This window comes from Hemiscyllium ocellatum, chromosome 39, assembly GCF_020745735.1.
Source record: "Hemiscyllium ocellatum isolate sHemOce1 chromosome 39, sHemOce1.pat.X.cur, whole genome shotgun sequence".
Lineage (NCBI taxonomy): Eukaryota > Metazoa > Chordata > Chondrichthyes > Orectolobiformes > Hemiscylliidae > Hemiscyllium > Hemiscyllium ocellatum.
In genome coordinates this window covers 15835967-15908055 of record NC_083439.1, presented here as the reverse complement: position 1 = coordinate 15908055, position 72089 = coordinate 15835967, and the positions used below count along the sequence as shown (strand labels likewise).

General features: G+C 39.9%; 1 protein-coding gene across 1 annotated transcript; it reads left to right on the top strand.

Annotated features, from left to right (window-relative positions):
* Window positions 1–17036: 17036 nt before the first annotated feature.
* clpxa (caseinolytic mitochondrial matrix peptidase chaperone subunit Xa) lies at window positions 17037–64216 on the top strand. Its single transcript, XM_060852897.1, has 14 exons — window positions 17037–17425; window positions 20378–20532; window positions 20773–20893; window positions 23880–24034; window positions 28067–28226; window positions 40401–40442; window positions 50018–50194; window positions 50693–50857; window positions 52950–53038; window positions 57797–57961; window positions 58326–58625; window positions 59508–59600; window positions 60237–60343; window positions 63264–64216. Exons 1-14 carry the CDS (start codon window positions 17347–17349, stop codon window positions 63352–63354), a joined length of 1899 nt encoding a protein of 632 aa, XP_060708880.1. The 5' UTR covers window positions 17037–17346; the 3' UTR covers window positions 63355–64216.
* The last annotated feature ends 7873 nt before the right edge of the window (window positions 64217–72089 follow it).

The window sequence follows — 72089 nt, the reverse complement described above, 5'->3', positions numbered from 1 at the left end:
AAGAATAGGGCCCCTCAAAGATCTTAAAGGCGGCCTTTGTGTGGTGCCACAGAAAATGGGGGAGATACTAATTGAGTATTTTGCATCAGTATTTACTGTGGAAAAGGATATGGAAGATATACACTGTAGGGAAATAGATGGTGACATCTGGCAAAATGTCCATATTACAGAGGAGGAAGTGCTGGATGTCTTGAAACGGTTAAAAAGTGGATAAATCCCCAGGACCTGATCAGGTGTACCCGAGAACTCTGTGGGAAGCTAGAGAAGTGATTGCTGGGCCTTCTTGCTGAGATATTTGTGTCATCGATAGTCACAGGTGAGGTGACGGAAGACTGGAGGTTGGCAAACGTGGTGCCACTGTTTAAGAAGGGTGGTAAGGAAAAGCCAGGAAACTATAGACCGGTGAACCTGACCTCGGTGTTGGGCAAGTTGTTGGACGAAATCCTGAGGGACAGGATGTACATGTATTTGGAAAGGCAAGGACTGATTAGGGATAGACAACATGGCTTTGTGCGTGGGAAATCATGACTCACAAACTTGATTTGAGTTTTTTGAAGTAACAAAGAGGATTCATGAGAGCAGAGCGGTAGATATGATCTATATGGACTTCAGCAAGGCGTTCAATAAGGTTCCCCATGGGAGACTGATACAGGGAGAACTCACCATTTGGATACAGAACTAGCTCAAAGGTAGAAGACAGAGGGTGGTGGTGGAGGGTTGTTTTTCAGACTGGACGCCTGTGACCAGTGGAGTGTCACAAGGATTGATGCTGGGCCCTCTACTTTTTGTCATTTACATAAATGATTTGGATGCGAGCATAAGAGGTACAGTTAGTAAGTTTGCAGATGACACCAAAATTGCAGGTGTAGTGGATAGCGAAGAGGGTTTCCTCAGATTACAACAGGATCTGGACCAGATGGGCCAATGGGCTGAGAACTGGCAGATGGAGTTTAATTCAGGTAAATGCGAGATGCTGTATTTTGGGAAAACAAATCTTAGCAGGACTTATAAACTTAATGGTAAGGTCCTAGGGAGTGTTGCTGAACAATGAGACCTTGGACTGCAGGCCCATAGCTCCTTGAAAGTGGAGTCTCAGGTAGATAGGAGAGTGAAGAAGGCGTTTGGTATGCTTTCTTTTATTAGTCAGAGTACTGAGTACAGGAGTTGGGAAGTCATGTTGCAGCTGTACAGGACATTGGTTAGGCCACTGTTGGAATATTGCGTGCAATTCTGGTCTCCTTCCTATTGGAAAGTTGTTGTGAAACTTGAAAGTGTTCAGAAAAGATTCACAAGGATGTTGCCAGGGTTGGAGGATTTGAGCTATGGGGGAGGCTGAACAGGCAGAGGCTGTTTTCCCTGGAGCGTCAGAGGCTGAGGGGTGACCTTATAGAGGTTTACAAAATTATGAGGGGCATGGATAGGGTAAATAGGCAAAGTCTTTTCCCTGGGGTCAGGGAGTCCAGAACTAGAGGATATAGGTTCCGGGTGAGAGGAGAAAGATATAGAAGAGAGCTACAGGGCAACATTTTCACACAGAGGGCCGTATATGTATGGAACGAGCTGCCAGAGGATGTGGTGGAGGCTGGTACAATTGCAATACTTAAGCGGCATTTGGATGGGTATATGAATAGGAAGGGTTTGGAGGGACATGGGCCGGCTGCTGGCAGGTGGGACTAGATTGGGTTGGAATATCTGGTTGGCATGGACAGGTTGGACGGAAGGGTCTGTTTCCATGCTGTACATCTCTATGCCTAACTACAACAATCACCACTAATGCCTCCACTACATCTTCAGCTATGTCCCCTAGAACTCTGGGGTGTAAGTCCATCTGGTCTAGGTGATTTCTCCATCTTCAGACATTCAGTTTTTCGAGCTCTTTCTCCTTGGTGATGGCCACCATACTCAGGTCTACCCCCTCTCTCTTGAATTCTTGGGATAGTACTTGTGTCTTCCACTGTGAAGACTGATGCGAAGTAATCATTCAGTTGTCAGCCATTTCCTTATTCCGCACTGCTAACACTCCAGCGTCATTTTCCAGTGGCCCAATGTCCATTCTTGCCTCTCTTTTGCCCTTTATATATCTAAAGAAACTCTTATAATCTTCCTTTATATTACTGGCTAGCTTAACCTCTTATTTAATCACCTCTCTCCTTGATTCTTTTTTTGTTGCCGTCTGTTGGTCTCTGTAAACTTCCTAATCCTCTAGCTTCCCACTGTCCTTCGAAATGTTAAATGCTTTCTCTTTTGTTTTTATGCTATCCCTGACTTCCCTAGACAGCCACAGTTGCCTCATCCTCCCTGTACCATGCTTCATTTTCCTTGGGATAAATATCTGTTGTGTTTCCTGAATTACTCCCAGAAACCCCTGCCATTGCTGTTCCACTGTCTTTCCTGCTAAGCTCGTCTCCCAGTCAACTCAATCATATTATTGCAAGTCTGATATTATATCAAGGCTGCCTTGTTACACAACATTAAATCCAGTATTGCTTGTTCCCTAGTGGGCTCCACCATTTGCTGCTCCAAAAAGCTGTCTTGGAGACACAAATTCTTCTTCTTGCAATCCACTACCAACCTGATTTTCCCTGTCCCCCTGCATATTGAAATCCCCTATGATCACTGTAACTTTGCTTTTCCATACCTCCTCCTTATTTCCTGGTGTATCTTGCACCCCAGCCCTGACTACTGTTTGGAGACCTATACATAACTCCAGCTATGGGATTTTTTTTACCTTTTGCGGTTCCTCAATTCCACCCATAAAGATTCTACACCATCTGACCCTACTATATTTCTTACTAGTGATTTAATTTCATTTCATTTCTTACTAATAAGGCAACCTCACCCGTTCTGCCCACCTGCCTATCTTTTCAATATGATACATATTGGCCTCACCAGTGTAGAGAAGGCCACAGCATGAGTGGCAAATACAGTTGACTAGATTGCTAGTACTATAAGTAAATCACTCCTTACATGGAAGATCTGTTTGGATCTTTGGAGAGTGGGGAGGGGGAGACTAGAAAGGGAAATGTTCTACATCTGTGATTACATGGAACAGTGCCACGGAGGGGAGTGTTGAAGTGGAATTAGGAGTAACAGTGGAATGGACCAGGGTATCCTGTTAGAATTCTATAGATTTCTGAGTTCCCCTGTCATTCTTTTGAGCTCCAATGAATGTAGTCCTAACTGATCCATGATCCACTTTCTCTCCATATGTAGTCCTGCCACCCCAGGCCTCTGTCTGGTGACCCATCATTGCACTCTCATCATTGCCAGAACATTCTTCCTCAGGTAAGGTGACTAACACTGTACACAATATTTTAGGGAATGGATGATATATTTATCTTCTGAGGGAAGGTTGGACAGGCTAAGCTTGTATCTGCTGGAGTTCAAAGCGAAACAGGCAACTTGATTGAAAAAGGTATAAGATCTTGAGGGGTCTGAACAGGAGAGGATGTTTCCTCTTCAGCAATGATTTGATTAAATAGCAGAACAGGCATAAGGAACCAATTATTACTTAAGGCTGAGATATTTAGATTCTTGATTAGTAGGGGAATCAAGGGTAAGGCAAAAATACAGAAAAGTGAACATGAGGAATGTCAGACCACACATTATCCTATTCAATAATGAAGCAGGCTCAAGGGATCTAACAGCCTACTCCTGTTTCTATTTCTTCTGGTTTTCAATAGCGTAGTCCTGATCCTTGTTCATACTTTTGCATATGATTATAAAATGCTAAATTTCGATATCAGTATCTAGTTGATAAATATAGCAAGTTCACATTTTTTTCAATGATACGTCAGTGAGACATTGCAATAACAAAGCTTTTGGAGAACAGGGAAACTCATGGAGAAACTTACTGATTGCTGCATTTAACTGCACCGACGATTACTGGAAGTTACCTCTAGATTTGACACTGCCTGAAGGCCTCCCATCTTCTACCTTTCATAAACTTGGGGTCATCCAGAACTCTTTTGCCCATATTCTAATGTGTTCACTAATCACCTAGGTACTTAATGATCCACATTAGTTACCTGAAGCTCACAAATTCCTTCCCTCAATCTCTTCTCCCTTCTGCATCTCTTTCTCCTTTAAGATATCCTTATAAACAATCTCTGATTAGCTTTTGTCACCTATCCTAGTATCTCCAGATATGGCTCAGTTTGAATATTGCTGAAAAACAGCATATTGTGTAAAGGTTTTAATTCTCAAGAATCGCATATCAAGGGGAAAACCAGCATTTAAACTGCATGAGAGGAGAGTGCTGATTGGTTGACAGGTGTACTCCGTCAAGAAGTTCTCCACTTCTATTCAGGGCCACAGAGATACATAGCACAGAAACAGTCCCTTTCTTACCTCATCCATGCTGACCAATATTTTTCTGTGTTCTACGAATTTCAGATAATTAATCTCACTAGCCAGAGAGTTGCAAACATAAATGTGTTTCTTTCACTTGTTTTATTACCTATTGGGGAATCCCGTTTCTTTCTTGAAATGAAATAATTTCTCCAAGCACAACTCTATATATTGGGAAAGCAACCAAACTTCTAAAATCGTTGTGGATTCTGTGCACTCTATGGAAAATAGCACGAAGCTGGACAAAAGTAAATCTGGCAGCATCTGTGGAAAGTAAAATGGAGATAATATTTAAGGTCAATGACCTTCATTAGAATCAAAAAAAGTTAGAGGTGTTTCAAACAGTACAGAAATAGGTAAGGTGGGAGAAGAAAAGAACAAATGGTTGACAGTGCCCTCAACTGTTTTAGTTTAATTTCTTGCATTTCTGCTGTCACTTCTTTTCCTCTTTTCAACAACCACGACAAAATCATATTATCTTTACTTTCCATCCCACCAGTCTCCATATCCAATAAATTATCCTGAATCATTTCTGCCATCTCTAGGTGATACCACTTACCCTTCAGAACTGCAAATGGATTATTCCTGAACTACCTGTGCTTGGGTATCATGCCCAATGCACTCTCCCTTACAGCAGTACTCCCTCTACAAGAGCAGAGGTTGAGAAACCTGCCCTTATACCTCCTTTTCCATCGCCCAGGATCCTAAACATTCTTTCTAGGAGAAACAGTTATTTATTTGTCTTCCTTTCAGCTTAGTATCCTTCTTTGCGGCTGATTTAATAAACTTGAGAATACTACCTCATCTATTGATTAAGCAATTTAGAGTCTTCCGTTCTCAGCAGTGAGTCCAACAATTTCAGAGCTTAACTTCTGCCCCCATATCTGGAAGAGCCATTTGATGATTGCCCTATTCCCATCATTAATTTCACACATTACTATCTCATTTAGCTTTGCACTATACTCCGTTTTGTCATTTGAGTTTATCCACATTTCATTTTAACAGCTGTTCCCTTTTCACTCCTTCTTTTCTGCTTCTGTACATGCTTAAAACCTGTTACAGTCCTACCTTTTTCAAGTTCCTGAATCCAATCAAAGTCCAAAAAAAACTTGAACCTGTATAGCACTTTTCAGAATTTCCGGATGTATCAAAAGGCTTCATAGCCAATGAATTACAGAAATCATCACCCTAAACTGTTAATTTCATCTGACCCAACAAATGTTTCAGAGTGCAGGAGCAATCCGATGCCAGAATGGCACCTGGCACATCTAAAAAAAATGTCAACCCAATGACACTATGAACCAGAACTACTGACGTGCCAAACAGTACAAGCAGTAAATGATAGACAAACCCAAAGCAATTTCACAACCAAATCAGACCTAAGATCATCAATCCTACCACATCCAGTTATGAATTATGATGGACAATTAAACAACTCACAGGAAAATAACGCAACCAACCCAGTGAAATTCAGACCTAATACGTATGCTCTCTGTAACAGATTTGCAACAGCACTTTGCAAAATTAAGGATTTTATCCTATCACATGACATTGTAAACAGATCTCAGAAGCAAAGTCAGAATGCTTTCATTTGCTTTACATGATGCTAAAAGTTTGTCCAGGTCTTGAATCCACAATAAAGTAAGAACCCCTGCACGGTGGAATTTGATCTTTGTTCTACTGCAAACTGTAAGTCCATAAGTAAGCCTGCCAAACTCTGAGGTTGCTTTTGCCAGGTAATGGTTGATTTTATCATCCTGTGTGATACCTCTGCAATGAATGGAGGATGTGTAGTGACTGGAGGATGTGGCCAGGGGTGCATTGATACAGGAACTCTGTCTCCTCCAGACTTATTGTCAGAACAAAGCATTATGTGATAAGCAGAAATTATTCTGCGCATACTGTCCTCTGGAGCATGTATTATCACAACACGGTCGACTACAAACAACATTCAATTAGAAGCTGTTTAAGCTTCATGCAAGACTTGAAGCTTTGCAAGTTGAAGTTGCCATTTGCCCTGAATTGAGTGCGTACTGAGGTATGGTAGAGATGCATATGACAAACAGAGTTGGAGCCAATACACTGCTTTGCTTAGTAGTTACTGATAGGATAGGCATCTGATGACATATCATTCTGCACCAACCTGACAACACACTACTCTGAAACAAGTGAATTATACTGATCATCTGTTTGGAGCAGCCCATATTTACACAGAACCTTTCCGGTTTACAGTGTCAAAAGCTTTGACCAGGTCAACAAACGCCATTTACAGATGGTTGTACGCATGTATGGTTGTTAATATAGAGGCCATTAATTTTCTTGAATTTGATGTGCTGAGAGATCATGTCTGGAAGCCACATTGTGATTCTGAATACAAATATTCATCGAGGAAGTCATGATCTGATTAAGAGTTATCCTTACAAGAACAACTGTTAAAAGAAGTGAATCTTTTTGTACTCAGGTGAGATGCCATTAGTTCCTGACAACAAACCCATAAAAAGCAACTTAATGGTCCTCGTGACTTCTGCCTTAGAAGGACTGAATGCAAATTGATCCAAAATGCAGTGATATGCAAGTGACTAATGCCATTACTGCACATAATGGATCAGGGGATTACTGAAGGGAATTGTATACCTGTTAGTTTAGAACTGACTGCCATCTACTCATATAAAATGATCGCAGACCTACAGTACAGCCTTCAAAGCATTTTTATCATTAGTTTCTTGAAGCTCATCAGCCTTGTTTCCCTACCATATGTGCGCTATATCTCTTAATTTGACTTGCAGCATGTGTTTTGCACAATGGCACCTTGCATCCTTGCTGATGACTTCTCGATAGATTCATAAAATCCGTGAGTGTTGTGTACTTCATCCACAAGCTTGCTTATATCATGGCCAACATCGTTGAATGAGTCTTAGTGCTTCCATTTAACTAATCCTTGGATTTCCAATCATAAACTCTAAATAAGATTCTTACCCTTTTTCAGAATCTTCAGTGGCAATATTGTGCTACTGAATATCAACAATTCCTGTGAACAATTTCTGCTCGTTTTCTTGGTTATGCTATTAAGACAGTGACATCAAGCTTTCTTCATGACTTGATCTATGCTGAACTGCCTTAGATATTAACTTCAAGACATAATACATCCGACAAACTGATATACCTCAACAAAGCTGGTTGAATGCACATCCTTCAGATTTCTCATACAATAACATAGTGCTCAGATCTGGGCTACATCTATGCTGCTTTAGTTGGTTTGCTTGCTGGCAGATTGGTTTGTAATAGTTTAGTCAAACTTGCTGCACTCACAGAGAAGAAGCTGGCCATTGGAGGTTGCTTTGCTGATGCTTTGGTGTCCTAGCACATCTACCCATGTAATAACGTCTATGTCCATTTAGCCATAGAAATCACCAACAATATTAATGATGTGGAGGTGTCGTGTTGGACTGATGTGGAAAAAGTTAAAAATCACACAACACCAGATTAGAGTCCAACAGGTTTATTTGGAAGTACTAGTTTCAGAGCACTGTTCCTTCATCAGGTGTGGAGTAGGATCATAAAATATAGAATTCATAGCAAAAGATTAGTGCCATGCATGCAACTGATATGATATGTTGAACAAACCTAGATTACTGTTAAGTCTTTCATCTTTTAGAATGGGTTCCAGGTTTTGGTTCATTAATATGTAAATCCCCAAAATTCTTTCAAATCACATTTTTGAGATAACTTAAGTTTTATATAAAAAAGGTGACACCTCAACTCAGACAATGCGTTAAAGGTGTGTCTGTATCCTAATCTCAAGTGAGACTAATTCTATTTCCATAGAAAATCCATCATGAATTCCTGAAACGCTGATTCTCCTTCTCCTTTGATGCTGCCTGACCCGCTGTGCTTTTCCAGTCTATCACTGCTATTGTAAGATTTTTTTTAACAATACAGTGTATTAAGTAAATAGTGATGAGGTACTCTTATCTTGCTGAGGTCATCACAGAACGCTTCTTTGACACTTCACCTGAATGAGTCATTTTGGAGTATATGTGTTAATGAGCTTTGTATTCCTGTATTGGCAAGACTTAATCAAGGAAACACAAGTAAATTCATAACTGTGATCATCAAGACAGCATTCCATTAAGTGTGATATCAAGAATCCCTTGTAAATTGAGATCAACAGGGATAAATGGCTAAGTTTTCCAGGAGCAAAGTAACATGGTTGTGATTGTTAAAATGAGCTTTTCAGACTAGATATTTTCTAATTAACCTGATCAGGGACGTTATTACATGTTTTTGGAGTAGGTGGGACTTGAACTCAGCCTCTTGGCCCAGGTCTTCAGATATTTTCATGAAATTCAGATTTTACATCTGCCATGGTGGGATTTGAACCCATACCCCAAAGCATTGGGCTAGGGTTTTAGATTGCTACTCTAGTGACATTAACACATCATTAACTACAATCTAGTCAAAGGTGGTGTCTTATGCCCAACTATCTTCAGCTGCTTCATCAATGACCTTCTGTCCATCATAAGGTCATAAGTAGGATTTTCACTGATAATTGCAATTTTTAGTTTTATTCACAACTCCTCAGATAATGAAGTAGTCCATCATTGCATGTAACAAGACCTTGAAAGCACTCAGAGTTGACCTTGTAACTTAATTAATTACACAAGTGCAATGAATGAACAACACATCTTATCTTGACATTCTGCAGCATTACCATATCCCAATCGCTGTCCTTTAACATCCTTGCCATTTTTAACTAAAAACTAAACTGATTAGCCAAGCCTACTGAAAGAAGTAAGGCACTGGATATACTGTGGCAAGAACCTCATTGCCTGATTATCTAAAGCCTTTGCAGCATCTATAAGGCACAAATCAACAATGTGTGGAATGTTCTCCATTTGATTGAATGGGTGGTACTGCTTCAACTTTCAAGAAAACACACATCTCTCTCATGCACAATCTCATGCTTGTTCACACATTCAGACATACTCATCTCAGACACTGTCTTTATCAGACATTCTCTCCCACTCACAACACATACATTGTCTCTTGCGCGCATGCACACAAACACAGTATGTGTGAAAGTGTACAGTCTCCGTCAGCAATCTCGCTCTCGTACATGCAATTGCACTCCCTCACACACAGAGTATGTATGCACAATGAATGACACGTGTTAGTGGGTGTGAGTGCACATCCTGAGTAATGTGTAAGTAAAAACCAAAAGATCTGCAGATGCTGTAAACCAGAAACAAAAATAGAAGTTGCTGGAAAAGTTCAGCAGGTCTGGGAGCACCTATGAAGAGAAATCAAAGTTAACGTTTCAGGTCCAGTGACTCTTTCTCAGAACTGAACTGAAATCAGTTCTGAGGAAGTGGCACCTGATCCGACACGTTACCTTTGATTTCTCTTCACTGATGCTGCCAGTCCTGCTGAGCTTTCCCAGCAACTTCTGTTTGTATTCCTGAGTAATGTGGGTGTGTGTGTGTGTGTGTGTACATCTCTGAGAGAAGAAGGTTATCTAAAATTACAACAGGATCGTGATCAATTAGACCAATGGGCTGAGGAGTGGCAAATGGAGTTTAATTTGGATAAATACAAAGTGTTACCTTATGGTAACATGAAGAAAGGCAAGACTTATACACTTAATGGTAGGACCCTGGGTAGTGTTGTCAAACAGGGAGACCCAGTGATTCATGGACATAGTTCTCTGAAAGTTGCATCACAAGTAGACAGGGTAGTTTTGAAGGCATTTGACACACTTATGTTCACTTCTCAGACGACGGAGTATAGGAATTGGGAACGTTATGATGAGGTTGTACTGGATGTTGATGAGGTCACTTTTAGAGTATTGTGTACAGTTCTGATTGCCCTGCTATAGGAAGGATATTATTAAACTAGAGAGGGTTCAGAAGATATAGATAAGAATGTTGCCAGGACTGGAGAGTTTGAGTTTTGTGGGGAAGGTGGATAGGCTGGGACATTTTTTACTGGAGCCTAGGAGGCTGAGAGGTGACCTTCTTGAAGTTTATAAAAGTATGAGGGGAATAGATCGGTGAATAGCTAGGGTCTTTTCCCTCAGTTAGGGGAGTTCAAAACTAGAGGGCACAATTTTAAGGTGAGAGGGGAAAGATTTAAAAGGGATCTCAAAGGGAAACTTTTTCACACAGAGGGTGACATATGTGGAATGAACAGCCTGAGGAAGTCGTAGATGCAGGTACAGTTACAACATTTGGACAGATAAATGAACAGGAAAGGTTTAGAGGGATATAGGCAAAAGCAGGCAACTGGGACTAATTTAGTTTTGGAAACCTGGTCAGCATGGACAAGTTGGATCAAAGGGTATACTTCCGTGTTGTATGACTCTATGATCAACCAGAAAAGAATATTTGATTTGATCAACAACCCACCTTAAACACATGCTTCATATCCCACCACCACACCATGGTGGTCTGTAACATCCACAGATGAACTGCAGCAACCTATCAATATTTATTCAATAGCACCGCCCAAATCCAATGGCTAGAAGGGCAAGCCTATCTGTCATGCGGGAAACACCATTACCTCCAGTTCCCTTCAAGATGGGCACCAAATGACTTGGAAATGGATTGTCACTGGGTCAAAATTCTGATACTCCGTGGAATTATCACACAGACAACAGTTCACCAATTTTTCTCAAAAACCAACTAAGAATAGGCAATAAATCAATTAGAAAATCAATTTTTAAGTTTACAGAGGCCATAATTTTAACAGAAAAAAAAGTATACTTTTATACTGCACTTTTCATCATCTGAGGACATCTCAATGTATATTAAGTTCAATTAAGTACTTGTTCATGGTCTTGTGTAATGTCAGAAATATGTCAGCTACGGTGTGCACTGCAAGCTCTGACAAAGAACTGCAAAGCTCATGATCAGATAAACATTTATGAACGATGCTTTGAGTGCCCAAGCTCTTGCATCTGTCCCATAAATCTTTCTGGCTCACTCTGTTTGCCAAGACTCCTTTAAACCAATACATTCTGTAGTTTAGTGTCAATTGGCTAAAGCAGCAACTCAGAGTGGGAGTTTTCTGTGAGTGGCTAACTTCATGACTCCCTAAAGCCTGTCCACTATCAACAAGGCACAAGTCAGAAGCATGATGGATTACACCTCACATTCCTCGACTAATGCGACTCCAATAACATGCAAGCATCTCAACACCACCTGGGACAAAGCAGCCTGCTTGATTGATATCACAGCTGTTGCATTAAACACAAACTTCCTTCACCAATGTGCAGTGGCAGAGTCTATATTAGCAATAAGATGTACGCTTGAGGGGCATTTTTTTCATACAGAGAAATATGTCGAATGAACTGCCAGAGTAAGTGGTGAATGCAGGTATAGTTACACATTGAAAAGATATTTCAACACTTGCATGGATAGAAAAGGTTTAAAGGGATGTGGGCCAAATGCAGGCAAGTGGGACTAGTTTTGGGAAACTTGCTGACATGGACAAGTTGAGCAAAGGGTCTGTTTCCATCCTGTATGACTCTATGATTCGATATAGGTTGAGGAATAAATATTGGTCAGGATATCAGGGAGAACATCCCTGCTTTTCTCTGAAATATTGCCATAGGATCTTGTACACTCACCTGAGTGAGCAGGTAGATTTGTAGTTTAATGACTGAAAGAAAATGCTCTCAACAGTGCATCACTCTTTCAGTAATACATTGATATTAACATAGATTTTATGCTTGATAGATACAGATTTAACTTATTAGTAAAATGTATCAACATGAAATCATGGAATGTTTACAGCACAGAAGGAAGCTACTTGGCTCATCAGTCTGTGCGAGTTATCTGGAAGAACAATTCACCATAGTTTTTAATCACTGATTTAGAATTTTAATTATCATAACTTATAATCAGAATCTAAAATAAAATTTCATTTTACAATTACTGTGATACAAACCACTTCAATATTCCTATTATGAAGTTCTCAGTTAGTTTTATGAGTTCACAGATTTGGTGGTTTTCAAAAAAAAAATTAACTCGTTTTCTGCACAGTTTGAAATCTTTCCTACCATCCATTCTTTGTTAATTGTGTCTTCATCCAATCAAAGTGGTCAGAAAGGTTGACAGAACTGTTAAAAAAAGGCACCAATGAAGCAAAATATTCTCTATATTTTGAGGCAAAGTCTCTTCTGTTTAGCAGTCTCCAATCCATTTCTGTATCACCTTGGTTAACCCATTTATGTTCCTCCCTGGTCTCATATCACTTTCCACTACAAAGCTAAAGCACAATTATAAAACCTTACCACTACAGTTGAGATCATCAGCTCAGGAGAGTTAGAATCATGCCAGGGATTGTTCTCAAACCTACCTTGTATGAAATCCCTTCTACCCATTACTTCTGGGAACTCTGATTCATATCGCCTTAGCAACTGTTGATTTTGATGGACACTCACTCACAGGTCTTGATTCCTACAGAATGCTGTGTCTTATCCTTGACATTCGTCATGGACTGGATGCCCCCTTAAGCATTAGGATTGGAAAACTGAGCATATTTACCATATAATAGGCTACACAATTCATCTGCAAACCTGGCTGGAGAACATCAAACATTTATTAGGCTCCACACTGTCCACTAAAACTGACCGTTACTCATCCTATAGTTCCAACATAAACCTATGTAAACATAAACTCATCTTCCTGTAATGAATAATTTTGCTAAAATTGCCTTTACCCAATTCAATTCCAACAAAAAAAATTAAACGTGGATTGTCATCAGAGATAGCTGTTGTTGTGTTCTGTTCGCCGAGCTGGAAGTTTTTGCTGCAAATGTTTCGTTCCCTGGCTAGGGAACATCATCAGTGCTATTGGAGCCTCCTGTGAAGTGCTGCTTTGATGTTTCTTCCGGTATTTATAGTGGTTTGTTCTTGCCGCTTCCGGGTGTCAGTTTCAGCTGTAGTAGTTTGTATGTGGGGTCCAGGTCGACGTGTCTGTTGATGGATGTTCTTGCCATTTCCGGGTGTCAGTTTCAGCTGTAGTGGTTTATATATGGGGTCCAGGTCTATGTGTCTGTTAATGGAGTTTGTGGATGAATGCCATGCCTCTAAGAATTCCCTGGCTGTTCTCTGTCTGGCTTGTCCTATGATGGTAGTGTTTTCCCAGTCAAATTCATGTTCCTGGTTGTCTGAGCATATGGCTACTAGGGATAGCTGGTCGTGTCGTTTTGTGGCTAGCTGATGTTCATGGATGCGGATTGTTAGCTGTCTTCCTGTTTGTCCTATATAGTGTTTTGTGCAGTCCTTGCATGGTATTTTGTAGACTACGTTAGTTTGGCTCGTGCTGGCTATTGGGTCCTTTGTTCTAGTGAGTTGTTGTCTGAGTGTGGAAGTTGGCTTGTGTGCTGTTATGAGTCCTAAGGGTCGCAATAGTCTGGCTGTCAGTTCTGAGACGCTCCTGACGTATGGTAGTGTGGCTAGTCCCAATTTTGATTGTGGCATGTCCTCGTTCCGTAGTCTGTCTCTTAGGCATCTGGTGATAAAGTTGCGTGGGTATCCGTTTTTGGCGAATACCTTGTATAGGTGTTCCTCTTCCTCTTTTCGCAGTTCTGGTGTACTGCAGTGTGTTGTGGCTCTTTTGAATAGTGTCCTGATGCAGCTTCGTTTGTGTGTGTTGGGGTGGTTACTTTCATAGTTTAGGACTTGGTCTGTGTGTGTTGGTTTCCTGTGTACCCTTGTGGTGAATTCTCCGTTGGGTGTTCTCTCTACCAACACGTCTAGGAATGGGAGTTGGCTATCCTTTTCCTCTTCTCTCGTGAATCGTATTCCTGTGATTGTGGCGTTGATGATTCGGTGTATTTTTTTCTATTTCTGTGTTTTTGATGATTACAAAGGTGTCATCGACGTATCTGATCCAGAGTTTGGGTTGGATTTGTGGTAGGGCTGTATGTTCTAACCTTTGCATAAACCTTGCTCTAACATCCGCCAAAAACGGATACCCACGCAACTTTATCACCAGATGCCTAAGAGATAGACCACGGAACGAGGACATGCCACAACCAAAAGGACTAGCCACACTACCATACGTCAGGAGCGTCTCAGAACTGACAGCCAGACTACTGCGACCCTTAGGACTCATAACAGCACACAAGCCAACTTCCACACTCAGACAACAACTCACTAGAACAAAGGACCCAATAGCCAGCACAAGCCAAACTAATGTAGTCTACAAAATACCATGCAAGGACTGCACAAAACACTATATAGGACAAACAGGAAGACAGCTAACAATCCGCATCCATGAACATCAGCTAGCCACAAAACGACACGACCAGCTATCCCTAGTAGCCATACGCTCAGACAACCAGGAACATGAATTTGACTGGGAAAACACTACCATCATAGGACAAGCCAGACAGAGAACAGCCAGGGAATTCTTAGAGGCATGGCATTCATCCACAAACTCCATTCACAGACACATAGACCTGGACCCCATATACAAACCACTACAGCTGAAACTGACACCCGGAAACGGCAAGAACATCCATCAACAGACACATCGACCTGGACCCCACATACAAACTACTACAGCTGAAACTGACACCCGGAAGCGGCAAGAACAAACCACTATAAATACCGGAAGAAACATCAAAGCAGCGCTTCACAGGAGGCTCCAATAGCACTGATGATGTTCCCTAGCCAGGGAACGAAACGTTTGCAGCAAAAACTTCCAGCTCGGCGAACAGAACCACAACAACGGACACCCGAGCTACAAATCTTCAACCAGACTTTAGAGATAGCTGTGATGTGTTCACCTACTTCTACTGCTGTTTCTTCTCCTTGTTCATTTAGTCAAATATTTTCCTGTTCCTTTCACCAAAGCTGTAATCTTTGTGTCTGATCCTGAGTTGAGCTTCCAAACCTTCTCCATCATAAAACATGCATAATTTTATCCTACAATAACAGCTGAATTCCTCTCAAATCTCAGACTTCCAATGCCAATACTGTCTATGGGGTGTTGAAATCCCTCTGTAGCCTTCCCCATCTGATCTTTGCAATCTTTTCCAACCTCATAATTCTCAATAAGATTTCAATTCCAATGCATTACAGGAGGACTGCTTCACAATGCTGCTTTCAAATGAGACACTAAATTGAGGCTGCAACTGCTCTGTTAAACAGATGTAAAATATTGCATGAAACACTTTTGGAGAAGAGCAGGAGAGTACACCTGGTGTCTTAGCTTAAATTTTATCCTTCAATCAAAATCACTACAACAAAATATCCAGTCATTTTCATACTATTGTTAAGGGAACCTTGCGATGGAGTGTTGTCAACATACATGTGGAACCCAAGGCATCATAGAGACAGGAAATAGGAAGGGGCCAGGATCTTTGGGGAACACCAGAGGTAACCCTATAGAAGTGGGAAGCTGACCCTGTATGTCAAAGAAAAACTCTCTATGGGTTCTTGGAATGTTGTTTTGTTCCATTTTGTGAAGTTGACATTGAGCTATAATTGGTGGATTATACCATGCCAACTACAGACAATTCCTGATGATATTGGTATGCAGTACCTAAAAAGGGTGATGGAATCACCTTTAACTATAAATGTTTACAAAGGGTAAATGTACAAATTCTTGAAGGGGAAGAATTTGCACAGCTATGGGAGGCACAAATTGTTTAGCTCTTTCAAACAGTAGACCAAACCAAATGGAAATAATGGCTGCTGTCTGTGCTACGTGATTTTATGACTAGGATGGACTTGAAATGATATGGGTCTGTAACCATGGCAGGAGATGGATTGACTCATGTCAATTGGCATTGGGCTAGGTGGAACAATGCAGGTAGTGAACAGCCTCAAATTAAAGGCATAAAGTGGGTGATAACCAATTCAGAAAAATGTGGCAGCAAAATAAGGATAAGCAGCTTGGCAATTTTAGAATCCACTGAAAGCTTAACAGAGAACTGTATGCAGTTAAACTCTACACAGAGGGAAGAGGGAAAAATAACTTGGTTCTGTTTCAGCATCCTTGTGAAAGTCAAAATCATCTTCCCTCCTGATCCCTTCAACCTTCCTCATCCAGTCTTATGCCTCCCTTTGAGGTTTCTCTTGTTGTGTTGTACTGGAAGAATGCTACATTGTCAGAAGTGCCGAATTTTCGAATAAGGTGGTAGACTATCACAGAAGTGTTATGATGTAGGACTCCATTCTGCCCACCATGTCCTCTTTTTAAATGAGCTTCATTAGCTTTTCCCCATTCCCTTGCACATTATTTCCATCCAAAATATCTTCCAATGCCCTCTCGAGTGCCTCAATTAAACTTGCCTCCACTTCCACACCTTAACTACTCTTTGCGCGAAGCAGTTTATTTCTCCCATCACCAAGACCCTTGACTATACTCTCAGGTGGTCGTCAAAATGATAAATGGCGCATTGTTAAAATACTTTTCTTGTTGGTGTGGGGTTGCAAGTCAAGAATATACCTAATTCGACACATCCCTGCCATGAGGAAGCTCGGCGGTGTATGACCCACCTGGGTTTCCAACGTACCTCTCCACCATCACCATCACTGACTTATCCAACATGGCGCGACTTGTGCCCACGTGACGACCGCGCCCAACGGCCGCCGGGCTCCAACCGGAAGTCTTAGTTTGACCCCCTGGAAAGAATCACTTCCGGGGGTCGTAACTGTGCGTCAGTGACGTTGGACAGGGTCGGATGGTTGATGGCTGCCTAGGAGCGGAATTGTTTATTTATTTGTGGGGTTTTTTTCGGGTGGAACTTTATTAACTTCCCCCCCCCCCCCCCTCCCTTCCGGTGTGTGGGAAAAGACCGTCCTCGATCTTCCAGCCCTGACTCCAGTCCCGTTTCACCGGCTGAGTTCGAGGTTTTCAGACGGGAGGCGGTTAGGCCTGGTCGGTTAGTTGGGCGGACGGAGAGGGAAGCGGCCGATCCCGAACCCGAGGGTCGGCTCTCAGCTGCCCGCCCGGCTGGCTCACCGACTCCGGGCCAGACATGTCGTGCGTCGCGGTGATGTGTACCTGCTCGTCGGCCGCTCGGCTCCTCCGCTCGTCCATCACCTCCTCGGGACTGGGTAAGAACCGGGCTCGTCTTCGAGCGTTTCTCCCCTTTCCAAAGCTCATCCATTCACCCTCTTCACAAGGAGACCGTTGGTAATCGGAGCGTGGGGGAGATGGCGATGGATATGGTCGGCGTAAATGTGCGCTTGAGTTTCAGCTCAGTGAATATAATTCCTCGTCTCTGAGTCCAGATGTTTTTGACTCAACGCCCAGATCGAAGTTGCATTTTAGGTCGTTGTTACACTGTCAGAGATGCTGCTTTTTGGATCAGGTTCTGCCTATTTTGGCAGATGTGCGGAAAGGTTCCACGCCGCATCTCCTGAGGTGTTATCCCTTGTCCCGGCTGGGATTGTTTTTAAGCCTGAGTCAGCTCATAAAACTGATGATCAGGCTATTTAATGTCCGAGCGGTTTTGGGTATGCAATTTGATTGTCGTATTTCATATGTTATAGTAGAGACTACACTTTGTAAGGTTTTACATTAGCTGTATTTTGGAGTATTATAAAGTATTCTATATCAATTTAAGTAATCTGTCCTCATGTTTTGGACTTATTTATACTGTTTTATTGAAGGCTGCAGTTTTTGGAGGAAAGGCATTGGTGAACTTGACACATTTTGGGTGAACAATGCAATTACATAACACTTTATTATGTCATGTATGTGATGCAACGGTGATAGGGCATGTGTTATCATGATGGTTGTGTTTGTTCCAAATTTCCACGTTTGTTTGTTTCATTTAACATTTCCTGCTTTTGTGCTGTTAGCCTGTTTGACAGGAATGTAGTCCTGCTTGAGTCACAATTTCCTTGTGTTGGACATTGGCCATAGTCTGTGGCTAGATATAAAGACAATGTCCACCTCACTCACTGCACAGTGTCTTGCATTAAAGTGAACATTTGTACCCATGGCATCTTATTGACAAAACCTCTAGAATTACAGTGATCAACTGTCCCCAACTTTCTCTGGACTGTCCTATATGGGAACTGCTGGTCTTAGGTTGTCTGCATATGTTTGTCCCATACTCAGCATCTGTGATCTATATGTTTATATACGACCCACATCCTCCTGTCAGCCTTTTCTGTTGCTCTCATAAACTTCCAGGTTTGTCAATACACTTCTCCCCCTCTCTTGCACACCCACCCTTCTCACTCACCCCTGAAGTAGATATAGCAATGTTTCCTCCCCACCCCCCCACCACCACCACCACCACCAATTTAACCCCTGAGTTGGTTAGACTATGTCGGATACCCATTTCCAATGGAATTCTAGAACAGATACTGATAAATCAGCCTCCTCTTTGTGATTTTCTTTATAATCAGAATGTAGCACAGCAGACTACCATTTGGCCTGCCTGTGCTGGTTCTTTAAAGGAGCAATTTATCAAGTTAGTTCCTGTCTTCTGTTCAAACCCTGATGTTCTTACTATCGGATGTCCAATTCTCTCTTGAATGAACATGCCATTATTGTACATTCAAGCGGTGTATTCTAAGTGCTCACTGCATCAAAGTTTTTCTTATGTCACTATTGCTGCTTTTACCAATTACCTTCAATCTTTGTCTCCTGTTAAACAATTTCTCTGTTTTGTCCAGACCAATCATGACTGCATTATCTCAATGCTGTCTTCTCAAGATGAACGGTTCTAGCTCTCCAATCTATGTAAGGAACTGAATTTTCTCAGCTGTGGCATCATTCTCATGATTCTTTTCTGCACCAGTTCTACTGCCTTTACGTCATTCCTAAAGTGTGATGACCAGAACTCTATTCAGTGCTCCAACTGAGGCCAAACAAATTATTTTCCTGTGGTTTTACTAACTCCCTTACAGTGTTGCTCTTCCTATTTACAAAGACCACAATGTCATTTGATTTATTAACGACTATCTCAACCTGTCCTGCTTCTATCAGTGATCTAGCAGATAAACTTTATACCCAGATCTGTTTCTCCAACCTCTTAAACCTGAACATGTTACTTCATATTGCCTGTCCTTGTTCTCCTACCAAAATGAATCACTTCATGCTTCTTTTAAACTTTACCTGCCGCTTATCCACCCATTCTAGCAACCTGTCTAGCTGAAACTGGTTGAAAATTAGATTGTAGCTTTGAACTGGTTGGTTTATTTTTAAGTATGAACTGATTTCTAATGCTGTTCCCAGTAAATTTGATATCATTGTTGTGCTGATGACAAGAATCCTTTGCTTTGTAATGACTAATACTGCACAGTGGCACGTTATGAACAACAGATTTATTCATGTGCAGTTCTCTTGGAATAATTTGTTTCCTTTGCTATTAGTTCTCAAAACCTCCTGTTGTCTTGATATTAAATGTAAATTAACTATATCTACTGCATAAAAGTCAGTATAAAGTAATCTAGATTAGATTAGATTAGATTCCCTACAGTGAGGATACAGGCCCTTCGGCCCAACCAGTCCACACTGACCCTCTGAAGAATAACCCACCCAGACCCATTTCTCTTTGACTAATGCACCTAACACTATGGGTAATTTAGCATGGCCAATTCATCTGACTTGCACATTTTTGGGCTGTGGGAGGAAACTGGAGCACCCAGAGGAAGCCCTCGCAGATACTGGGAGAATGTGCAAATTCCACACACAGTCGCCCGAGCCTAGCATTGAACTTGAGTCCCTGGTACTGTGAGGCAGTAGTGCTAACCACTAAGCCACCGTGCTGTATCTATTCAGGATAAGGTTACTATCAAACTCTCAAAATCATGAGACTGATATTTTGATAGCAATGAGATGTAGAAGATCAAACTGCACTGACAACCAACATCCAATATAATTTATGAAATAATTACTACGTAAATTGAGGAGGGACTGCCAAACTTAACCATTTTAAAAAATCAATACCTAATGATCTAATATCAAAGAATAGATGTAAGAAACCGTGTTTACATCTCTGAAATATTTTATGGCAGCATTTTGACTGTGAGTTTACATTTCGTTTTCAGGTTTTGCACGATTCCCCTTCCCATTTTTGGGGCACTCTGCTTGTTTTGAAACACAAAGAGGAACAAAAGTTCCTTGCAGAGCATTTGGTGAAGCTGTTACTCTACTTGCGTCAAAAGACGGTGGCACTAAAGATACGTCAGGAGATAGCAACAAGGTATGCTTCCATGTTATTCATAATAGTTCTGAAATTCATTTTCCTGTGGTTTTATAACTAAACTGTTAATAAAACAGAATTTGATTATGGATTGTTTAGTTACCATTGTAAGTTCATCTTTTATAATGAAATCTGAATTTATGAAACTTGTGCACTATTGTGAACTTGGCCTGAATCCTCAAGTTAATGATCCACATTTAACATAGAACTTATAATTTCTCACTTATTAAATGTTTGCAGAAGTCTGTCAGCGAAGGGGGTAGCAAACGATCATCTGGATCAGGTGGTTCAGGGAAGGGTGGAAGCCAACTACGGTGTCCTAAATGTGGTGACCCATGCACACATGTAGAGACCTTTGTCAGTAAGTAATATATAAGTCTAACTTTATCTTTGGTCATGAGTCAGCACAAATATAGGATATGTTAAATTTCATTACAGAAATTAATTTTCATTTCAAATGGAAGTTCTTCTTTCCCTTTTCTGTTTATTGTGCCTTTATCATAATGTCATTAAGACAGCTCTCTTTCTTAATTTCTCCCCAACTCTCATATATTACTCCCAAATCCAGTTTCAACAAAACTATTCGCTGTCCAACTTTCTTTTCTTCCCTTTCAAGAGTGATGTGTTGCCTCTTCTTTCTCTGCCTTCTTCCCCAACACTACCACCACCAATGGCCTTTTTGCAATTTCATTGTATAACTTATCTGCATTTTCCACTTGTGCTGTCAAATCTATAATGTCTAACATCCGTCATTGTAGTCGATCTCTCCCATATTCTTGGTTTGAATTTTTATCTAATCAGATCTTTGTCCCTGTCTCAGCATGGAAACAATTCCAACTGAGTCAGCAGTGTTTTTGTAACTGTTGGATTATCTCTCTCTTCAATTTCTCTGTAACATTTGACACATTCAACCTTGCCAGCATCTTTCAGTAGGTAAAAACAATGACTGCAGATGCTGGAAACCAGATTCTGGATCAGTGGTGCTGGAAGAGCATAGCAGTTCAGGCAGCATCCAACGAGCAGCGAAATCTCACTGCTCGTTGGATGCTGCCTGAACTGCTGTGCTCTTCCAGCACCACTGATCCAGCATCTTTCAGTACATCGTCTGTCCAGCTCAGTAGTAGTATTGCTTTGTTTTGTTTCACTTCCATCTAATTAAGCATAGGCATGGTATCTGTCGCAATGGCTTCACTTTCCACATAGTTACCTTTGGAGTCTGAAAGTTTTTAATCTGTGCTCTCCTCTTGTCAATCCGCATGCTAACAATAAGCTGTGAAATGTTTGGACTTCACAACACTTTTTAGCATTATGAAAAGGGCATGATGTATGAACCATACCAACTATTGGGTATGATTATTTAACATGATGATAAGATCAGACCCCCATAATGGTAAAATCAGACACATCGCATGTTTTGCAATTTAGCTGCTCTTTAATTACTTTAGAATATCTATTTACTGAATTCACATTAAGTTAGAGCTAAACATTGAAAATGTTATCAATATGGAAGCATTTGAAAGCCATTTGATACAAATTAATTTGTATTTGATTGCTAGTGGATAGGGGCAACTCTGTCATTGTTAACATCACTTTTATTAAAAACAATGCTAAGCGTATGATTTTTAAATAATTGGTCTGGTCACAGCATTGTCCACTCAAGAGGCTCTAGTATTTAGTTGATGACTGGATAAATTTGCAATAATGGGGGAAACTTGCAGATCAGTATCTAGTTTCTATATGAAGTAACAGTCTCACTAAAACTTTGTTGCATTGTAGTGACGGCAAGATTGGCAGTATAATTTCTGTTCCTGGTAAAAGTATGAGTCAGTGCTATTTAATAGTCTGTTTTCTTATGGTTGTTTGTGTTTCTTGATTCACTGTTTTGTAAACATACCATAGTGACCAAAGGTTGTATATGAAATTTTTGATATAACCAAGTCTTTGCCTGTTGAAGACTTTAGCTTGTTGAAGACTTAAGACCACTGATTCTATTTTTGATTTTTTTCCCAACCTCATGGCTAAGTTTCCCATTATTGACATTGATATTGGAGTTGCTCGGTGGATCTCTTATTCCCACCAGATTATGTTATCCAGGAATGTGTTATTGACTCCAACAGAGAGTTGTCAGACTAGAGCTTTATTGGCAGATGTCTGGCAGTGCTTTCCCTCCCTTTGGCCAAAAGAATAAGCCTTTCACTAGGTGAAAATGACGTTGACAATAATTCTAGTATGAATTCTTGTTTCTGAAGAGTTGTACAAGACTTGAAATGTTAAATCTGTTTCTTTCTCCACAGATGGTGCCAAATCTGCTGAGCTTTTCCAGTACTTTCTATTTTTACTTCAGACTTCCAACATCCGTAATACTTTTTTATATCAGAGACATTTAAGACATAGTGTTGGGATCGGATTTTTTTTAAAAAACCTGTTGAATTGTCTAGGTCTATGTAAAGCTGAAATATGCTTATACAGGGAAGATCTGTTTTTGTTTATTGAACATCAGTCATTGGAATAGTGGAGGTGCTAACTGTAGAGCATTAGCCAGTCAGCCAGCAAGCAGTTTGTTTGATGTTTACAGGTAAAGGTAAAGTCACCATTATCTTGCCAGACAGTGTGACTGTTTTTATTAGAGAGAGATAACTGGTGGTGGTTTAACTTGAAGGTCATCATGCCTCAGGCAAAGAGAAAAGTTGGGAAGGAGAGTCTTTCATGGTAACCTCAGTCAAGGTGAGAATTGACCCCAAGCTGTTGGCATCACACTGCACTGCAAAGCAGCCATTCAGTCAATTGCTAACTAACCATTGTTCAGAGGTGCCTTCCTCTGTTTTGCATAGTTAATGATATGCATGAGCAGTAATCTTTTTCTGAAAATGCTGCTGTGAACCCATTTTTATTCTGAGAGTCCTGCTCTAATTTAGCTTCTAGTTTCTCTTCTTAACTTAATTTAGGCAGACATACATTTATTTCGTGTGGGAACCCTAGTTTTAGTAATATCTTAGTGAAACAGAAACTAAAATATGGAAGTCATGATTTGGAGATGCCGGTGTTGGACTGGGGTGTACAAAGTTAAAAATCACACAGCACCAGGTTATAGTCCAACAGGTTTAATCACCTGATGAAGGAGAGTCACTCCGAAAGCTAGTGTGCTTCCAATTAAACCTGTTGGACTGTAATTTGGTGTTGTGATTTTTAACTAAAATATGGAAGCTTGCTAAAAATCTGGTTGGGAATAATAGTTGGTGTACTTTTATGTAGGAATATTCCACTTATTTTCAATGCAAATAAATTGTAGCTGATTTACCACTTTGTTATGGAAATATGTTTTAAGAGTCATTTCATCTTATCTACAGCTTCCACTCGCTTTGTGAAATGTGAAAAATGCCACCATTTTTTTGTGGTACTATCTGAAGCAGACTCCAAGAAGAGTTTAAACAAAGAGCCAGAATCAGCAGCTGAAGCTGTGAAATTAGCTTTCCAACAGAAACCGCCACCACCTCCAAAAAAAGTAATGTTTATCCATGTGCTTTAGTGTATAAGTGTGCATATTTCTACAATTTTTTGCAAACTAATCTGTACTAATCTTTTTCCCCAAACTGAAGTTATACTGTCACTCAAGTTATGTCTGAACATCAATGTTACTTATGATGGAAGATATTGTGATGTTATTATTTTTAATTTGGGTTGCTTTATTAAAAAAAAGAGGCAGATTGGGGGTGCGAGAGTGTTGAGAGATTTTAAATGCTCAAAGTCCTTCTGAAACATTGATTTAAATCTAGTTTTGCTCAGAAAATCCATTTGCAGACCTTTGTGATGTCAATGGAAATATGTTTGACAGGTAATATAAACCCATTTAAGGTCAGTAATTATCTTTTCAGTTCAGAAAACACCAGGGTTGAAGCAAGATGTTCAGACAACAGAGTTCAGAGGAACAATGTTCAGTTTAGACAATACCAAAGTTGAGTTCAAAAACCAGTTTAAATTTCTCCCCTGTATGAATTTTTCAGTTCATGGGAAGCCAGTCATCCCAACAGAAGTGTTTAGTTTGTGAAGTTTCTCAGTCAAGAGTTTAGCTAGAAATCTGAGAGTTTTGAGTTGAAAAAGATTAGGCCTTTGAATTTGTGAAAAGTTTGTCATAGTAGTATCAGAATGAACTGACTGTCGATACAGTCCATAGAAAAGAGCTTCAATGCAGTCAGTTAAATAGAAACCTGATGAGTTAAGATAGGAGTGTAATTTCTTGTGAGTTGGATCACTTATAGGTGCTGTTAGGAAACAGGTTGAAATTTTGTTCTGATGAATGTGTTAAGATCTTTTTAACTTGTTTATGGAGGTTGCTTTATTATGCAAAAAGAAAACAAATACCCAATGTTTGTTGTTAAAGAACATCTGCAGCCTCTTCTGAAGATATTTTGCTAACTAACCACCAAGATAATTAATTAAACAAATCAAAAACTGATCTATCAGACAGGTTTCATTCTGGGATATGATTTCTCCATTACTGGTGGGAGCTGGGATCTCAACAATATTCATTTAAATTGAAGAGACTTTGGCATTTCCTTCCAGCAGTGCTCCCATCATACTTTTCAGAAATGTCATGATACATGCACTGAAAGTCCAGCCAAACTAATCGGGGGCATCGTCCCAAAATGAAAAGATTTAATCAAAGTATCCAAAGTCCCCAATTTACCTGATTAACAAACCCAGGTTTTAAAAAAACCATCCATCGGGTTTCTGTACTTAGCAAGAAGCAGCTACTTATCACAGACATGTTTTAAAACGTAGTAAAAAAAATTATAACTCTGTGCTTAAGCACTGCCCCATTTTAGAAAAAAACATACAAATACAAACAGAAGTACAGTAACCAGACATGAATGTTACTGGTGTGGGAAGTCATATAAAAAGAAGTCAGTGAAGCACAGTTCTAGCACAAGTCCAAATACAGGCTCCAAGAAGATGTTTTCCTTCAGTTCCCTTTCAGTCTATTTATTAGGGCATGAGATTGTGGGCACATCATTTCATGTGGATAAATATGTGCATGGAATGTAATTGTTGTAGTATATATTGTTCCTTTACCCCTTCCTTCACACTGATTACACAACATATGGCAATACATTAATGTTTAAAATAGCTGACCTCTTGACTTCCTCTTACCATAGTATATGTTTGTGCATTTATCCAACTGTCTTATATCTCTCACCTGCCACTGACCAAATCTATCTTGTTTTTACAGATGGCAAACAATTTTATCTTCAAGTTAGAATACAGTTGCACCGGTTCTCTGATTTCAATATTTTATACTTAGCTGGATTTGCCTATTCACATTTGGTCATAGAGACATAGAATTGTACAGTATGGAAACAGATGCTTCAGTCCAACTCATTCATTCGACCAGATAGCCTAAGTTAATGTAGTCCCATGTGCTAGCATTTGGCCTTTATCCCTGTAAAAGCTTCCTATTCATATATTGATCCTACACGTTTTCAATGTTGTTATTGTACCAGCCTCCACCACGTCTTCTGGCAGCTCGTCCAATTCAAGCACCACTGCACAAAATAGTTGTCCCATAGGTCCCTTTTAAATCTTTCCCCTCTCACCTTAAACCTGTGCCCTCTAGTTTTGGACTACCCTATCCTGGGAAAAAGACCTTGACAATTCACCCTATCCATGCACCTTATGACCGTGCAAGATCACCCTTTAGCCTCCGCTCCAGGGAAAATAGCCTGTTCAACCACTCCCTATCGCTCAAATTCTCCAACCCTGATAACATCCTTGTAAATCTTTACTAAATCCCTTCAAGTTTCACAACATCATTCCTATAGGAAGGAGACCAGAATTGGTTGCAGTATTTCAAAGGTGGACTAACCTGTCTTGAAGGCAAAAGAATAAATTAGCAACAAAGCATTGCAACAGTAGTCCAGATGTCTAAGAAACGCCAAGGGCAGCAGTACATGAATTCATTTGTATTATATTGGTGTTATGATCCCAGCTGAAGGTAAACTGGACATGTGGCATGATAGGTCTTACCTTTTTTTTGCACTATGGTTACTGTGGTGGTTTGTCACTGAATGAGGTGACAGGGATTCACGTGAGGTTGTCAATGTTCTCTTAAAACAAGAACCAAAGTTTATTCAACCAAACACATAATCTAAAAGGCAATTTGGAAAGATCTTAAAATAAATAGCAAAGGCAAAGATTCAGCTCTTTTCTTGGCAATATCATTTGCAGAAACTCAATTCTAGACGAGTACCACTCCTATCTTAACACTTTCAATTTTTCCTTAATGGAGTATTTTCAGTTTTCAGAAAGAATTCTTTCCAAATCCTAGAAGCCTGGCTGATTTTCCGTCTGATGTCCAGGAGATGTATATAAACCCTCAAACCTGGAGATTCTTCAAAATAACAAGCCTCCCTTCTCCAAGGAAGAAACTGTGTTCTTTTGAACTGAAACCTGATTCTTCTGAATTGAACTCAAACCACTACTGGTTCTGATCATTATTTTTTCTGTATGTCACAAAGCCAGCATGGTAAATATTTAGCCAGCGAGCACAACAGATATCTTGCAAGGCCTCTAAGTTGCATGCTTTCTTGAAAATGATTTATTTAGTTCACCAAATGAGTTTCTTATCTATTTTTAAAAAGAAATGGTAACTTGACTGAGCTGAAACGACAAATTGATTTTATCTCTACTTTAAAATCAAATTCCTAAAGGATAATATGTTATAAACCTTGAAATCAAAATGGCCTCTTCGGAAAGCTACTAGAGAGCAGGGATTTCCATTGAAACATTCGTTAACAAAATATATTCGGGTAAAGAGTAGAAAAAGTATGAACATTTGTAACGGTATATAGTTAATATGGTCTGCTTCTTGTTTGACAACTTAAATAAAACAAAAGGAGAAGACAACGTCATGGAGATGTGTCATGTCAATGACAAAGATGAATTGACATGTATGATCCGTCCAAACTGGCTATCATTTTCCTGCAAGAGGTGTTGATTCCATTAATAATAGCTTGTGTGGCCATACGGCCCTTTTATTGCAGTCTCAACAAGACTGATCGCAACACTTTGACTCTTGGACATAACCACTATAATTTTTCTCTCTTGAGATTGTTTAACCAAAAACAGTTCTCTGATTCTGCTAACCTTTCGCCATTTGGGTTAAGTCTCAAAATGAAGCTTTGTCGTTAATGATTACAACTGAAAAAGATGATACTAGTTATGTAATTTGAAATGATGCATTAGAAAACTAACTGATTATATGTCATCCTTCTGGTACATTTGTACCAATATACTGTGCTCTCTTTGTAATGTGGTATTCAACACGTGTGTGTGTGTGTGCGCGCTCGCTCGCTGTGTTCTTATCAATCATTTATTCTGTTATCCTTGAACCAAATAATTCCTTTCTGATGTGACTCTTTTCATCTTGTGTATAATTTTTACCTAATGTCACTGTCTTGTAAGTTTGCATCTCAGTAGATACTAAAAGTCTCTTTGGATTAACTATTCTTGACATAGTCTGATTTTAATTTTATTTTAGATTTACAGTTATCTGGACAAATATGTGGTTGGTCAGTCCTATGCCAAGAAGGTGCTTTCAGTTGCTGTGTACAACCACTACAAGCGCATCTATAACAATATTCCAACTAGTCTGAGGCAGCAAACAGAAGTGGAAAAACAGGCCTCCCTAACACCTCGGGGTTAGTATTTTCTTATCTTTCTGACCCTTTTGTTCATTTGCAAACTTAAGAGTTCAGAGTTTTGAGTTGGAATTGCGCAATGGCCCCGAGTATAAGTTTTACAAGCCTTGACATCATTTTAGAAATTTTAGCAGATAATAAGTGGAATAAAATATGACTGATATAATAATACTGAACTAAACATCTGGTGTAATTAAACACCTGTTCTTGCATTTCAAAAACATATGTTCCAAATATATTAGGTAGACCAAATAAACAGCAACTTGGGAACTGCGTATAGCAGTGTAGTCTGGAGTTATGCATTGGATGCACACAGAAGTCGTCTTGCAACTGACTGCAGTAATTGCCTGCGAAAGTGAAACTTCCAATTGGCAATTGCCCAGCAAAAATATATTAGAGAAAGTGTCCAAGTCTGATTTGGAGTGGAAGGCTCTTTGCAGGGTTCCAATTTACTAATCTGCACAGTAGACAGGAAAAGTTGGAGGAATTTAGAAAGCAAGCTGTAAAGTCTGGCTAACCAATTCTGAACCTTCTTCAGTTGGGTACCACTAGATAGCTAATTTTGTCACCCCCTAACTGCATGTGGGAGGAAACTGGAGCACCCGAAGGAAACCCATGCAGACACCGGGAGAATGTGCAAACTCCACACAGACAGTCGCCCGAAGCAGGAATCGAACCTGGGTCCCTGGCGCTGTGAGGCTTCAGTGCTAGCCACTGAGCCACCATGCCACCCCAGGGGTGCTTTGGTGGGAAGACTCCGAGCCTTGAAATTCACGAGAAAAAGTGCGGTAAAAGTAAGTGGACAATTTGTAACCAGATCTAGGTCAGAAATAGGGATTCTGAATGATTTGGGTCTAATTCTCATCCACATCATCTTTCTTTGGTACATTTATAGAAGCACAACAGCTGTCGGCCAATTGATAATTCTTTAACTTGCGTATTTGACGGCAATATCCAATTGTAAATGATTGTCATTTTTGACAATTCCTGCTTAAATTTGTTAATGCACTCTGTTGTAAATGTTTATTTGTAGCTTTGCTCCATAATTTTTGAAGCATGGACCATATCAGCAATTTACAATGAATATAAAAAAAATCTTATCAATGTGAGCTTAACTGATTCATGGTCAAGCGTCAAATATCTCTCAGTAACATGGCCAGTTATCACCGTTGGCATGCCCTACTAAACGCAGTCTACTTTCAGCTTCAATTCCTAGAATGAATCTTAAAATTATCTAATTGTAAAATAGGCCATGACATTGCATCTGTTACCACTATCAAGCTCTTTGCTTGACATTTTCTGAAGTATGAACAAGAAAAAGATATTCTTTCCGTAGTAATAGACAATGGGTGCAGGATTAGGCCATTCAGCCCTTCGAGCCTGCACCGCCATTCAATATGATCATGGGTGATCATTCCTAATTAGTATCCTCTTCCTGCCTTATCTCCATAACCCTTGATTCCACTATCTTTGAGAGCTCTACCCAACTCTTTCTTAAATGAATCCAGAGACTGGGCCTCCACTGTCCTATGGGGCAGAGTATTCTACACAGCCACCACTCTCTGGATGAAGAAGTTTCTCTTCATCTTTGTCCTAAATGGGTCTACCCCTTATTTTTAAGCTGTGTCCTCTGGTTCAGCACTCACCCATCAGCGGAAACATGTTTCCTGCTGCCAGAGTGTCCAATCCTTTCATAATCTTATATGTCTCAATCAGATCCCCTCTCAGTCTTCTAAACTCAAGGGTATACAAGCCCAGTCGCTTCAGTCTTTCAGTGTAAGGTAATCCCGCCATTCCATGAATTGACATCCTGAACCTATGCTGCACTCCCTCAAAAGCCAGAATGTCTTTCCTCAAATTTGGAGACCAACTGCACACAGTACTCCAGGTGTGGTCTCACCAGGGCCCTGTACAGCTGCAGAAGCACGTCTTTGCTTCTATATTAAATTCCTCTTGTTATGAAGGCCAGCATGTATTAGCCTTCTTCACTACCTGCTGTACCTGCATGCTTGCCTTCGTTGACTGGTGTACAAGAACACCCAGATCTCTCTGTACTGCCCCTTTACCTAAATTAATTCCAGTTAGGTAGTAATCTGCCTTCCTGTTCTTGCCACCAAAGTGGATAACCATACATTTATCCACATTAAACTGCATCTGCCCACACACCCTATAATCTCCTAACATCCTCATGACATTTCACCCTGCCACCCAGCTTTGTATCATCAGCAAATTTGCTAATGTTATTGCTGATACCGTCTTCTATATCATTAACATATATTGTAAAAAGCTGCGGTCCCAGCACGGATCCCTGCGGTACCCCACTGGTCACTGCCTGCCATTGCGAAATGGAGCCATTTATCACTACCCTTTGTTTCCTATCAGCCAACCAATTTTCAATCCAATCTAGTACTTTGCCTCCAATACCATGCTCCCTAATTTTACTCACTAACCTCCTGTGTGGGACTTCATCAAAAGTTTTCTGAAAGTCCAGGTACACTACATCTACTGGATCTCCCTCGTCCATCTTCAGAGTTACATCCTCAAAAGGTTCCAGAAGATTAGTCAAGCATGATTTCCCCTTCATAAATCCATGCTGACTCTGTCCTATCCTGTTACTACTATCCAGATGTGCCATAATTTCATCCTTTATAATAGACTCCAGCATCTTTCCCACCACTGAAGTCAGACTAACTGGTCTATAATTTCCTGCTTTCTCTCCCACCTTTCTTAAAAAGAGGTATAACATTAGTCACGCTCCAATCCTCAGGAACCGACCCCGAATCTATCGAACTCTGGAAAATAATCACCAACACATCCATAATTTCCCGAGCCACCTCCTTCAGACCATCAGGCCCCGGAGACTTATCAACCTTCAGACCTAACAGTCTCTCCAACACCAGATCGTGGCAAATATAGATTCCCTTAAGTTCAGGTCCTTCAGCCACCGTTACCTCGGGGAGATTGCTTGTGTCTTCCCCAGTGAACACCGATCTGAAGTACCCATTTAATTCTTCTACCATTTCTTTGTTACCCGTAATATATTCCCCTGTTTCTGTCTTCAAGGGCCCAATTTTAGTCCTAACCAATTTTTTGCCTTGCACATACTTAAAAAAAGCTTTTACTATCCTCCTTTATATTATCGTCCAGTTTACCTTCGTACCTCATTGCGTATTTCCTTCTTAGTAATCCTCTGTTGTTCTTTAAAAGCTTCCCAGTCCTCAGTTTTCCCACTTAGCTTCGCTATGTTATACTTTTTCTCTTTTAACTTTATATGTTTCTTAACTTCCCTCATCAGCCACGGCCGCCCATGCCTCCTCCTGGGATCTTTCTTCCTTTTAGGAATGAACTGATCCTGCTACTTCTGCATTATGCAAGGAAATAGCCACCATTGTTCCTCCACGGTCATCCTGCTAAGGTATTGCACCATTGAACTTTGGCTAGCTCCTCGCTCATAGCTCCATAGTTCCCTTTATTCAACAGAAGTACTGTCACTTCCGACTGTACCCTCTTCCTCTCAAATTGCAGATTGAAGTTTAATGTATTGTGGTCACTACTTCCCAATGGCTCCTTCACTTCGAGGTCTCTGACCAATTCTGGTTCGTTACACAATACTAGATCCAGAATTGCCTTCTCCCTGGTCGGCTCCAGCACCAGCTGCTCTAAGAATCCATCTCGGAGGCACTCCACAAAGCCTCTTTCTTGAGGTCCAATACCATCCTGATTCTCCCAGTCTTACCTGCATGTTAAAATCCCCCATAACAACTGTAGGAACATTTTTGCGACATGTCAATTTCAGCTCCTGATTCATCTTACATCCGACATCCAGACGACTGTTTGAGGGCCTGTAGATAACTCCCAAGAGGGTCTTTTTACCCTTAGTATTTCGCAGCTCTATCCACACTGACTCTACATCCCCTGACTCTAGGTTCCCCGCGCAAGGGACTGAATATCCTCCCTTACCAACAAGGCCACCCTACCCCCTCTGCCCATCAGTCTGTCCTTACGATAGCACGTGTAACCTTGAATATTTATTTCCCAGGCCCTGTCCACTTGAAGCCACGTCTCAGTTATCCCCACAATATCGTATCTGCCAATTTCCAAAAGAGCCTCAAGCTCATCCATCTTATGTCTAATGCTTCGTGCATTCATATATAGTATTTTTAATTTGTTACTGCTCTCATCCTTCCCATCAACCCCTATTTCACTCAACCTTACAGCATGATCCCTTTCCGAGTTTTCTGCCTCATTGATACAGTTGTCTTTCTTGACTTCTCTTGTTCTAACTTTCCCTTCAATTTCCTTTTTAAACATCCAGTTTGTCCCCTCCCCCCGCTACTTAGTTTAAACGTAGCTGTGTTGCAGTAGAAAGCCTGCCTGCCAGAATGCTGGTCCCTAACCTATTATGGTGCAAACCGTCTCTCTTGTAGAATTTATGTTTGCCACAAAATATACCCCAGTGATCCAAGAACTTAAATCCTTGCTTCCTGCACCAGTTCCCCAACCACACGTTCAAGTCCATTATCTCTCTGTTTCTGGCCACACCAGCCTGAGGAACTGGAAGCAAACCGGAGATAACCACCTTGGACATCTTGCTTTTCAGCCGCCTTCCTAGTTCTCTGAAGTCCTGTTGGAGTATGTTCCTCCTCTTCTTCCCGACAACATTTGTGCCAACATGTTCCACCACCTCTGGCTCTTCACCCTCGTCCTTGAGGATTCCCCGCACTCTGTCCGAGATGTCTTTCAGCCTGGCACCAGGAAGACAACACACCATTCTTAAATCCCGTCTGCTGCCACAAAAACCCCGGTCAGTTCCTCTCACGACGGAGTCCCCTATTACCATGGCTCTGTGCGATGTCCAACTCTTCCACTCTGCCTCTGCACCAACTTTTGATTGACAGACCTGGCCACCTTGCGAACTGGCAGCGTCATCAGTCTCTACTGTTTCCAAAAGCTTCAACTTGTTCCTGACAGGTACTTCTCCCGGGGTCTCTTGCACCTGTCTCCTCTCTGCCTTTCTCATCGTCTGCTCTCTTCTAGCATGATTGGTGTAATAACCTCGCTGAAGGTCTTGTCCAGAAAGATCTCGTTCTCTCTGATGAGCCTAAGGTCCTCGAGTTCTTTCATCAGCGCTGCAATATGCTTGGTCAATAGCTAAATGTGCACACACTTTCCACACATATACGAGCCAGCCACACCAGAGTCGTTGACCTCCCACATCAAGCACGTAACGCACTGAACCAGCTGGGCAGTCATGTCTTCACCCTCTTCAACTGTGGCATAAGCCTCACTCTTCGATTCAAACTTCCTTAGACCCTCTTTTTGTGGCAAGTCTGTGGACTCTTAATTTAGATTAGAGGATGAGGGAGTGAGGGAGACCCTACTTTGTAGGACCTGGGGTTTAGAACACACCCACTCTAATAGCAATCACTTACCTTCCCGACCGGCTTTGCGCTCTGCCTGAACTTCCGTCCAGCTCTCGCCGCTCTCTGCTGTGAAAAGACCGTTGGCGTCGAGGTAAGTTCTTTATATATCAATCACTTACCTTCCCGACCGGCTTTGCACTCCGCCTGAACTTTCGCCCAGCTCCCGCCACTCTCTGCTGCGAATGTAACTTTCACATTCACAGTATAAACACGTATAGAATGGAAAGTTCTGTTATGTTTGGAAAATTGTTTCATGCTAGAAAAATTTGCCCTATTCCAAAGTGTGTCTCCCTCCTGTTTTTAGGATTATTGTAGGCCTGGATTTTGTTGTAAACCGTGTAAAACAATGTATTCAGGTCTGGCAAAACTACAGAAAGCAAAATTCTGGCAGAAAACCTTCTTGTGGTTTTATTTAATTGAATAATTGATTTATCCAATGATGCATGTTTGGGTTTAAAGAACAATACCATTTATAATTAAACTAACATTGAATTAAACCAGATTTCAAAGGCTCTCAAATGGAGCTCCCAATTTTCTGTTTGCATTCCATGTATGTTATTATTCCTCTTGAGCAAGAATGTATGTTTGTAGTCTTCCCCCAAAAAAAGTCAATGAACTATCAAGGTTAAAACTAGCGGTTAAGTTTATTTGTGTTGTCTAAGTTATGCAGACGTATAAGCCCAAAAGAATCTTTATTTGTATGCATCGCACAACAAAATATTTGTGTCATGCAAAAGTGAGTAGGGTATGGGTGCAGAAAAATCAAAGCTTGACTTGTTTGGTGAACAGAATAAAAATTGTCAAAAATGGTTGATTCAAATGTTGTAGGAGAAGTGTTAAAGAAGGCTTGGATATTTTTGTTACAATTATTATTTGTTCAGAGCATCCTGGAACATTGTAGTGAATAAGGTTAACGAATATTATTCTCAAAAACAGTCAGTTTTGACATCTGACAAAATCTCAAATGTTTTAAGTTTTACATTTCTTTATCAGCTGTTGAAAGTAGACCAACAGAATTTTAAATTGTTCTATTGTGATATGAGGAGAAAGTGAGGTCTGCAGATGCTGGAGATCAGAGCTGAAAATGTGTTGCTGGAAAAGCGCAGCAGGTCAGGCAGCATCCAAGGAACAGGAAATTTGCTGAAAATGTGTTGCTCTTCCTGTTACTTGGATGCTGCCTGACCTGCTGCGCTTTTCCAGCAACACATTTTCAGCTTTTGTGATTTGAACCAATGAGATTCAGGGAATCAGAAATGCAATCCTCTGAAAACCAGTACAGGCCATTAAAAGAAGATTTGATTCAGAATCCCATCTGTATGATTGAAGAAAAGTTGAAGGTGTACATGGGGTACTGTTAGGTTTGACCTTTGCATGTGATTTTGGTGTGTTTGGGCTAGCAGCCTGGAAAAACCAGGTATATTTTGCTACATAGTCATGACCGGGTCCATTAAAAAGAAGTGCACATTGAGCAGAGCTCTCAATTCTTTGCTGCAATGTAGTTTATGGATAATTTGTGGTACGCTAAGGTTGCAGAGAGTACAAATTCTTAAAAATAATAATTTGATTCAATTATTGCACCTGTAGTCCTAACATCATTTGAAGATACAGCATTAGCTTTTGACACAACCACTACCTCACCGTGCAATTCCGTCACTGTTGCTAAATTATCACACTGCTTATCTGACTGTAGTACTGCAGGAGTAGAAATTTCCTCCAATTAAATATTGGAATGGCAGACTTAACTGACTTCCCTTCTTATTCCTAACTCCATACTCCAGCTACTGACCCTAGCAGAGATTAAGTTAATCGTTTTGCAACCTTGTTGTCACGATTCATCTTGAGATGAGCTCATGATCATGCCATTGCTAAAGTTGTCTTTCTTCATCTTTGTAGCATGATGTGACTGCCCTGTCACACTTCATTTACTATTGAAACATTTATTCCTGCTTTTGTTACCTCTGGATTCAGTAATTCCAGTGCACTTCAAGCTAGTCTGTCTCGTTGTGTCTCTGCAAACCTGAGGTCATCCAGAATTCTAGTAATGTCTGGACTTACAGTTAGTCTGGTTCAACTATAATCCCCTGTGCCTGAACTACATAAGCTGCTGGTAAAATTACAAGTTGATTTTAAATTTCTCATCTGTTTTCACATCGTTCCATGGCATCGCTCCTCCTGATCTCTTCTCTCCAGTGCTATGATACTTTGAGATATCTGCAACCCCCCCCCCCCCCCCCCCCCCCAATTTTAATCTCACCACTATTGGTGGCAGTTACTTCAGTTGCCGGTGCCCAAACTTGGGAATATCATCCGTACTGCTCTCTGCGCCTACTTCAATTTCTACTTTTAAGACTCTTTTAAAATCTAGCTCTTTCTTCATATGAATTAATGTCTCCTCATATAGCTCAGTATCATATTTTGTTTCATAATGCTTCCTCAACGTTGTTTATAATATTTCATTATGTTGAAGGTTCTGTCTAAGTAAAACAAGTATAGAATGTAATCTGTTGTCAGTGTGCTGTTTTCCACAAGAGCTAAGTCCCACTTTTTAAGCTCACTGCCATTGAATAATATTTCTCAAGGCAGAATTGTCTTTGTTATTGAATTACGAGCTCATGTTTGTAGTAGAGATTTTTACAATTTAAGCATCAATTCCTGTGCCAAGATATTGTGCTATTGAGTAAGACTGTTGAAGTCAGCTGCAGTAAATTGGCTTGAATGCAAACTCACAGCTTAAAAAAAAGTCAAATAAGCTTGGTTACTGTGCTGAAAGCATGGTAAAAATCTGTTATGTGATATTTCTGATGGGTACATACAATGCCTAACAGATCTATTTATGCTGAGGATTTTATTAGCCACCTAATCAGATTATCCTTTAAGACTGGTAACGCATTCTGTGGTACAGTATTTGTTGTGTTCTTTTGGTTATCAATTATACGTCAGAGCTTCTAATAGCAGCTTCTGTTGCCAACTTATTTCCATCAAATTTATTACATAATGCATTTTACTATGCTTACAACAGAGTATTCAGAGAATTCTGTCAACCTTTTTTAGGAGTGAAGTGCATTTGTGGTATTTATAAATGGGCTGTGCTGTAATTGTGGACAATAAAAATCCTGTTTCTTATAGCATAACTTGGGCATATGTTTGGAGATTTAAGCAGTGAATGCTAAACGCCTGTAGTATTTGCTTTGAATAGTTGCCATTATACTTGTTGTTTGGGAGAGACATTGAGACAAAATTATAATTGAAATAGAATTGCTGGGGTTTTTATTTGAGTTTAAGACCGACTACTTTATCAGTGGAATATCAGTTGCTATGTATTGCAAAAATCCTGCTTCCACCTGTAATGATTATTGTAATAACTTATCTGGTTAGCTCATGTCCTTTCATGAAAATAAAACTGTAGTTCTTGCATGGTGTGGCCTACATGTTTCTCCAGACCCACAGCAATGTAATCCGAAAGAAATAAAACTTATCACTTAATTTTACTTTGAAGTCAAGATGTCTGCATGGATTGTTAGTAGGAAACTTTTTTTCTGTCTTTGAAATTATTAATTCTTCCTTGTATGCAGAAGAATTAAATGTTGCAAACTATCCTGAATCAAGGTTCATGAAATAGGCTTTGCGTTGAAGAATGTCCATTGGTCTTCTATTTCGCATTCTTTGTAGTTTGTGCTCCAAGTAATAGCTAATGTTTATTTTGAAAAATATAAGGTGAGAAGTTGCCGTCACTGCAGTATGTTATTCCAAATAATATGGTAAAAATTAACCATAAAGTTTTTCAGATGCTGTTCTTTCGTTGAAAGATGTGATGAATATGTGGAGTAAGTCGAGGGGAAATAAAGAGCAGCAACTTGACCCTTGAATGTGGGTTGGGAGGTGCAAAGTTCCAAATGATAGGAGGCTACTTGCGACTTTGATTATATTCTTGTATCACCTGTGATGGCAATCACTCTTGAAAGATTTGAGAGTCCAGGATGTATGGACTGTTGGCTTATCGCCTGCTTTATCTCTGAATAAAATATGCCACTTATTTATTTTTGCCTTCGATGTACCATTGCCCATTTCTGCCTGTCATTTGGGCATCTTCACTGTCCACAGTTTTTGCAGGCCTAGCTTTACGGTATCATTTCTGGCTTGTAATCAAGTAAATTGTCAGTATAAGTTAATGTTCGATTTGCTTTGTCTGTTGCTATGTTGTGTTTTGGCATGTTAACTTTGCCCCAGTTTTAGATGCCATGCATTACCTACTTGTAAAGTCTATTTTTGCTGTCCAGTATGCCTTTGCTTGACTTGTCCATGTTATATTTCATCTACTAGATTTGTCCAAGTGTGGATTTGTAAGTCTGTTCCACCAGTTTAGTATCATTTGGAAACTTGTGATTGAGCATAGAAATAAAATGCACATTCTACACTAAAAGTAACACCGTTTTCTTTTCATTTTTAGAACCAAAGAGTGCTTAAATTCCATTTTATAGGAATTTAATAGTTGGAATAGAAGCTGCTGAACTTTCAATTACTTTTCAGACCTTTCTTCCCTTTAACTCATTGAAACATTACAAACTCTAATCCACAAAATAAAGGCTACAAAATATAAGTGATAATAGTGGTATAGATAGTCACTGTTTGTTCTCACCCAATCAGCAGCTTCCATTTGTCCTTGTCATCTAATCAAGCAGAATCAGCATGGCTTCATAAAAGAGAAATTGTTTGACTAATTTATTAGAATTTTTAAAGAAAGTCTCAATCAGAGTAGATAGAGGGGAACAAGTAAATGTATTGTATTTGGACTTCCTGAAGGCATTCAACAAGCTACCTCACAGAAGATTAAGTCGTAAGGTAACAGCCCATGGTGTTGGAAGTTGTATATTGGTATGAGGAAAGAATTGGCTTATGGGCAGGAAAACCTGGGGGAAAGGAATTGTTTTTCATGTTAGTGACCTGTGGCCAGTGGGGATCCCTAGGCATCAGTGCTGGGACCGCAACTGTTTACAATATATGTTATGACTTGGAAGAAGGAAGCAAATATACTGTAGCCAACTTTGCAAACAGTACAAAAATAAGTGGAAAGACAGTTGCGAGAGAGGTGTTAAGGTTGAGGTTAATTCAGTGGACAAAAAGTTGGCAAAATGGTGTTTATTTGGGAAAATGTGAAGTTGTTCATTTTGGAAGAGAACAAAAGAACAGAATATTAATTAAATAGAGAAAAACTGCATTTTGTTGGAACGCAAGGGATTGAGGGCGTGAAACACAAAAAGCTAGCATATAGGTGCAGCGGGTAATCAGGAAAGCTGAAAGAATGTTGGCCCTTATTTCAAAGGAGTTGTAATATAAGAGCAGTTATATATAATTATTGCCACTGTAGAAGGTGCTGGTGAGACCACATGTGGAGTACTGAGTGATTTTGGTTCTTACCTAAGGAAAGATTAGTTCATTGGAGTCAGTTCATTAGGACTATCACTGGTATGGAGAGATTGCCTTATGAGGTAAGGCCAAACAAGTTTGAGATTCTACTCTTTAGAGTTTGGAAGAATGAAAGGTAATCTCAAAACATGTAGGATTCTGAAGGGGCTTGACAAAGTAAACGCTAGAGGATGTTTCTCTCTTGGGAGGGCCAGCCGACATGGTCGCAGAATAAAGGAACGCCAATTTAAAGCTAAGATTAGGAGGAATTTCTTGTGAGGGTTGAGTGTCTTTGGAACTTCTTGCCACAGAGAACTGTGGGGGGGGTGGGGTGGGAAATGGGTAAAGTCCTTCTGTATACCTAATGCTAAGAAATTCTTGATTAATTGGGAAATCAAGATTTATGGGAAAATGGCAGGAGGTGAATGTGAAGAATGTCTGATCAGTCACAATCCCGTTGAATGGCAAAACAGACTTGAGAGGCCAAACAGCTACCCTTGTTGTAATTTCTGTGGTCTAACCTTCAGATGTAAACAGAGAAATTAATTAAAATGAACCTTGACACGTACAACTAAAGTGGATATTTAAGATCTTTAAATAATTTGGTTATGCATAACTGAATGAACAATGGCATAATTTGTTATAACTTCTATAATGATAAAAGAAACAAACATTTTGTTCAAGTCGTTTGAAGACTTTTTATTATGAAAGTATATACATCTAATCAGTCTTTCCGAAAATGGGAGATGTCCAAAATCCAGGAATTTTATAAACTGCCAAGCATGACCTTTTGCCTTGAATGAATAAAATAACTTATTGGCTTATTCACCTCAGTACTACATTGATGTAACGTGGGCTAGTTTTACATGTTCGTCTTTTCCCTGTTTTCTCCATGTGTTCCATGCGACCCTTAATCTGAAACAAAAATTGGTATGTTGCAAAGTCCATTCTGATTTGAGACACTACCTCTAACCAGGCTGCAGTAGCTAAATAGAATGTATATTTTTTGTTTTCTATCTGTACTCTATTGCAGTAGAAAGTATAGTTAGAATTGTCCTACCCACACCACCCTAAAAATCTCTCTTCTACATATATTTTGACAAATGAGTTGTTATAACATTCTTTTGTAAGGTGAGATGTGTGGCTAAATGAGACAGACATCACATGAGCGATCACTATCCAGTTAGGCTCCTCCAGTATGGATCTGTTTTGTGTATTAAAGATTTGTAGACCCGTGGGATGAAGTAAACACACAGATATATGTATTTAAAGTGCACATTGAAAGTTCATCTATGCCTGTTGCAGCTTTGTTAGTTTGTTATTTAATACTTCTAACCTTTCTCTGTAGAGTTAGAAATCCGAAGACGAGAGGATGAGTACAGATTTACAAGTAAGTTGACTCCATCTTCTCACCTGTGCCCTTTTTTGGGGGGTTTTTTTGTTTGAAACTTAAAACAGTTCAATCATAACTGAATTGTGTATCCTACCACATGGAAAATCATTGGTCTAAAAATGGACACAGGTGATCTTACAAATTTATAATTTATTTCTATTTGAAGTTTCTTCTGAAACCCTTTTGGAAGGACAATAGATATCGTGTGCAGCATTTGAAAATATCTGTGTTCACTAAATAGAAGATTATACAAAATGAAGCACAGACTGAAAGCAGCTCATACTTTTTTATTGAAAATACTTGATGAAATTCTTCATTGATTTCTACACATTTATAACTTGCTTCAAGACTCTAATGTGGTCTGACCTGTATTTTTACCATCCTCTACTTCAAAAAAAAGTTTCAATTTATGATTTACTGCTTTTTTTTCTTCAAAAAAAGTTGGCACTCATTGCAAGTTTGATTTGAGAAAAGCTTTTCCTTGTTTGTTTCCCTGTATCTGAGGCATATTCTGAGCATTAGTAGCTGTCTCAAAGGTTGTTCCATGTGCTAAACTCCAACCATGGTCTTTGTTAGCCAATAAAAGTTCATAATCAATTCACTGCATTAAAGCAATATATCTGTAGTTTACAATCTGTATACTAACCTTTACAAAACCTTTTGAAAAGATGGAAAATTAGCTCATTTCATCTTTTGTCGATTGGCCTATTTAAAGTAATATTAGTATTTTATTTCTTCATTTGTATGTTAAGCCATTGAGCCATAAATGCAAGATTGAAAGATGTCTAACTCCACAGATCAGTTGCAACATGACCTCCCAACTCCTGTACTCAATACTCTGACCAATAAAGGAAAGCATACCAACCGCCGCCTTCATCATCCTATCTACCTGCGACTCCACTTTCAAGGAGCTATGAACCTGCACTCCAAAGTCTCTTTGTTCAACAACACTCCCTCAGACCTCATCATTAAGTGTATAGCTCCTGCTAAGATTTGCTTTCCCAAAATGCAACATCTTGCCTTTATTTAAATTAAACTCCATCTGCCACACTCAGCCCATTGGCCCATCTGAGCAAGACCCTATTGTAATCTAAGGTAATCTTCCTTGCTGTCCACTGCAGCACAAATTTTGGTGTCATCTGCAAACTTACTAACTATGCCTGTTATGCTCATGTATGGCTGTCCTGTGTTTTGCCTGTTTGTATGTACCTGCATGATGTGAAGGCCAGTGTTGTATTGTTATCTAAGGAGTAATTTGACCCTTTGTAAAAAAAAAGAATAATTTCTTTTGATACTTGACTGATTTTAAGAAGTTGAAATGAGAAAAGATTATTTAGGCATTCCAAGTTCTCCTTCAGGTTCTGATTGGGTTCTGTCTCTGTCTCGCTTTCATCTTCCTGCCTTTGTCATTCTCTGTTTTGCTGACTCAAACTGATACAACTTCATTCTGAATTCTTCAATCTACTGATAACAATTCCAGAAATGTCCATGGTGGGTGGATTGTCAACACCAACTTTAATCAGATTTATAGCCTAATCTGTAGGTGCTGCTGGATCCTGAGGCACCTGTGCTGTCAGCCTACATAGAATATTGTTTCATTGGTCTCTGCTGCACTACTCCATCCTATTGATGTTTGCATTAGAGACAGTTGAGGATGGCCTCTTAGTGCTGTGAGCCAAACAGCAAAGGATCCTTGACTCAGAGGTTAATGCTGACAGTGAGATTGAATTTTTTTTAATAAAAGTGAAAAAGAATTGTGAACCATCATAAATTGGTGAACTTGTTGCAATATACAATTTGACTGTAAGCCGGAGAAAATGTACCATAGACTTTAAATTTTCTGACAAATCATATTCTCTGAATCTATTAATGTATCTGAACATAAATTGCTTTCTAAATGTCATCATATTCTTTCCTTGGCAGATTATTGTATCTAAAGTTTTTGTGACTGAATTTCATTAATAATGAGCCCTTCTGTTTATGCAATTATCTTTCTGCTTTCTGTTCAGAATCTATTGGCTGCTATTTCTTTGTGGGTTGGTAAGACCCTCTGTATTTTACTACTTAACATTTCACATTACTTCAGCACTTGACATTCTATATTTTCCTTAGAGGTATAATTGGTTAGAGACAGTTTTTAACTTGGCTGTCTACTATGTTGTCAGAATTCTGTCATTCAAATTAGGTTATGTTACTTTCCTAATTACCAGCTTCAATTATGGTGAGCCATAAGGAACAAGAAAGCACATGAATAATTCTCCCTCGTAGTTGTGAAGGGCCTTAAGAGGTACATTTATAAACTAGCTGGTAGAAAGGGAAAATTCTTTTCTATGATGTGCGTTCTGACGCAAATTTGACATTTGCACTGGACTTTAGACCATAAGACCATAAGATAAAGGAGCAGAATTAGGCAATTTGGCTCATTTCTTCTGCTCAAGCTATTCAGTCATGGCTGACCTGTTTCTCAACCCATATTCCCATCTTCTCCCTTTGATTCTCTACCTACTTTGTCTTAAATACACACACTGACTTGGCCTCCAAAACTCTCTGCAGGAATAGATTCCACAGATTAACCATTCTCTGGCTGAAGAAATTCCTCCTCATCTCCATTTGAAAGGGTCACGCCTTTAATCTGAGGCTGTGCCATTTGTCGTAATCTTTCCTACTGGTCAAAACATCTTTGCCATGTCTATTCGATCCAGGCCTATCTGAGTTTCAGTGCATTCCCCCTCCCCCCACCCCCCATTCTTCTAACTGCATCGAGTACAGTCCTCAATCGCTTCTCTTATGACAAGCCCTTCATCCTGGGAATCATTCTTGTAAACCACCTCCAGACCCCTCCACATCCTTCTTTAGATACAGTGAACAAAACTGCTCATAATATTCCAGATGTGGTGTGGATAGACCCTTACACTTCCTCAGCAGTGTAGTCCTGTTCTTGTATTCTAGCCCTCTTGAAATGAATGCTAACATTGCATTTGCCTTCCCAACTGCCCACTGAACCTGTATGTTAACCTTAGGAAAATTCTGAACAAGGATGACCAAGTTCCTTTGTGTTTCAGATTTCTCAGGACTTTCCTCATTTAGAAAATAGTCTATGATTCTCTCTTTCCTACCAAAGTGCACAACTTCACACTTTCCCACATTGTATTCCATCTACCACTTCTTTACGGACTCTCCGAGCCTGTTCAATTCCCATTGCAGTCTCTCTGCTTCCTCAACACTACCTGCCCTCCAACTATCCTCGTGTCATCTGAAAACCCAGCAACAATGCCCTCAGTTCCTTCATCCACATCATTAATGTTTAATGTGAATAGTTATGGTCTCAATGTGATCCCTGCAGAACTCGACTAGTCACTGGCTGTCGTCTTAAAAAGACCCCTTTGTCGCAACTTGCTGCCTTTTGCCAGTCAGCCAGTCCTCGATCCATGTCAATATTTTCCCCCGATTACCATGGGCTCTTGTCTTATTTAGCAGCCTCCTGTGCAGCACCTTGTCAAAGGCCTTCTGGAAATCCAAATAGATAACGTCCACTGATTCTCTCTTGCCTAACTTACTTGTTACTTCCTCAAAGAATTACCTGCCTTGTTCATAGTCACAACGTCCTGTCCCTGACTGCTGACCACATTCCATGTAGTTAGTCTAAAGATTCCAGGTAACTCTTCCCAATGTGTCACAGTGGTCGAAGATCAGACTCCAGTTCATCAACTCTGAGCCACAGTTCCTCAAGGAACCAACATTTGTTTCAGATGTAGTCACTACAAACCACAGTGGGGTCCACTAGCTCCCACATCATGCAGTTATAATACATCAGCTGACCCTGCATCTCTGGTTTAATTATTTAGTTCCTAATTTGATGTTTTAAAAAAAATCCTACTGGTCTTTTAGTTTGTAACCTGCACGTATTTCCCCTATTTACCTTCAGTCTGAAAGTAACCTATAAATAGAATAAATAAATAGTTGCAACCACCAGCCAATGAACTTGTGGTTTATCTGTGATGTTGCTTATTTGTGCTGGCACCTGATTCTGGGTCTCGATTTATTCTGTCTCTTTAAAAAAAACCTTAAAGCACGAGCCACAAAAAGCACCTCTTTCCTTCGGCACCAACTTTCCAAGTTGTCTCCAAATTCACCAAATTATATATTCACTTGCTCTGTCCCCCTCTCTGGATGTGACCTGTACTTCCTGATCATGTGCTTTTAATAGACCCTTTCTTAACTTGAGCTATGTGAGCTAGAGATGACTTGCACTAGTTACGTTCAATAGTAAATAACACCTATTAAGGATATATTCAAGCTTCAGTGATTAATAACTATCAGTTGAGTCAGCTACTTATTAAGCTTTTCACCAGACTACCGAATTATAAACTTTTAAGAAAGATTTACCAGTTCTATTCCCGCGTTGCCTCCCTATTCCCTGAACTATATACTCACTTGATATGATCTCTTCTCCCTGACCGTGCAAAGTTTACTTTGGTAAAGTTGTCCTGCTTCCAATGAAAATCAAATCAGTCTCAGTTGAACCTGACTCAGGGTTGACATCAAAGGTTTAGTTTATTTTTTAAAAAGTGAAATGAGTTCTGAAATCATTCAGTCATCTGTGTAACTGTCCAACTAATAGTTCAGCTAGAGGCAATGCCTAATTTGATCTAGCATTGACCAAATGTATTCCATTTTGAAGTGAAGTAGCAACTGCATTGTCCCTGACAAAACCATTAATACAATAGACCACACTGTAGCTGGCACTTAAACCTAATCATTAAGTTTAATGCCACCAGCCCAATTTGCTCAAACTTTTTTCCAGCAGAATTGTCACCCTCGGCTCTGCTGTTATAAAGCTTTCCATTAATTTGCTGAATCAGGAATTCTGGTGCACGCAGTCTCTGGGAAATCTGACCTGCCGTACATAACTTCTGCAAGTTATTTAGTCTGTCAGTTGCTGCGAGGATCAAATTAGTCAGTTTGTTTATTTGAAAACTGTGACTTTCACTAGCCTTATGTAATTTATTTTATTAATTATATATTTATGCTGCAAGTAAAATATACTAATCATCTATGTTGCTTTAAACAACGATTTTATCACTTCACATATTAACTCATTCAAAATTTATTTTTTTCCATTTCATCATTTACATTTGTACTTACTATTTTAGTTCAAGCATATTGGCATAATTTTTTTTTAAAATTTAGAACTCTGGCATATATGTTGCACATACTTTGAAAGCAGTGACGACACCCGTGTATAGGTTGGCTTATAGTGAAAGGTTGAAACCCGAGGCTATTCCTCAGAATGAGTATAATTTCCACATTCTGAAACAAGTTTTATTTTTCTTGTACCAACTATCTTGTTCCAATTGGTATTTTTTTTTTAGTACTGTTAAATTTTAATAGTTTATTGATCAACCCAAGTTTAAATCTACGTTTGGTCTCTGTGTGCATTTGAAATGTCTCTTTAAAGAGATATTGACTACATTTGCCTTTATTGGCCAATGCATTCATATAGTGGGCATTCATTAGGACACTTTTGGAATACTGCATTCAATACTGGTCTCTCTGCTGAAGAAAGGATGTTGTTAAATGTGCAAGGATTTAAAAAGGATCCACAAGGATGTTGCTAGGGTTTGACAGTTTGACGTACAGGGATAATAGGATGGGGCTTTTTTCTATGGAATGTCAGGCTGAGGGGTGACCTTATAGAGGTTTATAAAATCATGAGGACCATGATCTTTTCCCCAGGGTAGGGGACTCCAAAATTAGAGGGCATAGGTTTAAGGTGAAAGGGGAAAGACTTAAAAGTGACACAAAAGGCAATATTTTCAAACAGCAGGTGATGTGTATATGGAATGAACTGCTAGGGGATGTGGTAGAGGCTGATACAATTATAACACTTAAAAAGCATCTAGATTGGTATATGAATAGGTTGGGTTTAGAGGAACACAGGCCAAGTGCTTGTAAATGGGGCTCGATTAATTTAGGATACCGGATTGGCTTGGATAAGTTGGACCGAAGGGTCTGTTTTCTTGCTGTACATCTCTGACTCCACATTGACATACCACTTGGTTGAATAATTTGCGAATTCGTTTGCTAATGGGAATGACAACTCATTCTGTACAAAGATGTCTTCTAAGGTGCACTTTTCAATCAAATCACTGTTATGAATGCAGTTATTGAGTTTAACATCTTTAGTCCTTGTGCTGTTTGCATAGGTAAGACAATGAAGTAACCTAAAGAGCTAACTTCTCTGCCCTTTGAATAGCTTCAAAACACTGATATTTTCAAACCATGCTTTTGGTTATCTTCCAGAAATTTGTTATCATCTTTCTGCTCCACCTTTGGCTATTTACTCAGAGACTTTATAAATACAAGTTTTTTTTGTGATTAGCAAAATGATAATGTATATAGTTAACAATGAAACATTTGTATTTAGTAACATCAATACCTGATGTGTGGGAATTACTGAATGGCTGTATAACATTCAGTCATTCAAAGTTAGAAATGGATGTAACCATAGAAAATATATATAGGAGTGAGCCATTCAAGCCTGCTGCACTATTCAATATGATCATGGCTGATCATCCAACTTGGTAACCTGTTCCTGCTTTTGCCCCATACCCTTTGATCCTTTTAGTCGCAGGAACTACATCTACCTCCATCTTGAAATATTCTGGTTTTGGCCTCAACTAGCATCTGTGGCAGAAAATTAGAAGGTTAGTTAGAATTACAAAGGTCATCCATCTCTCTCAGCGTTGGGGCTTGAGTTTTGTTTCTCTTCTATTATTGGAAATTTTGCTGGGGCCTTCGTTGTGAATTACCAGCCTGTGTTGATACTGTGTGTGAGGTAATTTGTGAAAATTGTTCCATTTGCTCTATTGTGGATGAACAGTATCTGCAGCACATCATGATAACCTGTGTCAAACAGCAGTGAAATGGCAGAGGAGCCTAAGCTGGAGAGTTTCAGATCTCCTGCATAAATTTTGTGTGAGAGATTGCTGGGATACGGGGCTCGTTTCTTGTATATTCATAGAGTTTGGCTAAACACAGTATACCTTGCAAATATATCCTGGTAGCAGTCACAGAGAAAAATAGCACCACTGACACATTTTGAAATTTTAATGCCTACTTTGATTAATTAATGGTGTAAAATCATATGAAACATAATCTTGAGACAACAGTGTGGTTTGAATGTCATTTTATTAAGTCACTATTGCAGACTTGTACCTGGGTTGAGTTCAAATGCTGTGGCCTGAATTGTTTGGTCAAACAATTAATTAGAGAATGACAAGTGACCATCTGTTAAAGGTGCTTGGATGTAGGGACAACAGCAAAAGTCAAGGGGTTATGTGGTGCTGTGGTAGTGTCTCTATGTCTGAGCTAGAAGGCCCTGGTTCAAATCGTCTCCTTCCATGGAGATGTATCATTAACGTGTCTAAATTGTTTTTTTTTTCCCCAAGAAGTTCAAATGTGCAACAGCTTGAGTTTCAATCTAAGCTTCAACTGCAGGATGTAAGGGAGGAGTAAAATTGGGTAAACAACTGAGAATATGGAAAGTTTATGTGGGTGTGAACGAATATGAAATGAAAATAGTACAGAGGAAGCTCGATTGTCTGAACGAGGTGGGTGGGCACTATTTTGTTTGGATCATTGATTATTTGATTAACTTGATTCAATGCCTCTCCTCTGGGGCTCGGAGTTTTCTAAAGATTCCTTTTTCCTTGCTCTGCCTGCCTTGTTTCCGCTCTCTTTCTCAGGGTTTGTTTCTAAGCAGACACACTTTTGTATAAGGGACCTGCAGCATTGTTGAAGCCTCTCCCTTCCCCCAATCAGTTCGATGGGATTAACACAGCGAGCACTTGCTAAGTCCGACCCACTCAGGAGACTAGGCGCCAGCGTGCTGTGCGCGAGGCCACACGAGGAGCAGGAAAATCAATGTTAGACCAGGAGGCCAGCTTCTTAGATGCTGCATGACCTGCTGAGCTTTTCCAGCACCACTCTAATCTCCACTCTAAACTCGATGTGTTTGTTGATAGAGTTCCTCTCTCACTAGTATCCTCGCATACGGATGAGGAAGGACACCACTTCAACTGGGACAATACATCCAACCTAGGACAAGCCAAACAAAGACACGCACGAGAATTCCTAGAAGTATGGCATTCCAATCAGAACTCTATTAACAAACACATTGAGTTAGACTCCATCTACCACCCCCTGAGAAAAGGAAATAATATCACAACAGAAAATGACATCACCAACCCAAAGAAACCCAAACATATAAATAGAAAGCAGGAATTTTCAGCATTGCTTTGCATGAGGTCCACTGAAGATGTTACCTAGTAAGGTAATGAAATGTCTGAAAATGAACCTTTCAGCTCAGCGAGCAAACCTACATCCAAAACCTCAACTTGAGCTACAAATCTTTTCAAAACTCGCTATCACCTAATTAGTCCTGCAAGTTAATTTGAAGCACTATTTCTTTTGATTCTCAGTATCCACAATTGTATCTATGTTTACTCAAACAGCATTTATGTAAACAGAACCTGACTAACTTTCAAAACTCAGGGCTACTGAGGCTAGTTGTGTCCCTGATTATTATTACATCTGGCATTAATGAACTTTATACATAAAATGAAGAAACCTGTTGCCCTCATGCTCTGTATGGTTCAGCTACTATACCAGTGTGTTAAGTTAATCAGTGTCAGAAACCTTGGAGTTATTCCTAAATGGTTGTGGGTCACAAGCACCTAGAATGAGGAAAGAAGACTGATATTTGAAAAAGAGATTCCCAAGTTTGGGGAAAGAAAAAATCTTTGTTCAATCTTTGCTAACCTAGAAAAGATGGCAGTAGTCAGGATTTACATTGATTGCAATTCTTTTTAACCATAGTTGCAGCAGTCTCATGTTTTTATTTCAGAATTGGAGCACTTTTATTTTTTCTCAATCTCATGAGCTGGAGTTTACTTACTGTAAATGGAATAAGTTTTACAACAACTGACTAGCATTTATTTTTCTTCAGTGCATGTGCTTTATTCAGACTAGGCTTTACTGTCCCTGTGTTATTCCTGGTGTACTTGATAGAGAAACTTTGTATGTAATTGGACAATCTTTTGTCCTGCATCACTGACATCTTGGGTTGATCCCCACACACCCTACAACCATGGAATATGTAAGCATTTTATTACTCAGTCCTGCTTTGGCAACAAATCGTTACAAATTTCTTTACATATTTAATCCAAGTACAAAATTTTGAAAAATATGTTCTGTTTTAATCAACATGTGTGATTGAAGTTTGTAAATCCTTTTGAGTGATAATTTTAAAACATCTCTGAATCACTGATATCTTTTTAATCTGTCCCATTTCATTAGGCACTTGCTGGCGCAAATAACCTAAATATTTAAGATGTAATGAATTATTTAAATTACTTAATGTGATTCTACAAACATGTTAGAAAAACCATCATGTGAAACATGCATTGCAATGATAACCAACAACATTACCACAATCCTAATGTCTGCAGGATCTGTGGAAATAGTGTAAAACACTGAGATTCTTTTGTTTTACTTTTTGCTCCCTGTAGAGTTGCTGCAGATTGCAGGCATCAGTCCACACAGTAATGCACTTGGAGCTTCTATGCAGCAGCAAGCAAGCCAATCAATTCCTCAAGAGAAGCGAGGAGGAGAGGTTCTTGACTCAACTCATGATGACATTAAGTTGGAGAAAAGCAACATTCTGTTGCTTGGTCCCACAGGATCAGGTCAGCTTAAAATGGGAAACAAGTATTTATAGTGCTGCAATAAGCTTTACAGTGATCACAGTGCAATGCAGTTATTCGAGCTTAACAAGTGTTGTCATAATTGTACGTCATTTGAGTTCAAATCTAAGCAAGTACCCAGAATAAGAGAATTTGTTCTGTGTAAGATCAGTGCAGTGTTAATAGTTCTTGCAGATGGATGGCTGCAGGTTTTAGATCATTTTGGTATGCTTCCTTTTAGACACCATGTATTGCATTTGTATCCTATGATGAATCAAACCACATTTTTGAAATAATTAATGTTCTCTATCAATCATTTGAATGCTCTTAGACTTTTATGTAGTATTTTCTTTTGTGTACGCACGCTATTATTTTCTGATGCAGCACACACATTAGTTCTGTGAACGTGACTATATTACCATACCAACTCTGTCCTTTGGATGGAAATGTTTAGCTGTAAAGATGGTAAACATGTAAAATAAAAGATTTTCTTTCTGTTAGGCAAGACCTTACTAGCACAGACCCTCGCCCGATGCCTCGAGGTTCCCTTTGCCATTTGTGATTGTACTACTCTGACCCAAGCTGGATATGTCGGTGAAGATATCGAATCAGTTGTTGCAAAGCTCTTGCAAGATGCCAATTACAACGTTGATAAAGCTCAGCAAGGTAGGATTTGTGGAAAATTAATTTTATCCATTTTAAGGTTTGAACAGCCTAAATTTAAGCATGCACTCCAAGTTTAATTTTATATTCGAATCTTCATATTGCCCAGTCAAATTAAATAAAAATAATAGCCTCACAGCATTTCACTGAATATACTGTTTTTTCAGATATTTTATTAATTACTTTGGTAACAATTAAAATTCAATATTTTAAGTGATCTTCCAGAGATGATGAAAGGGCATTGATTGATTGATTGTCTCATTATTCACACACCTGGTAAACTTGAAGCATTTGCTGGTACAGTATTCTGTGAATGAAGCTTTTACCTTTCATGTTGGCAATTTTTCAATGAAGAATGTGTTGCTATTTTAAGCTTATTCATGAACTGAAATTCAAAAAAAGAAATAAAGCCCAGATTACTGGGAGATTGATAGAATTTTAAAGAATAAGCGCAATGTTCTATCAGGTTTTCCTTTGTTTAATTTATCAATCAAAAGTATCACTCTTATTCATCCTTGGGATGTGAGTTTTGCTCACTGACCCAGCACATATTGCTTAGTCTTAGTTGCACTTGAAACTGCGGTGATGAGCTGCCATCTTGAAATAAAATACTTCCAAAGTATTTATTTGGCGACATAAAAGGAACTTGCAGGTGATGGCGTTACCATGCATCTGTTGCCCTTGTTCTTCTAGACTGTGGTAGCTGTGAGTTTGAAAGGTGCCGTCTAAGGACCTCAGTCATGATGAAGTTTGAATTAAGGTCTTTAGATCAGTAAGTCACAACTCTGAATTCAAAGACTAATACTTTTTTAAAAGAATACTTTCAATACATGTATGGATCATGGTGACCAGGGTGTTTCACCAAGTGAAAGAGTCCCACATTTGATGCTCTTCTTGATAAAGATGACATTGGCTGAAAGGTTATTTTACTACCATTGCGCAACATCATGACTTGCGGTTTCTGGGTGCTGTTGACTAACCCAAAATGAGATGTCATCTTCTGCAAAATTAATACTGATCCTTTTAAAGTCCCAGAGCACATTATTATTCACAAGCATACACCGGCTTTCACAAGATTTTAAATGCAAAAAATTAGAAATATACTCCACCTATCACACCAAAATTTAATTAGTTCTAGTCAATACCTCAAACTCCCTCTGCACCAGTATACGTACAGGATGTATCACTCTGTACTCATGTACTGGAAACAGTAATATGATCACCTCATTTCTTTATTACAGTTCATTCTGGACATTTATGCTTTAACTGTGTTTGGCTCTACTCTTTTACTTTTGACAACGAAAAATCACTGCAAAAGCACCCAGAGCTGTCAAGGGTAGATGGTACAATTCTCACTGAAGCCACAGAATAGTCCATGCAGCTTGGCATGAGAATTTTAAAGTGATCTTCTGTTTCACTGGTACCTTTGTCATCACTCTATCACTGCAAAACCAGTAGCTAGTAGCACCACTACTGACCAAAACTCCTCAGTAGTGTAGCTGTAATTAGCCTGTCATTACACAGGTGGGACTTGAACCTAGGCCTCCTGGCCTAAAGGTCATCTTACTGCCACTGCGCAACATCATGACTTGTGGTTTCTGTGTGCTGTTGACTAATTCAAAAGTTGTAATCTTTGATGTTATCTTCTCCGTCAGTGATCCACTATCCGCTGTCAGACATTAATTCACACTAAGTCATTGATTCCCATATTTCCTACACTACAATAATAAATTAATAAGTACTTAATTTTATGTATCTTTAGGGAGATAAATTATGCAATCTTCTTCATAATTAAACTTGAAGTCAGATGTTTATGGGCTTAATTCCCACTGCAACTTTGAGCAAATGGTCTTGACACTTCCTGATAGCAATACTGAGTGGTCCTGTAATATTGCTGATGTTGTTTTTTGAAATGAGACATCAAGCAGCAGTATCTTCTGCCAAATTTAATAAAACTATCTGTAGCAATTTTCTCCATTCTCTGTGTAATGACTGACATTTACAGCACAGCGATCAGCAGATAGATATATTGGTCATTTGGCTAATTGCTGTTTGTGGGATTTTGTGTGCATTTTGCTGTTTTATTGTTTTCCAGGAATAGTTTTCTTGGATGAAGTAGATAAGATTGGCAGTGTGCCAGGGATTCATCAACTACGTGATGTGGGTGGTGAAGGTGTTCAGCAGGTAAGTGACCAGGAGTTTCAATCAATTGAGCTAACGGGAAAATATTTTTAGATAAACACTTTTCAACATTCTTGTGACAAAATAATTTACTGATTATTGTTTGTTTCATTTTTGGCTTTGGAGGACCAAGAAATAGGCAAGAGGTGGATATTACAGTTGGTAGGTGATATTATGACCCGAACAGAGTCTCAGGACTAAAGTTTCTGTGCTATAATATTTTCATAAGAAATGGAGAAGTTAAAAGTGGCCATTAAGTGCAGTCAATTCAACATCATTTATAGAGAAGATTTTGGAAACCTTGATCCAAAAAGAAGTTAGCACCCATTTGGACAAGCAATCTGGGAGGCAGCGGAATAATTATATTAACATGGACTAGTAATCCAGAGACTCTGGAAGCCTGGGTTCAGATTTTACCGTGGCTGATGGTGGAATTTAAATTCAAAAGGAAATCTGAAATTAAAAGTCTAATGGTGACCATGAAACCATTGTCGATGGTCAAAAAAACGCATCTGTTTCATTAATGTCCCTTAGGAACAGAAATCTGCTTTCCCTGTCTGCTGTAGAATATGTTTCACTCCAGACCCACAGAAATGTGGTTGTTGCTTAATTGCCATCTGAAATGTCCTAGTAAGTCTTTCTGTTGTATCAAATCGCTGAAACACCTCAAAAGAATGAAACCAGGTGGAAACCTTTGCATCAACCCAAGCAGCAGAAACAACAATGGCATACTCAGCCCTGTTGACTCTGCAAAGGCAATACTAACATCTGGCAACTAGTGCAAAATTTAGGATAACTGTCTCAGCTGGATCAAACAATTGTCTGACATGATCATTAGAGAACTGTACCTTGTAGATAGTGACCCAGACAATCCCAGGTAAGTCTTATCGCACTAGCAGGACAGACAATAGAGATTGCAGCACAGTGTTGTGCAGTTGAGTGAATTCCCCTGGAAGTCCTCAAAGTTGCCTCCAGATTCCTGAAGTCTCCTGGCATTTGCCAAACATGGGCAAGGAAGCTATCTGCTGATTATGATAACATGGTCACAACCACACCCAGCTATTAAGTCAGTACTCCTTTACATTGAATGCCATTTGGAGGAAGCATGGAGAGTACCACAGGCAGAAAATATACTTCAGAGGTAGAATCTTCAAAGTTCCATCACCAAGTTAATTCATTATCACCACTGCTCATTGTTAACTAACTCTAAATAACAAGTCTGTGGTAGATGATGAACAAATCAATAAGAGGGAAAAATATTTAATCTCATCCTCAGCAATCTGCCTGCCACAAATGCATCTATCCATGATAGTCGCAGTTGGAATGACCACCTCTCAGCACTTGTTAAGACAAAGTCCTGTCTTCACATTAAGAAAGGCCTCCATCGTGTTGTGTGGCACTGCTACTTTGGTAACTGGGATGGATTTTCTAAGAATTTGAAGCCTCTTAACATGGCATATCTCCAACTCCTCCATTAACATCCCCTGGTTGAGGCCAGTCCTTACAGCAAGAGGCATTAAGCAGGAGTTCCTCCAGGTGGTGTCCTTGGCCAAACCACTTTCAGCTACTTCTTCAATGAGCTTTTACCGTGATATCAGAAGTGGGGGTGCATACAAATAATTGTGAAAAGTTGAGCATCATTCATGACTCTTCAGGTGATGCAGCAAGATTTGGGCAATATACAAGCATTGGCAAACATGTGGGAACTAACTTTTGCATTACACAAAGATCAAGGACCATTTCCAATTAGAGCGAATCCAAACATTGCCCCTTGGTGTTCAATGGCGTCATTGTAAAATCCCCCAGTATTCCCCCTCGGTGGTTGCTATTGATCAGAAAAGAACTGTACAAGTCACACGAATTCACAGATTACGAGAGCAGGTCAGAGCCTGCAGTGAGTAATACACCAGCTGACTCCTCAAAGGATGTCCACCATCTACAAGGCAAGAGTCAGGAGTGTGAAGGAATGCTCCCCAAATACCTGGATGGAGCGGCTTCAACAAAACAAACTTGATGCCATCTGGGAAAAGCAGCCTGCCTGATTGTTTAGGTATGCTTCACTTCAGTAGCATTAGTGTATATCCATCGATACAATACACCGCAGAAAATCATCACAGGTCTGTCGACAGCACTTTCCAAACCAATGGCCATGACCATCTAAAAGGACAAGCAAACAGATACATGGCAATACTACTACCTTCAAGTTCTTCTTCAAGCCTAACTTAAAAATATTGAAAGCACTTTCCTTGCGGAAGGTCATGGGATTGCCACTGCTGGATTTGTTATGCAGTTTGAACTCTATGATGCCAGAATGTGCAACTGAGATAATGGTTGGAAGACTAGTAAAACACTGAGGTAGTATTTGGAGTTTTATATCTGTTCTCTTAAAGCTTTTCCGTTTTTAATTTTTTTTAATTCTCATTTGATGTGACATTACCTGTTTTAACATACCTTACATCCTGATTGTGTATTGTCATTATATCTCTCACATCATCACAAGGACCATTGATTGAGCTGCTGGAGTTTGTGTTGTTATGTCTGCGCACTGTAGTCAAAAATCATCTTGTAAACAGCTGGTATAGGTTCTGAAGTAACTTTGCTTTAAATATTTATTTCTTACATTTCTCTGATGTTTCTACCTGTAGTTGAGGGACTTGTGCTGTAAATTTCTTTAAATACTTCCCAACAATAAAGAAGCCTATTTACTTCGCTGAAGCTTTCCTTGCTTTGGTTTGCAAATGATTCCAGCTAGGAATGCACAGCGCAGACAAGTATGGTATGGTATTTCAACTGTTGGAAAGTCTTTTTTTCTGACAGATGTTGTCCTTCAAAACCTAACTCTGGCTTTAACACTGATCCCTATGGGAATCCATACTTAAAGTTGTAATTTTCAAGAATGTAACCACTAATCAAGGATACTTGATACATTTCAGGAGCACGTGGACTGCTGGAATAGGCAAACAATATGGCAAAGGAAACTCGGCACAAATGTTTTGTGATATTTTATTGAGAGTAAAGAGGAGAGGAGAACTAATACATGCTGAACTGTAATTTTAAGGGGAGTGTGTAAAAAAGAGGTTTTCTTTTGTGCACAAATAGCCATGGAGATGTACACAAATAGCCACAGAAACAGGCCCTCTCGCTCCAACTCATCCATGCTGACCAGATATCCCAAATTAATCTAGTTCCGTTTGCCAACACTTGGTTCATATCCCTCTAAACCTTTCCTATTCATGTATCCATCCAGGTGCCTTTTAAATGTTGTAATTGTACCAACCTCCACCACTTCATTCCATACACAAACCACCCTTTGCTTTAAAAAGTTGCCCTTTAGGTTCCTTTTCAACCCACCCCCCCCCCCCCCCCCCACCCCACCATCCACCATCACCCTAAAGATATGCACTTTACTTCTGGACTCCCCCAACATAGGGAAAATACCTTGTCTATTTATCCCATCCATACATATCCTCCTCATGATTCTATAAACCTCTGTAAGGTCACCCCTCGGCCTCCTCTCAAGGAAAACAGCCCTAACCTATTCAGCCTCTTTTATAAACCCTTTCCAGTTTCACAACATCCTTCCAGAGGAGGGAGACCAGAATTGCACACAATATTCCAAAAGTGGCCTAACCAACGTGACTTTCCAACCCCTATTCTGAATGCTCTTGACTAATAAATGATTGCATACTAAATGCCTTCTCCACTATTCTATCTACCTGAGATTCCACTTTGAAGGAACTATGAACCTGCACTCCAAAATCTCTTCATTCAGCAGCATTCCCCAGCACGCTACCATTATATATTTAATTCCTTCCCTGATTTGCCTATTCAAAATGCAACACCTCATATTTATCTAAATTAAACTCCATCTGCTCCTCCTCAGCCCATTGGCCCATCTGACCAAGATCTCATTGGACTCTGAGGTAATCTTCTTTGCTGTCCACCAATTTTGGTGTCATTTGCAAACTTACTGACTATACCTCCTATGTTAATCTTTGGCACCAAGACTTGTTAACAAACCAGTTAACAAAATATTTGGAATTCTGGACATTGTACAAACAGCCATAGAGTGCAACGGGCAGGACAGTGTTCCAAGCTTAATTAAAACATTAGTTAAGCTCCAGCTAGAATATAGTCTACCTCCAGGTACCATACTTGGGAAGGATATAAAAACTTTCAAATGGCCACAGTAGAGATTGACTGAAATGATTCCAGGAATGAGGACAGACTGAAGAATTTTTGCTCTTCCGCCTGAGTATGGAAAAGGCTAAGAGAACATATGGCAAAGGCATTGAGGATAGAGTCATTAAAAGTTTAGATAATTTCTCTATTTCCAGTGGTTTGAATGTTTGATAACCAGAGCCACAGACTTAAGATGATTTTGCTGGAGAACCAGTGGTAACATGAGAAAGCATTTCTTAAGTAGTTAGGATTTAGATTGTACTATTTGAAATGTAGTGGATAGAGATTCAATAGATTTCAAAAAGGAATTTGATTAATTTTTTTTAGAAGGAAGAAATTGCACAGATGTGAGACAAGAATGGGATTGTCTGGATTCCTCTTTACAGGCTATTAGCGATTCACTGTCAAATGGCCGCCTCTGCATACTGTTTTATGATTGCTAGCTGTTAGTAGATTATTTTCTATTTAAACTGTTGTAAGAAGGTAACAGTGGTGCACAGCTGAAGTATGAATAATTCTGGTTGAGTTAGTCGACATGATATGTATATGTTTGTAAAGATTTAATTTTCTTTCACACAGGGGCTATTGAAGCTGCTTGAGGGGACAATTGTAAATGTTCCAGAAAAAAATTCTAGGAAATTACGAGGAGAGACTGTCCAGGTGGATACGACTAATATTTTATTTGTGGCATCTGGTGCTTTCAATGGTCTAGATAGGATTATCAGCAGGAGAAAGAATGAAAAGGTATGGCTTCTCTGACTTGTTCTCTCTATTTGTTAGTTATGAGAAATCAGCCACATGTTTTTGCAATCAGTATTGTGTTCCCCAGTGGAACCTTATTCAAATAGTCATCTTTCAGGCAGTCAATGCCTGCAGATTATTGGTTGTGATTTCTTTGGGGCCAAACTTGATAATTATCCTTGAATAGGAAGTTAAATAATTTCCATACTGCTCTTCTGAGAGCATCAATAGAATGATCAACTCTATCATAATTGAAATTTAGCTATTCTGAACAAAATTCTTGTGATTATAGATGTTTCTTTTTGGCAATGTAAATAATGTGCATGTGTCGGCATAGTAATTACAGTTTCTGTCTCTGTTTCTACAGTATCTTGGATTTGGCACGCCCTCCAACCTCGGCAAAGGGAGAAGGGCAGCAGCCGCTGCTGATTTAGCAAATACGAGTGGTGATAATAATACTGTGCAGGAATTAGAAGAAAAGGACAGATTACTTCGCCATGTTGAGGCCCGGGACCTGATAGAATTTGGAATGATTCCAGAATTTGTAGGCCGCTTGCCTGTGATAGTTCCCCTACATAGTTTAAATGAAGATACATTGGTGCGAATTCTAACAGAACCTCGAAATGCTGTCGTCCCACAGTACCAGGCTTTGTTTAGTATGGATAAGGTGTGAGTCACTACTCTTCTCTTCTCTTGGTTAACAAAGAGGGAATTTCTTTTGCCTTTTTTCCCTCTGCATAGTAAATGGCATAGCTTACTTTTTATTTTGATCATTTGTTTTTGATGTGGAACATGGGAGGAAAGAAATGGAAAGACCCTGCTTTCCCGCTTAGGGTCCATTTATATAACCTCTTGTAAATCAGTTTTGCAAGCCTCATTGGAATGCAGATTTTCATTAGTTTCTTTGCTATTTACATTGCTCATGATGTGATTAAACCATCTGAGAATTACTTTGCTGGAAATGAAGGTGATTTGAAAAATTCTTAATGTCTGTGCTAGTCCTTAATTATGTCTGATTTTTGTGTTTGTTTTAACGTGAAATACCTCTTCGAAATATTCTTTGGGGAATAGATCATCCTCCACTGGGAACCAGCTATATACCTTCTCAAAGCAGTTGCGCAAAAGTGGTATTTGGATTTTAGCTTCTGCTTGACCTTTTTTTTGGCATTGCAGCATTGTGACAGCTTTGGCTGAGAATGACAGCTGCTGATTGTCTATGCATTTATGTTATCAGTTGGTATAGAGTTAGCATTTTACAAGCTTCTGTGTCATGTTTTAAATGCAAAAATATAATAACTGAATCAGTAGAAGATTTATTGTTTAAAACATGCACTGCAAATACTCTTTGTGTAGTGAATGATATGTAAGAATTGAAAACCTTGAGCTAAGTGTGAACGTGTCATAAAATAATTTCCACTGAGTCTTTTTAGAGAATATATAATTTAGATTTAACCATTTGACTTAACAGTTGTCTCTGGAGACAGTAATTTGTGAAGTCATTTTTTTTAGTGAATGCGTTGCTGACTTTAATTTTTAATATTTTGTTTAGTGTGATCTTAATGTATCTGAGGATGCCTTGAGAGCTATAGCTCGACTGGCTCTGGAAAGGAAAACTGGTGCCCGGGGCCTTAGATCGATCATGGTAAGATACTACAAAGGTTCTTAAAAAGGCTAGTTATGACTGTTACTGTTGTTCTTTAATTAGTTTGCGAAGAGTGAGAGATTGGGGCTTTTGATTGTGTAGGCTGGAGTGTCTATTCAATATCAAATGTAAACAAACCACCAACTAGTAACATATATTTTCAACCTAAACTTGAATTTTATAATTAGCTGGTTATAATGGTGAGATGTGCAGTATGTTTTTGAGACAGGGTTGCTTTCTGTAGTATTCCTGCAGTTTTGTGAAATCTTAAGATATATTTCCTATAGTCTTCTTTCAAAAACTAAGGATTGCAAAGCAACAATTGCATTTATATCACCCCTTTTAAGATAATGATCCAATGTGCCTCACAAAAGGGTAATCAAACATATTTTCACAGAGCCACCCATGGGGTTACTGGGGGACTACTGGATGCTTGGCATCAAAGCAGCACCTTCAAACTGGTATAGCCATTTCAAGGTAGAATTAAGTGAAATTTTCAGAAGTCTTAAAGACAACCAAGACTTACTTGGGAGCTTCTGTGGTTAGTAAATTGAGGCGGGGGGTCGTGTTTGGTGGTGGGGGTGAGAAGTGTGATTAAGTGGAACTATAACTTGCAAAAGCTAAATGTATTTTCAGGAGAAGTTACTGTTGGAGCCAATGTTTGAAGTGCCAAATTCAGACATTGTAGCAGTAGAAGTGGACAAAGATATTGTGGATGGAAAGAAACCACCAGCATATATACGGTAAATTTTCAATGGTTATGTAGCTTTGGAAAACGTGAAGATTTCACTGAATCTGCCTATGCCCAAAATTTACACATGATTCCCGTCTGTTCTGTGTTGTGGTTCTGTTCACTGAGCTGGGAATTTGTGTTGCAGACGTTTCGTCCCCTGTCTAGGTGACATCCTCAGTGCTTGAGAGCCTCCTGTGAAGCGCTTCTGTGATCTTTCCTCCGCCATTTGTAGTGGTTTGAATCTGCCGCTTCCGGTTGTCAGTTCCAGCTGTCTGTTGCAATAGTCGGCATATTGGGTCCAGGTTGATGTGCTTATTGATTGAATCTGTGGATGAGTGCCATGCCTCTAGGAATTGCCTGGTTGTTCTCTTTTTGGCTTGTCCTATAATAGTAGTGTTGTCCCAGTCGAATTCATGTTGCTTGTCATCTGCGTGTGTGGCTACTAAGGATAGCTGGTCATGTCGCTTCGTGGCTAGATGGTGTTCATGGATGTGGATCGTTAGCTGTCTTCCTGTTTGTCCTATGTAGTGTTTTGTACAGTCCTTGCATGGGATTTTGTACACTATATTGGTTTTGCTCATGCTGGGTATCAGGTCCTTTGTTCTAGTGCGTTGTTGTCTGAGAGTGGCTGTTGGTTTGTGTGCTGTTATGAGTCCTAGTGGTCGCAGTAATCTGGCTGTCAGTTCTGAAATGCTCCTGATGTATGGTAGTGTGGCTAGTCCTTTGGGTTGCGGCATGTCCTCGTTTTGTTGTCTTTCCCTTAGGCATCTGTTGATGAAATTGTACGCATATCCGTTTTTGGCGAATACATTGTATAAGTGTTCTTCCTCCTCTTTTGCAGTTCTGGTGTACTGCAATGTGTTGTGGCCCTTTTGAACAGTGTCTTAATGCAACTTCTTATGTGTGTGTTGGGATGGTTGCTTTCGTAGTTCAGGACTTGTTCTGTGTGTGGCTTTCCTGTATACCTTTGTGGTGAAATCTCCGTTAGTTGTTCTCTGTACCATCATGTCTAGGAATGGGAGTTGGTTGTCCTTTTCTTCCTCTCTAGTGAATCGGATTCCTGTGAGTGTGGCGTTGATGATCCGGTGTGTGTTCTCTATTTCTGTGTTTTTAATGATTACAAAGGTGTCATTCACATATCTGACCCAGAGTTTGGGTTGAATTTGCGGTAAGACTGTTTGTTCTAATCTTTGCATTACCGCTTCTGCTATGAGTCCAGAGATGGGTGAGCCCATGGGTGTGCCGTTGATTTGTTCATATATTTGGTTGTTGAATATGAAGTTTGTTGTGAGGCACAGGTCCAGTAGTTTGAGTATGCCATCTTTGTCGATAGGTTCAACGTCCTGTTGTCTGTTCTGTATGTCCAGCAGGTTGGCTATTGTTTCTCTGGCTAGGGTTTTGTCAATAGAGGTGAACAGAACCACAACAACGAACACCCGATCTACAAATCTTCTCACAAACTTTGAATCTGTTCTGTGTATTTGTATAATTGAGTCTGGGCTACACTACTTACCAGACGGATAAAAGCTCCTGTTTAACACTGTTAGCCAATTTTAATTAGCCATAGAACTAGATTATTATTAGCAGCGTCACAGTTAAAGTTCTGGAAATGCAGATTTTCCCATAGAACTCTCTGAAATCCATTGGTCTTGCAGTATCTTGGACTGTGAAGTTCTTTGTATACTTGCCTGTCAGTCCTGACTAACTGGAATAAGCTATTTGTAACCCTTGCACAATGCTCTGTTCAATAGATCTTACTTTTCCCTCAAATCACAGCCTGGAAACAAGTCAAATCCATTTGAGATTCCTGAAACAATGTTTAAGACATTTCTAGTGACTATCAGCAAGCACAGTGGTCTCACTAGAAACTTTAATGTGGTCTCTCTTTGTTTTAATTAATTTTTTTTCAATTAACTCAAATCTGACTCAAAATATATAATTCTGCTTTATTTTCTCCCATCCTCCCTGAAGCGTATAGGGTAAACTGTTAAGTCCTTTCTGGCAGCAAATAGTTCTGCCATGATGCACTTTTCACCTTTATTGATTTCGTAGATGGAGTACAGTGTATGAGGAAATGTAGCACTACATTATCTCTCCAACATCAGATCAAATTATGTTGGGAATGTATAATTAATCAGAACTGACGGGGACTAATTAGAGCAGAGGTTTGGATAAATTATTCTGCGGGACTTGGGACCAAATCTTTCTGGAGGAGTCATGTTATGGAAAGTTCTGTGATTTGCGGAAGAACCAAGCTGAAAGATTGGTAATGACAGAAAAGCCAAGGGAAGCTTGGTTTTTAAACCTGGCTGAGTTCAATTGTAACTGTACCAATTCTTTCAGACTTCATTTATTACCTAAGATGGATTGTCACATAAATCAACAAAATTCCATCGACAATAAAACATAGTGGCTTGGCTCTTCATAGCAATTGGTTGCTATGAAACTGTGTTTTCGTGTCATTTTTCATGTGCTTTTGCAGCATGTAAAATATTTTGTATCCTGAGAGAATTCATCAGTACTGACTGGCTTGTCCCCATTTCCCCCCACCAACCCCTCACAAGCTTTACATATATTGCAGTGTTCATAAACTGTGGGTTTATGAACACTGCTGATACTTAGTCTGGATTGTTACTTTTTACTGTTGATTCAATTTAGTCTGCTTGCCCAAAGGACATCATGGCAGAGTAATCAGCACAACTTTTTATCAAGTGTTTCCTGAATTTAACCACAGTCAGTACCAGCTTAGCAGTACTGCAGTGAAGTTGAGAAATAAATTTTGTTACAACCCCTAAATATTTCATTTTTAGCAAAGTGATAGATGAAAGAATTTTCTAAAAAATCAGCTTTGCTGGCAGGTTTGCTATTTTTTTAAATATGTGCATTCCTCCAGTAATTTGTTTTCATCTGAATAAATATTTTGTGTTTAGAGCCCCGTCTAAGGAACCTATTGAAGAAGAATACGATTCTGGTGTGGAAGATGATCGATGGCATCGACAAGCAGATGCAGCTAATAATTAAACAGCTATAATTTGGAACAATTTGTGCAAAAAAATGAGTCTCATACAATACTGAAAGTATTTTATTTTATTTAATTTTAAATGTGTTATTAACCCTTTATGCTCACCAGAGAGTTATCCTTTAAAGAGAACAGCTTTTTGGAAAGGGCTGAAAGTCTCCCCTTGACATGATCTCAGCAGACCAGTGAAACTCATTATGTATTTGTATAATAGCAAAATTTTGTACAGTGGCCATTATGCTCTGTGAATTTTACTGTAAACACATTTATGGATGTGTTTATGTTACAATTTTTAGCAGCTGCTTCCCTACAGTAACTGTTCAGGAACAAAATATGCATCCCTGCACCCCATAAAAGGGACAAGATATTACTGAATATCCCTTTAATTTTCTCTCGTGCATCTAGAAATTTCAGTGTTACTTTGAGCTAGATGTGCTGTGGTCAAATTACAAAGTTTTTTTAATTTAGAATCCCTGTTTGCATTTAGGATTTAGGAATCAAATTGAGGCAAAAGGGGGTCATAAGAAGTGTTGATGGAACTAAATAATAAACAGGTTTTACTAACACAGGTATTGCAGGGATTTCAGCTTCAATTTTTGATAACAATAGTTTGGAAATGATTTTGGTTTCATGTTGCTTGTGCTAAAGTGTACTTACCATTGTTTTAGATGCATTTAATAGGCTGCACAAGAAACAAACCCTTACCATATTTTTTCTGTACTTCCTTTTATGCTGTTGTTGACCAGGAACAGGATGGATTTTTGTCCTTTAGAAGTTGGCCTCTTGGAACACTAAAGGATTTAAAAATGAATTATTGTAAATCTCTGGTTGTACAAATAAAGTGTACAGTGAGCACTTTACAAACTGTGACATTTTTGACTTTATTGAAATAGACAGTGACCAGGTACACATGGAACAGTTTAAACAATTAATGGGAACTTGGGAGGGAGAATAACAAAAATCCAAAAACTGGCACACACTTAGAGCAGTATGTGTAAACTAGAGTAGATACTATATACAGTATCTGCAGCAGGGAAAATGCCAGATGGCGTTTGTCTTAAATTTGGGGTAGAAGTAGTGAACAATACATGAAGTCTGTACCACAATTATCATAATTGAGCAGGAGGATTTAGAGGACCAAATTTTAGGGGAGGAACAGTGTAAGAGGAATATTTACTTTTCTTCATTTAGAGTCATAGAGACGTGTACAGCACGGAAACAGACCCTTCCGTCCAACCTGTCCATGCCGACCAGATATCCCAACCCAATCTAGTCCCACCTGCCAGCATCCAGCTCATATCCCTCCAAACCCTTCCTATTCATATACCCATCCAAATGCCTTTTAAATATTGCAATTGTACCAGCCTTCACCACTTCCTCTGGCAGTTCATTCCATACACATACCACCTCTGGGTGAAAAGGTTGCTCCTTAGGTCTCTTTTATATCTTTCCCCTCTCACCCTAAACCTATGCCCTCTAATTCTGGATTCCTCGATCCCAGGGAAAAGACTTTGTCTATTTATCCTATCTGTGCCCCTCATAATTTTGTAAACCTCTATAAGGTCACCCCTCAACCTCCGACGCTCCAGTGAAAACGGCCCCAGCCTGTTCAGCCTCTCCCTATAGCTCAAATCCTCCAACTCTGGCAACATCCTTGTAAATCTTTTCTGAACCCTTTTTCAAGTTTCACAACATCTTTCCGATAGGAAGGAGACCAGAATTACATGCAATATTCCAACAGTGGCCTAACCAATGTCCTGTACAGCTGCAACATGACCTCCCAACTCCTGTACTCAGTACTCTGACCAATAAAGGAAAGCATACCAAACACCTATCTACCTGCGACTCCACTTTCAAGGAGCTATAAGCCTGTACTCCAAGTCTCTTTTTGTTCAGCAACACTCCCTAGGACCTTACCATTAAGTGTATAAGTCCTGCTAAGGTTAGATTAGATTACTTAGTGTGAAAACAGGCCCTTCAGCCCAACAAGTCCACACCGACCCGCTGAAGCGCAACCCACCCAGACCCATTCCCCTACATTTACCCATTCACATAATACTACGGGCAATTTAGCATGGCCAGTTCACCTTACCTGCACATTTTTGGACTGTGGGAGGAAACCGGAGCACCCAGAGGAAACCCACAGAGACACGGGAAGAATATGCAAACTTCACGCAGTCAGTCGCCTGAGGCAGGAATTGAACCCAGGGCTCTGGCGCTGTGAGGCAGCAGTGATAACCACTGTGCCACCGTGCTGCCCCTTTTTGCTTTTCCAAAATGCAGCACCTCATTTTTCCGAATTAAATTCCATCTGCCACTTCTCAACCCATTGGCCCATCTGGTCCAGATCTTGTTGTAATCTGAGGTAACCCTCTTCGCTGTCCACTACACCTCCAATTTTGGTGTCATCTGCAAACTTACTAACTGTACCTCTTATGCTCATATCCAAATGACAAAAAGTAGAAGATCCAGCACCGATCCTTGTGGCATTACACTGGTCACAGGCCTCCAGTCTGAAAGACAACCCTTCACCACTACGCTTTGTCTTCTATCCAAATGGCCAGTTCCCCCTTTCTTCCATGAAATCTAACCTTGCTAATCAGTCTCCCATGGGGAATCTTGTCGAACGCCTTACTGAAGTCCATATAGGTCACATCTACTGCTCTGCCCTCATCAATCTTCTTTGTTACATCTTCAAAAAACTCAATCAAGTTTGTGAGACATGTTTTCCCACACACAAAGCCATGTTGCCTATCCCTCAAGATTCCCTCCAACATCTTGCCCACCACCAAGGTCAGGCTCACCGGTCTATAGTTCCCTGGCTTGTCTTTATCGCCCTTCTTAAACAGTGGCACCACATTTGCCAACCTCCAGTCTTCCGGCACCTCACCTGTGACTATCGGTGATACAAATATCTCAGCAAGAGGCCCAGCAATCACTTCCCTAGCTTCCCACAGAGTTCTCAGGTACACCTGATCAGGTCCTGGGGATTTATCCACCTTTACCCATTTCAAGACATCCAGCACTTCCTCCTCTGTAATTGAGACATTTTGCAAGATGTCACCATCTATTTCCTTACAGTGTATATCTTCCATATCCTTTTCCACAGTAAATACTGATGCAAAATATTCATTTAGTATCTCCCCCATTTTCTGTGGCTCCACACAAAGGCCGCCTTGCTGATGTTACCCTTTTGTCCTTAATATATTTGTAAAAACCCTTTTTGATTCTCCTTAATTCTATTTGTTAACACTATCTTATGTCCCCGTTTTGCCCTCCTGATTTCCCTCTTAAGTATATTCCTACTTTCTTTATACTCTTCTAAGGATTCACGCGATCTATCCTGTCTATACCTGACATGTGCTTGCTTCCTTTTTTTTTAACCAAACCCTCAATTACTTTAGGAGAAAGTGAGGACTGCAGATGCTGGAGTACCAGTGTTGAAAAATGTGCTGGAAAAACACAGCAGGCCAGGCAGCATCCGACGAGCAGGAGAATCGACATTTCGGGCATAACCCCTTCTTTAGTCATCCAGCATTCCCTATACCTACCAGCCTTCCCTTTCATCCTGACAGGAATATACTTTCTCTGAATTCTTGCTACCTCATTTCTGAAGGCTTCCCATTTTCCAGCCGTCCCTTTACCTGCAAACATCTGCCTCCAATCAGCTTTCGAAAGTTCTTGCCTAATACCATCAAAATTGCCTTTCTCCAATTTAGAACTTCAACTTTTAGATCTGGTCTATCCTTTTCCATCACTATTTTAAAACGAATAGAATTATGGTCACTGGCCCCAAAGTGCTTCCCCCACTGACACCTCAGTCACTTGCCCTGCCTTATTTCCCAAGAGTAGGTCAAGTTTTGCACCTTCTCTCGTAGGTACATCCACATACTGAATCACAAAATTGTCTTGTACGCACTTAAGAAATTCCTCTCCATCTAAACTTTTAACACTTTGGCAGTCCCAGTCAATGTTTGGAAAGATAAAATCCCCTACCATAACTACCCTATTATTCAAAGTTTGGGAGAAGATTTGTAGCTTGGGTGCTCGTTGTTGAATTTGTGATAAGACTGTTTGTTCTAATCTTCGCATTACCGCTTCTGCTATGAGTCCAGAGATGGGTGAGTCCATGGGTGTGCCGTTGATTTGTTCATATATTTGGTTGTTATCATTAAAAGAATTAAAAACACAGAATTAGGGTTAGGGTTAAGAGCATTTCCGAACTGACAGCCAGACGACTGCGACCACTAGGACTCACAACAGCACACAAATCAACAGCCACTCTCCGACAACTCACCAGAACGAAGGACCCGGTACCCAGCTTGAGCAAAACCAATGTAGTGTACAAAATCCCATGCAAGGACCGCACAAAACACCACATAGGACAAACAGGAAGACAGCTAACAATCCATATCCATGAACACCAACTAGCCACGAAACAACACGACCAATCTATCCTTAGTAGCCACACACGCAGATGACAAGCAACATGAATTCGACTGGGACAACACTACTATTATAGTACAAGCCAAACAGAGAACAGCCAGGGAATTCCTAGAGGCATGGCATTCATCCACAGATTCAATCAATAAGCACATCAACCTGGACCCAATATACTGACCACTGCAGCGGACAACAGGAACTGACAACCGGAAGCGGAAGAGACAAACCACTATAAATGTCGGAGGAAACATCACAGAAGTGCTTCACAGGAGGCTCCCAAGCACTGAGGATGTCACCTAGACAGGGGATGAAATGTCTGCAACACAAATTCCCAGCTCGGCCAACAGAACTACAACAACTACCCTATTATTCTTACAGATAGCTGAGATCTCCTTACAAGTTTGTTTCTCAGTTTCTCTCTGACTATTAGGGGGTCTATAATACAATCTCAATAAGGTGATCATCCCTTTCTTATTTCTCAGTTCCACCCAAATCACTTCCCTGGATGTATTTCCGGGAATATCCTCGCTCGGTACAGCTGTAATGCTGTCCCTTTTCAAAAATGCCAGTCCCCCTCCTCTCTTGCCTCCCTTTCTATCCTTCCTGGAACATTAAGCTGCCAGTCCTGCCGATCCCTATGATATCCCAGTCCCATGTTCGTAACCATGCTCTGAGTTCATCTGCCTTCCCTGTTAGGCCCCTTGTATTGAAATAACTGCAGTTTAATTTATTAGTCCTACCTTGTCCCTGCCTGCCCTGACTGTTTGACTCACTTCTGTTCTCAGATTGATCTCTTTCCTCACTTTCTCCCTGGGTCCCACCCCCACCTTACTAGTTTAAATCCTCCCAAGCAGTTCTAGCAACTTTCCCTGCCAGTATATTAGTCCCCTTCCAATTTAGGTGCAATCTGTCCTTCTTGTACAGGTCACTTCTACCCCAAAAGAGATTCCAATGATCCAAAAATGTGAATCCTTCTCCCATACACCAGCTCCTCAGCCATGCATTCACCTGCTCTAACCTCCTATTCCTGCCCTCACTAGCTCAAAGCACTGGGAGTAATCCAGATATTACTACCCTTGAGGACCTCCTTTTTAAATTCCTGCCTAACTCTTTGTAATCTCCCTTCAGAATCTCAACTTTTCCCTTCATATACTGCTGGTTCCAGTGTGGACAATGACCTCTTGCTGGCCCCTCTCCCCCGTGAGAACATTCTGCACTCTCTCTGAGACATCCTTGATCCTGGCACCAGGGAAACAACACACCATTCTGCTTTTTCTCTGCTGGCCACAGAAACATCTTATTGTACCTCTGACTACAGAATCCCAGAACACAACTTATCTCTTGAAAGCCAACCTAAACCTCGTTACATTAGAGCCAGTCTCAATACCAGAAACTTAGCTGTTCATGCTACATTCCCCTGAGAATCCATCACCCCCTACACTTTCCAAAACAGCATACCAGTTTGAAATGGGTATATCCACTAAAGACTCCTGCCCTAGGTGCCTACCCCTCTCACCCTTCCTGGAGTTAACCCATCGATGTGACTGTATCTGAGACTTTCCCCCCTTCCTATAACTGCCATCCATCACGTGCTGTCTTAATTGGATACCATGTCCAGAGGTACCAGAGTTCCAAGAATACCTTAACAAATGGTATAAACTGTTCCATCCTGGATTGCAGCGCAACAGAGAGACAGTGAGGTCTGTAGATAGTGGAGATCAGAGTTGAGTGTGTATTGCTGGAAAAGCACAGCAGGTCAGACAGCATCCAAGGAGCAGGAAAAATCAACGTTTCAGGCTAGAGCTTTCCTGATGAAGGGCTCCAGTCTGAAACATCAATTTTCCTGCTCCTCAGATGCTGGCTGACCTGCTGTGCTTTTCCAGCAACACACTCTCAACTCTGCATCACAACTGAACCAATTCTTTTAACTGGATAGCAATACCTGGATTTGGAGTACAAAGTGAAAAATCACACAACACCAGGTTATAGTCCCAACAGGTTTAATTGGAAGCACACTAGTGTGTGATTTTTAACTTTGTACACCCCAGTCCAACACCGGCATCTCCAAATCATGGATTTGGAGTAGAAATCATAAATCCACGTCAGTAATCCTGGAGTTCTGAGGCAAATTCAGCAAGTTTACAGCAAGAGCATTGAATGAAACCCGTGATATATGCTTCAGTGTCTTCATGGATTTTTTTTGTCCACTTAACTATAAGGAGAGTTTGGATTTCCGTTTAAATTATTATTCTGGACTATTTTCATTTTCCTTTCTATTTCTTCTGTAATTCCACAAGGGCAAGAACTGAGTATTGAAACTACAAATACTATTGATCAATAAGCCTGCACATAATGGTTCTCCATTATGTTCCAAGTTAAGTAACACTTCAAAAAAAAAGTAAGACTGTAAAGCCATTTCAACATGTGAGAGGGAGAGACAGTAACCTTAACATTTTCCTGTGCTCAGTAACAGAAGATAATATTTTAAACTCCTGTTTGTGCATTTTATGTGTGAACTATATGTCAAAAACTAATAGATGAATTTCAAAGTCCCTTGGTACACAGGGTATGGTCCAAGGAAGAGGTTTAGTTAATGGTGAATATTTGAATCTTGGACATTTCAGAATGGCTGCAAAACCACACATTTACAAGTTCATTTTCACAATAATCACAAAACTGTGGTGACTGGCAAGGAGCAGTCATCAGTAGTCTTCAAAGCAACACGTGATTCTCCTCCATTTTTGTAAGAAGCATTCTTACAAAAAAATGTCTCTACTGTGAAAGGTTACAACTCTTGCAATGACTGAGTACCCCCACCTCTTCCCTCAACCATTGTGCGATCATCTCCTTGTGGATTGCTCTTCATTTAGCTAAATTAAGATTTCTTGGAGATTGTTTTTAAAAGTCAGAAAATCATTTTGAACTATGTACAAGAAACCAAGTAAGATGTTCACAGAAGTGAAAACTAAAATTCATTTTTATTCCTGTTCAGAACATAAGTTTCCAAAATTATGTTATGAGCCTTCGTCACAGTAATCATACATTAGGTAGTATGCAAAGCTATTTACACAGAAATAAGAACAATAAAGGTTAATTCCATAAGAATCTGTATGGTGTATTGGAGGCTGAATAATCCTTCTGGATCTGGAGATCTAGACTTTACAATTCATTATTTTGACTTGCATTTCTATTGTTAGTGTTAGCTATTGTCATAATGGTCCAAGCAAATTTTGTGTGCTGTGTAAAATCAAGTACTCACTGTTTAGCCAATGCAGTCTTTATGATATTTGCTTTCTTGGGGTCCCAATGTAAATGTAAATTCTGCAATGCTTCAGATCTTGTCTGATGCTTTCTCCTGTGATTTTCAAGTCCACGTTTGCTGCTGTCACCCTGATTCTTGATTCAATACCGTACTCAGCTCTTAAAAGCAATATCATGACATTTTAATCTGCTGCAGAATGAACATGAAAACAATGGTCCCTTCAAGAGTGAACTAGGACATGCTCAAGAGATAAGGGAGCAATTGATGCTCATTGGAGCATATATCCAAAGGGAAAAGGTGAACACTGCAAATGCTGGAAAGTCAGAGTTGAAAAGTGTGGTGCTGGAGAAGTACAGCCAGTCAGGCAGCACCTGAGGAGCAGGAGAATCGACGTTTCAGGGCCTCCATCAGGAATGTGGGAAAATGGGGCTGAGAGAGAAATAGGTGGGTATGGGGGGGAAATAACAGGGAATTTGATGGGTAGAACTGTGTGGGGGGATGATAGTGATAGGTCGGAGGGGAGGGTGGAGCAGATAGATGGGAAGGAAGATGGACAGGTAGGACAGTTCAAGAGGACAGTACTGAGTTGGAGGGTTGGATCTGGGATGAGGTTGGGAGAAGGGGAGATAAGGAAACTGGTGCAGTCGATGGACATGCCGTGTGGTTGAGGGGGTCCAATGCCGAAGATGAGGCATTCTTCCTCCAGTTGGCGGGTGGCTTGGATTTGGCGGTGGAGGAGGCCCAGGACTTGCATGTCTTTAGCAGAGTGGGAGGGGGAATTGAAGTGGTCGGCCACAGGGCGGTGGGGTTGTTTGGTGCGTGTGTCCCAGAAATGTCCCTGAAACATTCTGTGAGTTGGTGTCCTGTCTCCCCAGTGTAGCGGAGATCACATCGAGAGTAACAGACACAGTAGATAAGGTGTTTGAATGCGCAGGAAAATCTCTGTCGGATATGGAAGGATCCTTTGGGGCCTTGGACGGAGGTGTGGGCACAGGTTTTACACCTCTCGTGGCGTAAGGGAGTATTTTGATG

Bases quoted from the DNA above. Each gene is read 5' to 3' on its own strand.
- clpxa (XM_060852897.1), top strand. From the start codon at position 17,347: ATGTCGTGCGTCGCGGTGATGTGTACCTGCTCGTCGGCCGCTCGGCTC. The intron at 20,533-20,772 runs GTATGCTTCCAT...AAATGTTTGCAG, and splicing joins CGTCAGGAGATAGCAACAAG to AAGTCTGTCAGCGAAGGGGG. The intron at 57,962-58,325 runs GTATGGCTTCTC...CTGTTTCTACAG, and splicing joins GCAGGAGAAAGAATGAAAAG to TATCTTGGATTTGGCACGCC.